The sequence below is a fragment of the Poecile atricapillus genome, chromosome 18 (assembly GCF_030490865.1).
Source record: "Poecile atricapillus isolate bPoeAtr1 chromosome 18, bPoeAtr1.hap1, whole genome shotgun sequence".
Taxonomy (NCBI): Eukaryota; Metazoa; Chordata; class Aves; order Passeriformes; family Paridae; genus Poecile; species Poecile atricapillus.
In genome coordinates, this window is record NC_081266.1 from 8,201,064 (window position 1) to 8,267,335 (window position 66,272).

Here is a 66,272-nt window from a genome sequence, read left to right on the forward strand (position 1 = left end):
GAAGTGCTTTGCCTGTCAAATAGATTAACAAACTTGTATTTTTTTTTTCTATTTCACTAGATATTATTGCAGATTGTATATGACAGAGTCCCAGAGCTCCAAGGCCGTGTACTGAAGCTTGTTGTGAAAAGCAAAGGAACATTTGTGGGAGCTGTTAACATTCAGCTGAGCAGTGTCCAGTTCAATGAAGAAAAGTGGTACTCCCTGGGAAACAGTGTAATTTAAATGCTCTCCGAGATGATTCAATTATTTGCCCACTCACTAATGTTTCTTTATCCCATTTCCCACGGTACATTTTGTCTCAGTTGCCCTTGAGAATAGGCAGTCATCTGCTGAGCACATATCCTAACATTTCATAATGCTATTGTCTTAAATGTGCTACCATGTTCCTGCCACAGATTCCTGACAGCGTGAGTTTAAGGAATCACGTGCTAAGGACTTGTAGCAATATGCAGAAGTTCTTATGACAGCAATGAAGGGCTTGGTTTTGTTAATATTAAATAGTACAGTAAAAATACTAAATTCTCAGTGTGTGGGGCCTCATTCTTTGCCCATTAATTCCACTGGTGGTGTTGAAACAATGCTGGTAATGATGTAATTTATCATCATTGCATGTGATGAGTTCACCAGAGGACCATGGGATGGTTCCCTGACAATACATTTCCCTGCAGATGTCCAGCAAATTTCACATTAAATCTTATCCAATCAATACTTTGGGTTTTTTAAAGAATGTTAGAAGTTTTGATACAATGTCACATTTAATCCAGGACATTAATTTGTCAACAATATGTATCATTGTTTTTTTATTCTGACATCCAAGAGGCAGATATAACTGGTCATTTGTGTGAAGAGAGAAGGGGGGAGAAGCTGATGTTCATGAATAAAGAGATTATATTGAGTGTGAGCTTTCAGGGGGGATTTATTTAAGCTCATGATGCCACAGATATTTGTTCAGCAGTCTTCCCACATTGCACTCCTATGCTGCATAAGGGGTTCAAGTCAATACATGCATTGAATAGATTTAGAGTATTTATATATTAAATAATGAACATGAGTGGTTCCTTTAAGTTCACAGATGCTAATTATGGGCCCTGTTTTTCTCTAATTTGAGGAAGCACTTAAACACCTCTTTAAGCATTTGGCATATGAGCAGCCACAATGAGCTGTCCATTACTGCCAGACTCTTGCACACACCCACTGACCATGTAAATAAACCTTTCCAGGGCCAGGGGCACAGTTTTAAGGCACAGGAGATGTGTTGATTTGTGGTCTGATCTGCTGTAAATTTTAAGTTCCCTTATACTGGGCAGATCTGACATTTGTCCTACCAGGTGGAAAAGTGGTCAACAGAGGGGTAATAATCCCAGAAGTGAAGATAATTGCCTTCTTCTCCCAAAGGACACCCACAGCAGTCGTCAGAATAGAAAGTTGTATAAAGCTCCTGAAGTGGGACTTGGAGTGTTAGGAAATAAAATAAGCTGGAGTTTTTCTCAGCATCAAACAAATGGACTTGATCAGGTTTTATCTAAAAATACTTTCCCTAGTCAAACTGATGTACTAAGCTCCTCCTCAGTAAGGGGAGGTCAGGGGAACTCTGTTTGGATATTAATATTATTCATCTATTCAGAGCTGTGAGAAACTGTAAAATATTCGCCACATGCAAAGGATATTGGCTGGCACACAGAATATCATCACTACAAAGATCAGGACACCAAACATTTTTGTACTATAGGGTCTCATGGGAGACAAATCAAGTGCCTTGTCATTCAAGCACAGAAAACACACTGAGACCAGCTTACAAAGTTATGGAATCACCTGACCTTACATTCCAATATTGATTTTAGATTCCTCTTAGTCTACTGTCTCAGTTTCCTTATTAAAACTATAATGCAATTTTCTAACAGTGTTATTTCCTGTGACATTTTCTAACACTTGTTTACCACATGCCCTGATTTTCCATCTTAGAGCAACATTTAATGAAACAGCATTAGAATAACAATAAAGAAAAAGAGCATTACAATCTATCATCAGAACTGTCTGTAAACTTAAGCAATATTATTTGATATTAAAGAAACTTGTTGATAAAACATCCTTTTCTAAAAAAAAAATCATATTTGAGTGACAAATCTGCCATTAGTTGTGTAACTGTAGTCCTGTGGAAGGTCAACAATGCTTCAGTTCTGAAAGGAAGATGGGAAAATTGTGTCTTATGGGTAAGATCTACACTGATGTTAAGCAAGTAGTTGTCCTCCTAGATTTCACACACATAATCAACCCTTGATTTTTCTAAAACTCTCCAGTTCTCCTCGGAATACTGTGTTTCCAACTTCCTGAGTTCCCGGTAAGATGTATCCTGAGCTCCCTGCTCCTATGAGGAATATGGTTCTTTACAAACTCTCCATGAATTTTTTTATCTTGCTTTAGCAGCAGAACATTCAAGACTAAGCTAAGGAAAGGTACCAATACTAGCATATGATTTTTTTATGATTTTAATTTTTTTCTGAAAACTATTTTTTCAGGTAAGAAAATGACAGTGGGCACTAAAGAGGAATAATTCAGTCAGAGCCCACTTTTTCCAAATTTAAAGGGAACATTGTATGTATAATTTTTCCTGTCCCCTTGAAAAGCTACAATGGTAAGAGATGTTGTTCAATACAAATAAAAATGCCAATTTCACATGCTTATATCCTAAAAAATTAGCATGATCTCTTATATGTATTGGATTATTATTCTCACTCAATAATTAATCATAAATTTGAAATTAGCTTCAACTGACATTAACTCAATTTTTAAAATATTCAAAAGCATTCAGTGTTTATTAATTGTTTCTAAACATTCATAGAATAATTGAATCACAGAATGGCTTGGGTTGGAAGGGATTTTAAAGATCATCTCATTCCAACCCCATGCCATGGCCAGAGACACTTTGTAGGTTGCTCAGAGCCCCATCCTACTGGTTTTGAACTCTTCCAGGGATGAGGAGTCCACAACTTCTCTGGAAACCTGTGCCAGTGCCTCACCACCCTCACAGTAAATAATTTCTTCCTTATACCCAGTTAAACTTACAGTTTAATTTACAGTTAAATGTAAATTACAGTTTAATCTTTCAGTTTAAAGCCATCCACCCTTTTCCAATCGCTACATACCCTTCTACTGGAAGGTTCTATAAGGTTTCCCTGGAGCCTTTTCTTCTCTAGGCTGAACAGCTCCAACTCTCTCAACCTTTCCTCACAGCAGAGGTGCTCCACACCTCTGATCATTTTCATGACCCTCCTCTAGACTCTCTCCAAAAGATCAACCTCTTTCTTGTGTTGGAGGCCCCAAAGCTAAATGCAACTTCCCAAGTGGGATCTCCTGAGAGCAGACTAGGAGGGTAAAATCACCTCCCTCAACGCTGATTTTGATAGCAGATGTGGGCTATGTTTCCACTTTTTCCATCAGTGGGAACTTCCCCAACCTGCCCTGACTTCCCAAGTGAGGGATCGCGGCTCAGGCCAGTTTCCTCAGGACCTGTGGATGTTTCTCATCACGTCCCATGGACCTGTGCACCTCAAGGCTCCTTAGGTTTTCTCAGACCCAGTCTTCTCCTACAGAAAAACAGCAGTAGGGCCAAGGACAGCAGCCCTTATTTGGGATACCCCCTCCATAATATTCCCTCTGGCTTCACAAAATCATTGTGAATGTGCCTCTCTGGGAATCAGGCCACTGGGGCTGTTGCGAAGCCAGAGATGTTATTTTATTGGAGCAGGGGGCAATCCTCCAGAATGATTTCTTCTGTGGAGCATCAGTGATAATACCAGATATGAACAAAGAGTGATGCAGGTTCCAGCTTGATGCCTTCTTTGGATATCAACGGAATGTTACGGTAACCTGTAAATATAATGACACCTTTATTAGCGTATAAACCACAAGCACAAATATTATGATGGAGTGTTTTTATGATCACCAATGCAAACAAGGCATAATTTATGATTCTGTAAGTAGCTCTTTAAAATAAAATGAAATTATACTAGAACTGAATATCATTTGTGCTGGTTTTTCTCATTTATATATATATAGTATTTCAATTCTGGTATTTTTGGTGTCAGAGTGAAAAAGCCCAGTGTTTTGCAGGATGTGATATTTTTTCAAATGGAAGACTTTCAGCCCAGTGATATTTAAACATGGGCAAACTTACATTGTAACATCCCAGGTTATGTGCTGCACACATTGTTTTGAGAGCAAATGAAAGAACTTGTGAATCAGCAGTGATAGCACCTACAGAACGGTGCTGCAGCAGCCATGCACTGTGCAGCTGAGGCAGAAAAAAGTGAAGTGTAAGACTTTCTACCATGACTTCTTAAAAAGTTAATTTCATATGAGTAATTCACTTTATCAGAGATAGGTCATGCCATCATGAAGCTACGTGTTCATCTGGTTATTGAAGCATTTGGAAAAGCCATAGTTCTCAATTTCAAACATAATTCACTTACCTGCTTAGAAAACAAAACAACTTTTTCTTAAAAATCCCGGCCTGTACTGCTTTATATGACTAAATGTCCCTTATTTAATAACAAGTGACAATGTCACTTATGGTTAAAAAAAATTCTGTGTTTTTTCTATGTATATATGTAAATAATTCCAGCTATTTAAGTAAGTCTGTTTTGTAGAAGTATCCATGTTCTGAACTGCAGTTTTCAAAATCCCTCTTTAGCTGTGTGTGGATGCCTGTGGAGTCTTTGGGAGCCACATTTACCTGGGTTTGGAATTTCTTGCTTCTTTCATACAGAATCATAGAATTGTTTAGATTGGAAAAGAGCTCTAAGATCATCAAGTCCAGCCTTTGACTGAACACCTCCTTGTGAACCAGGGCATGGCACTGAGTGCCACATCCAATTGTTTCTTGAACACCTTCAGAGATGGTGGTTCCACCTCCTGTCTGAGCAGCTCTTTCTAATAATGGACAACCCTACCAGTGACAAAATTCTCCCTGATGTCCAACTGAACCTTCCCTGGCACAGCTTGAGCCATTTCCCCTTGTTCTGTCACACTACACATAAGTTCCTCTGGTATTTAAGGTTCAGATTCTAGGCAGCAAATATTAAAGCTGGTTGTAGGCAATTTACATTTGAGATCAGTTTTTAAGGCATGCACACAATATGTGGAAGGCTTGGTTGATTTCTTATCCGAAGATACACTTCAAAGACTAAGACTAATTTCTGAAGACTTGTGTTCTAGCCCCTACCTACAGAAGATTCTACAAAGTTTCCTGAGAGAAGTAAAACTTCTTTTTTATTATTGAAATTGCCCCAATTTGCATTAAATAATTAACTACTCTTGGATCCCATGATAATAGAGTTAAAAATTGAGTTCCTGTCCTGTATTAGTATTCACCATGGCAGATTCATTGGCACAGGGACTGTAAGAGAGGACTCCCCCCTCCTATTTGCCTTTAACCACCCAGGTAGAGAATTTTTCTCAATTTCAGCCCCTCTGAGTATAGCTACATAATCACTACATGGAAAATCAAATTCTGCTGCAGCTGGACAGCGAGCATTCCTCCCCAGTGGAGTCTACAGGTAGTTGGAGTCTGCTGCTGGGGAAAGGAAGGCAGTGTGGATATAGATTTGAATCCTTTCAAAAGAAAATGCAGAGGAGGGAGGAAATGGCACAACCTTGCCCCTCTGGCTGTCAAAGAAAATAAAAGATGTAAGCACTGCTCAGCTTTTGGAAGCAACTTGCCCTCAGGGAAACCTCAGGGATATGAATCCTAGGGACCTGGGGACAGTCCTGTAGTACAGATTTAAGCAATTGGAATGGTGAAGACTAAGACTGAAATCCATGCTCACTCTCCAGCATATTAGGCAGTTCTTGCCTTGTCTTCTGCTTGTTGTGACTCCCTCTGCAAGAACATTATTTTCCTATTTCACTGTTTAGAGAGTACTTGGGTACCTAAAGCAAAACCATCGTTCCAGACCTGCTTTCAGAGATCTCAATGTTAAGCATTGCAATGAATGTAATAAATTGTAATAAATTTTGAAATTATTTATCACTTTACCTCTTAGAAGCATTTTATTTATGGCCTCTGGGCATTCTGATAGCAAATTACTTTTTTTATATTGTGTTAAGTGGGGATTGGGGCAATTTGTTTGGCATCATTTATAATTTTTGTACCTAGACTCACTCCCTAGAATTTTAATTATTGCACTGAAAATGTTTCCTCAGAAATCTACTGCTCTTACTTTTCCAAAATATGAATCCCTCATTTGTAACCAAAATTATAAAGACATTAAGCCTCACTGAAAATTTGTATCTAAAAAAACCTCAATCAATAATTTTGCAAGTGCTTGTAAGCAGCAGTGCCTGATATTTGAATTTGTCTCAGATATTGTGAATTGTTAGGTTGAGTGTTCTTTCATTATCCTGAAGTATACAAATAAAAGGAAACGAAAAGGTTATCAGTGTAAAAATTCATGTTGTAGAAAAACAACTGAGCTCTAAGAGTAATGTCATTTTTCTTGTATAACTCCTCAGCCTCAACTAAGAATCACAAGCAGCTTTATGACTTCCAAACATGAGGGAAAAAAAATGCACCATTTCAAATCCTGTTAAGCTTAATAAAAAAGGTGTGGTGCCTGTTGCCAGCTCCAGTGTTTTGCCTTGCCGTCTTTATTCACTAATAAAAGCTGTTTGTTTTGTCAGAAATGGCTTTGGAAAGCCAGTGTAGTAAACAGCCATTTTACATAAGCCTTTCTCCTTGGCCTATTGGCTTCTGTGTCTGCTCTTTATGAGCAGCCTTTTCATTACAAAAGTTCCAGGAACTGTACTGGCTTAACAAAAGAAACTCCAGCAAGAAAAATACCATGAATATTTTGCCCTATTTTTAACCATTGTTCTCCACTCTGAAAAGTTGCAGATAGGTTACCTGAGGGGGTTTTGGTGGTTGATTTTGTTTTAATTTGGTATTGGGTTTTGAACTTATCTAAGTGCACAAAACCACTGTCTTCATAGCAGCTCTGACTAGTCTCACTTCTTGCAATGAATTAAAATACCACCTGAGCAGTTTCCATCTAGAATGGAACACTGCAGTGGGAAGAATCACCTGCCATTAATATTGTTCTGATTTCAACATCACGGATTTGCATTCAGAGAATATGTTTATTTCAAACATAGAGAGTGCCATTTATTCATTTTGTTACAAAATCGTGTTCTAGAAAATAAAGGTGGTGCTGAAGTCTCTCAATGCTACAGTAACAAAAAAAGCCTGGAATGTTGCAGATTTTTTTGAGCTGTTATAAGTGGTTGACATAAAAATATTACCTGTATTCAGGCTCATCACAGGTAAAGTGTACTGGCCAAGGAATTCGTTGTTACACACAGAAATCTCATTCTGCACGCAGAAGCGTATCATTGCCAGTTCTGGAACTTGGATGTTAAAAGAGAATGTTTCATTCCATTTAGGGCTCAAAGCTAATTAAAGGAGAAAAGAAACAGGATTAAAATATGATTTCTTTTTTTTCTACTCTATAACTAAGCTGCTATCACTAGTCTGAACTGGTAAAGAGTTTCTTTTACCCTAGGTATCTGTGCCCATTTAAACAAATAACTAAACTCCCACTGACTGTAGTGGGGCAAAAGCCTAAGATAGTTGGTGTCATCCCTTAAAAGAGAGAAAAATGAGACAAGGATAGTCAGGTTAAGAACTTCTGCTCAGCTTAAATTTTCCTATAGCCATACCAGTTTCATGCTTTTGTCAAAGTTTCTCCTTTCACAGTGTTGGAAATGAATAAATTCAGGTAGTAAAACGTTCACTTGACTAGAAATACAAAAAGAGAATGTGGAACAGGAGGGGTTTCCCTGGTCTTTAGCAATGTTCATACAGGGAAAAGAAATTCAGGGGCTGATTTAAAACAGCAGCTATCTATAAAAAAGAAAAAGGAAGCATAGAAGACAGAGGCACAGACAAAATGAGATCACAGAAAGCTTGTAGTCTGAGACATCAAGAAGATCTGTATTATAAAGATAAGGGAGTGCTCACAGACAGCTACAAAGAGTACACACTTCACCTGTCAAGCAATTAAGGGATTACTCCTACCAGAGACTTTAAATGAGACGAGTGATGAAGTTACAGCAATTTCTTAAGAAAACCTCGTCATTAAGTTAAGTGGTTAAGGCTGGGATAGGGTTAACTTTCTTCATGCCAACCCCTATGGTGCTGCATTTTGGATTTTTGACTCAAACAGCACTGACTACACCCCAGTGTTTGAGCTATTGCTGAACAGGGCTTCCACAGTGTCGAGATTTCTGTCTTTCTCACTGCAGAGCAGCCTCCCCATCCCAGTGAGGGGGCTGGGGGTACCCAGGAAGTTGGGAGGAGGCACAAGTGGTACAGCTGACCCCAGCTGGCCAAGGGGATGTTCCTTACAAATGGTGTCATGCTCACAGCTGGGGGGAAGGAGGAAGAGAGGGCATTCAGAATTGCAGTGTCTGTCTTCCCAAGTAACCTCAGAGCTCCAAAATGAAGCCTTGTTTCCCTGGGAATGGCTCCACACCTGCCTGCCCATGGGAAGTGGTGAATAAATTCCTTATTTTGCTTTGCTTGTGTGGGCAGCTTTTGCTTTATCTATCAAACTGTCTTCTTCTCAACCCGGGGGTTTTCTCATTTTGGCCTTTCCAGCCCTCTTCCCATCCAACTAGAGGACAACAAGCAAGCAGCTCTTTGGAGCTGAGCTGCTGTCCAGGATGAGCCCACAGCAGTGTGAAAAAAAATAAATTCCACCTTCCTTTAGAAAGGGGGAGTGCTCCCAGCTGTGTGTTTGTGCTTCCTTAATCTATCAGTCTAGAAAAATGGCACACACAGCATGAACTTCTGCTACAGATTTTGTGCCAGGAAATCCTAGTCTAGAGAGAAATAATTGCATTTTCTATAACTCCTTGGGATGCAAAGTTGGTGTTTCCTTATAAAATGTTGTTGTGCTTTGTTCACAGCCTAGAGAAGCAGACTGATGCTCACCATTGCTTCTTACAATACTAGAGTTCTTTCTTGCTTCATCCTCTGGTACACCATGGATTTCTATCTGTACCATGGGGTTAGCTTTGTTGCTCCTTGACGTGCTGCTGCGTGGTAACTGATGGCCACTGATGAGCTGGAAAATTAAAGTTATATTGAAATAACTGTAAGAATGAACTAATTCACCACAGCCATATAGTCACCATAATAGAAATAGCTTTCAAAAGAAATTACTTTAAGTATATGCCAGTCATAAACTGGTGTAATAAGCACAGTGGAATCAAGAATATGGTGCTTCCTATCTAATTTACTTATATATATATATATACTTTTTTAGAAACATTGTGGTTTAGGAGCATGTTTTAACTAGATCAGATTGGTCTGAGCCCAGTCCAAACTGACCTTGAATGGTTAGAGGGATGGGATACACATAACCTCTCTGGGCTGCCTGTGCCAGTGTTTCACCACCCTCTTTATAAATAAATAAATATAGAGATAAATAAATAACTGAAATAATATTTTAAACAATAATTTTCAGGTTTTTTTATTCAATAGCTATACATAAAAATTATATATTGCTACTGTACAAAATAATCCTATTGGAATCAGCCTACAGTGATTTTTACATTTTCTGCTATCGAGCTCATGAATTCCAATCTGTGTGGAGTGGATCAGCATCAAGACCCACCGTGACATCAGCATTGTGCTACAGGGTATGTAGCAGACTGCCTCACCTGTGCCTCATCTCTTGCACAGTGTTCCTTAGTATTAGACAAAAACTCTTCATTCAGTGAGCTTCCTGATGTGTTTTGACCAAAATTTCCAAAAACAGGAAATTTTGTCTCAGACTGCCCTGTAATCTGGCACCCAGACTAAGACAGGATTTATGAAAGTCACAACTTTGTCTGCTTTTTATCTATATTTCAGGGTAGCTAGGAAAGAGTCAACATCTGTGCAGTAATCAGCCTTTTAGGAATCAGTATATAACATGTATTGAGAGAGATATACAAGCCTGAAAGCACAGGTGAAAGATATGACTCCTGACCCTGGTCTCAGGCCTAAGCATCATAAGAGATTCTTATTCCCCTGTCAACCACCCCAAAAATCAAAACCCACAAATCCCACACTTTGCTTTGATATTTTCCAGTGCTTGTAGCACCTTGCCCCAAGAGAAGTTCTAGCCTGAAATACTGAAGAGCAGTGGCTTGGCAAACACTGATGCTCTTTCTTCCTAAGGAATTGCTGCTGCCTTCACCAGGAATCTTTGCAATCACTGATGGGCTGCCCACTAAGGACATGGGAGATTCCTTGCCATGTCCTGAGGGCCATTGCCAAGGCCTGCATGACCCACTGCTAGACCTAGCCTAAGCCTCCCCTGGCATGGGAAAAGAGTGAGTTCTTTCAAGCACACCGTGACCCAAAGCCATAAATCAAATCAATTTTTGACATCCAAGGTGAAGCAGACATACAGAGTGATGTAAAAATTTAGGAAGCACCTTGAACATCCCTATTTCTGCTTCAAAGGCTCTATGCCTCTTGATGGGAATTGTGGCACATTAGGTTGAGGATAAGGAATTCAGTAAAATCAGGCCCTATGTGATTTTTCTATTCTTCATTCGTTCATTCATTCATTCGTTCAGAGAGATTTGCCCCTTAGATGTTTTCTATCTTTGCTTTCTGTTGTCATTTCTGCATTCATCTGGTTAGTAACTTTTTCAGCAGAAGCTGCTTTTCCTTTGACTCCTGCTCCAAATTGCTTTTGTCTTCAACCACAATTTCCTGGTTTTTGCTGCTGGCTATGAATGGGGCTCTCTGTGCCCTTCATTCCCTCAGCCAGTGGGATGCCATTGCCTCTCTGCAGCCCGCACTATCCAGCCTGAAGTCTCAGTCTAAAGTCCTCAATCTTAAACACAGCCTTTCTCTTCTCCAGCTCCTTCCAAACTCAGACACTTCCTCTGCATTGACAATGGTTTTGCCTGTCTCCTGCATTACAATTCAGGGTTTCTCCTCATCCTAATTCCAGCTTCATACAAATTAGGGCTAAAATAAGTGATGTATTTGCCTGGCTGCCTGAAATCATCCAGCAATGTCTATTCACAATTGGTATGCTCACTGTCAGGACACTAGAATGTTCTTGATTAGGTGCGTGCATTATGTAAGTATTTTATAATTGTCACTAACTATTGTTTTATCTCTGCTATTTATTACTCTGAAAGAAACAAAATAGCAATTACACACTAATTATATGCTAATTAAATAGCATTTATGCAAGTGGTATTCTGTGTAATCAGAAATATTACCTTTTCATTGGGAAAAGGGACTTTTCTAATTAGTGAACAATTATAACAAATCTACTTGACCTCAAAATAAAGGCCTTATCTAATCATTTATTTGTAAATGGCATGCATTTCAAGTATTTTTGGGAAGTCAATCACATTATAATTTGGGAGAAGTAGAAATAATTCAAAGACTTATTAATTCATCCCTCCTTTCACCCTTATTTATACCATTTAAGGATTATAAATAGTCTTTTATATATGCATAGAAAGATAATGAGACTTAAAAGAAGCATGAAGCTTCCTATCTTATCTTTAAAAATTTCCATTTGTCAATTAACATTATAATAGTACACGTGGTATTATTGATAGTGAAAGAAATAACACCCGAAGTGCACATTTGAATTCTGTGTTTTCAGTTCAGCTTCCACATGCACAATTGTCTGGCTCCTTTTGCAGCTACATTATTTATATTTATTTGTACAGCATCATTAAAAATCATGTATTTTTACAGTCTCCTGGAGGCTCTGAACCCCTACATATTTTTAGCAAGCATAAGTGAAATACAGATGGGAAAGCACCCAAGCAGCAGTTGATACTCTGTGAGAGTTTTACCAGCTTGTTGAAAACATTAGTTCCCAACAAACAGGAATAGGAATAAAATGGGGAAAAAAAATAGATAATAATTGCATCTGAAATACATAAAATTTGCTTTCCCATTTTCATGGAACAAAACAACACTTCAGTCATCTTACCCTTATTGACAGAGACATTGGTTTGCTGTATCCTCCCACATTTCGGGTTGTAAATGTGGTATTGCGATCCCTCAAGAATACAGGTTTCAGCACATAGCCACAACCACCATTGTCCAGGAATTTTCCATCTTGCAATTCCATTTCTGTTCCCGGTGTTTGGAAGTTTAAGGCCACTGTAAAATTATATCAGTATTGATTTTAGTGAATTAGATTTGATAACATTTTATAAAAAAAATGTTAAAAAAAATTTCAAATGAGCTTAAGATATCTACATCTTTCAATTCATATGTAGGATCCTGTTATTTCCCTTAAATTAAGTGATACTCAATAACGGATTATTTGTGCACAAAAACAGTACACTCTTTAGAACTGCACCCTGTTTTAAGAACTAATCTATAGATCTTTTTTACATTGCTATACCTCTCTTCCCTTTTCTTTCTAAATTAGACCTTGGAGAATATGAAATAAGAGATCCTTCTCTCTGCAAGAACTGAATTCACATCCTAGTTTCTCTACAGCAGCAAGACCCTGCACTCCAAACCTGCTATCAAAGATCTGGTGCAGAAGTCAAAACCTCAGGATTGTATCTAACCTTAGTTATGGTGCAGAATTCATCACAAAAACATCTCACCCAGAAGATTAAGAAGCTTTAGTTTAGTTAGAATACTCAGTGAAAATACATATAAATTTATAGAACTAGAAGCAATTTTAAAAGTGTTCTTAAATTTATGTGAGCACACACTCTCTTGGAGCTTAATCCTCAGGTACTGGTGATTATTCTAAGAATACACCTGACAGATTTTTTCCTTTCCTTGGCAGTTCAAAACATTTTCAGTTTGCTGCAGCACCAATAATAAAATATCACACTTCTCATCAACAGGATATTGTAATTCATGAGATAAAGCCAACATTGAAATAGACCTGTTTAATGAAATTTCCCCCTATTCCAGTGCATTGGAGCTTCTTGTCACATTCCAAATAGAAAATGCAGAAGTCAAATCAGCAATGAATTATGACATTATGAACCCATGACATGTGTTAAACAGAGAATGATAAGAAGTCATTTACTTAAAAGGATGGTTAGGTAGGAATGAAAAAAGAAGATTTTAAGCAGTTCAAGTGACTCATAATAATTCATAAAGAGGACCTTATTACATTTTCCTGGGAGATAATATGAATGTGTTGAATGAACATTTGACATAATGCAAAAATCCTTATTGCAAGTGGAAAACACACAAAATTGTTTTCACTGCAAACATTACTCATTCCTTCACTGCTTTGATGATCATTTTAAAATATTCTGAAGCAAACAACACAAATAGGAATGAAGCAGCTGGTACAATGGACCTGATATTTATAATATGATATATAAACACATGTTTTTGGTGGGGTTACTTCTGAAGAGCTCTGGTTCCGTAGTCTCAAAACCAATTAATGGGTGGAATATATGAAGTGCTCCCAGAGTGCATCATCTGTTTAATCTGAAAGGAATCCCATCTGTGCTAGCTAAAATTGCTCTGCATCATGAACCAACATGCAGCAAGTAGGAATAACTGGAAACCCTGTCTAGAAAAACCTCAAACAAACAAAAAAAGCCTCCAAAACAAAACACAACATGCACTCCTGCTTTGATCTAAGTGTTAATGTAAAGACATGATTTTATGTTAATATACACAGGAATTTTGTTTTACCTTTAACAACAGAAACCAAACTTCAGAGTGTTCATATTGCCCATTGCCCACCATTGCCTTTTTTAAACAGGGTTGGTATTTTCTTGGTATGGTTTTGGCAGCGGTTCAAAATTTTCTCTTTATGACTCAACCCATCATCCAGAAACAGCCCCAAATTTGGTGCTATATGATGCTTGTATATTTTAATGCACTGAATCAAGCTGTGCAGAGGATGCTACAGGAGCTGCAACCCTGTGGCCCCTGGAAGTCTGAACTACAGATAAGCCAGGATCTCTCAGTCCTCAGGTGAGTCCTAGGCCACACTTTCAGGATACGTGGGTTTAAAAGTGCAACTGAAATTAGGCACATCGAACAGTCAGCTTCAAATAGCAGCTTCCACATGATGAACCAAATTACATGATTGCACATAATGAGACTATTGCTAAATTTACCAAGCTTTATAGGCGACTAAGCAGGAAAATCTGATGTAACAGCAGCAACAAGCAAACGAGAATACTTTATATTTTATCACATTAGGAAAATTACTTTTGCAACACAAGTGAAGGGCAATGTTATTATGGGTTGATATCTCTAAACATCAGCACTGTGTTTTCACTTAATTTAATTTGACCTTAAGAACAAGTTAAAAAACGCATGGAACAGTAGTTTTAATTTACTTACTGGTTTCTTTGTATTGCAAGTTTTAAGGTGATTAAGCAAATGTGAGATTTTGTGTCATATTCTCTGAGATGCAAACCTCTACTAAAACTGTTTACAGGGCTCATAGCTGCTTGGAGCCTCCCAGGGCACTACTTTATGGTGCATTGATGTACAATTTTTCTTTTTAATCAGGTGCAGTATAGCCCTAACACTTCTTGAGAAATGGCAAGGATCATAAACTAAAAGCTATGCCCAGCAGCTTGAGCTGAGCAATATCTTTCTGCAAACAATCCTGAACTTCTACCCAGTGTTTCATTTTAGCTTTGGTGAATTCAAGAGCAGAACTGTTCAATAATATTCTTTGTACTTTTGTTTTATGAAACAGTATAAATATAATGCATGTATGAAGAGAGATTTAAACTGACAGTTTATTTTGGAAAGAAACCCAAATGAGCTTGCAATGAAACCATCTGAGCAGTACATACTCTTAATGCATGGTTTTCATGGGGAAGTAAAGGCATCTGAAGTTTAACACTGTGTACGTTAAATTTTCTCCTCAGTCCTTTCATTAAGCACCAGAAGAATTTTAATATTGACATCAAAATCAAAGCAGCACAGCAAAACATGGGCTTGGGGAACAACCTGAGCAAAGCAATTCTTCACTGTGATTCCTGCACCTAAAACAGATTTAACTATTCCTAGAACCATGAGGCTAAATCCCCTTCAGATCAGAGTACTGAATACTCAAATCATCTTGCAAAGTACCAAAGCTGCCATGGCAGTCCCAGTAAGCCCCAGATGTAAATAACTTCATATGGCAAACTGAGGTTAGGAAATAGACTAGCTCCAAAAAATGAGCCAATCCATAATACACAGAAGAATATTATTTTTGACCCCAAACCTCTGTATCACAAGCAGTTAACTGAAGTCAGTTCCACCACTAATTGCAGAACTAAAGACACTCTAAATATTCATACACAGCACCTTCGATAGGTGCCACCATTCAAGACATAATTGATTTGTGGACTAAAAGCAAAAGCTTTGTAAAACCAAAATGAGAATTGTGACTGTGATTTGAAGGCATTGAGGAAAACTGCACATCTTTTGATCCTGCCTCTCATTAATATTCCCAGTGGGACTTTTAAATTGTAATTTTTTATTTTTTGTTCTTCGCTTCCTGGTTCTATCAGCTACATCACAACCATAAGGTTTAATGCATTTTCCCATTTAAATGGGAAGATTTTAAAATAGATAAGGACACATTTGTCACCATTTTTTCTTGAAATGAGTTACTTAATTGCATTTTATGCCATTTAAAAATGCATCTCAAAATGTATCAATTTTACACCCTTTCAAAAAAACTCATATTCAGAAAGCACTCACAGTGCCAATGTTCCTATCCCCATGGTTTACCTCACTCATTTGAATCTAAAGAGATGTAATAGATCACACTTCTATCAGCCTTCTTGTCTTGCTCTCAGCTCTTTCCAGTTGTCTGTGCTCTTAAAGTGGGCCACTCACAATGAATGCAACGAAAATCTGTGCCTCAGATATCCCAAATCTGAGCTGAATTCCACCCAGCCTGGGAAATGCTATTGCAAACAGGAGCGTATCCTAATGCTCTGGAATGTTGCCATTGGTTATGAGATGATCAATGTGATTGGATTTGAAGCCACTGCTTTCATTCCACACCAGCACTCCAAGCTGGGCACAGACTGTCTAGGCTTTCTTCTCACATGCAGGTCACAGCTGCACTCAATCCATCACTGCCCAAATTTACAGAAATATTTCAGAAGTCCAGGAAAGATGGAGCGAGACTATTTACAGGGGCATAACAGGACAGGGGGGAAGAGCTTCAAAGTGAAAGAGAATAAACCTGTGAATAGGTGAGACCCCACACAAACTTTATGAGCAAGGACTTTGGTCTACTAGACCAAAAATAAAGAAAAAAAACTCTTTTTTTTCTACCATAAACAAAATAAAATATATAATGATTGATTTTCCTACAACACAGAGCAAGCTTATATGGACAATATACATTTTGGCATAAAAAGTATCACCTCTCTTCCTGGCAAAAAAAAAAAAAAATCAGTAAAACTGTATTTTTTCTCTTCCCTAACAGACTCCAAATTGTATTAATCTTAATGATAACTTCTGGCTTCATTTTTCACCTGCACATTTTGAAATGGTTGTTTTCACTCTACAGAAGCTTGATTTATGGCTTACAATGTGAGGGATTCTGCCGTAGGAAGAGGGACTGCTCCTCTGAGAGCTGAATAAATGCATAACTGCATGACATAACATCCTTAAAATGTGCAGTCAGTCTTTTTTGTATGGTCTTTGGGCCAGTTTAATACTGTGGCTCTAAAGACACTGTCATTAGAAATGTGAAGAATCCAGTCACACAGTTCATAACTGCTGACATTGCTCCTACTTCATTACAAGTGGTCCTACTGGAAAAGAGATGTCAGGTGATTAAGAGTCCTCCATTGTCCAAGTAAATCTGCAAAGGGTTTAAGTAGAGATCCTCTCTTGTGAGATTCTCATGGGAAAAGTACCTAAAGCATTTCTGATAAATTATCAGATCTAAAAATCTAAATTGATTTTTGCTGTCTAATTAATGTGTCAGTCTGAAAGTCACACTTCAGTGTAAGTCTGAGTATTTTTGGTTGTCATTTGACCAATTTTACACCTGAAACGTTTCCAAAATAATTTTTAAAATTTACTTAACTTGTGATTCTTGGCAGAAAAGTGAATATTATCAGCTTCCCTCTCCTGTTTTAGTCTGGAGTCACTGACAGGTTTTAGAACAAGATCAGCAACTACTTCAGAAACAATTGTGTTCCTGCAATTTTTTCCCATCTTCCTTTAAAATTTATTAGACTTCACATAAATTATTTACTATTCTATTGGTTGTCTGCAGTGAAGGCAGCTGGAAAAACTGATAAAATGGAATTTCAATGTTTCTTTGCTTTAAAGTGAAATTCCAGTATCTATGACACACACCAAAAACTGCCTAAAAAGAAGCAGAATAGCCCAAGAGCTTTTTCATAAACCTGGCAGTAGAAGCATTTCTGCAGAAGAGACATAAAACCTTCATTCAAAACCACTCCCAGCATTTGGAGCCATTCCAAAGGAAAGTTGAGTGCATTTGGAGAGCTTCAGATGTTGAATCATATTATCCCACCTATCTTGCAGGTGTCTACACCTGAATTAGCTGTACCACTTCACTCTTTGTGAAGACTAAATCAGTGAAATTCAAGGGAAAACATTAAAAAAAAAATTAGTCCTCTAGGTTTCACTTGCTAAGGAGGCATTTCTGGACTATTAAAACCAGTAGAAGAGAGCAATAATATAGTTATTGACACAGAACCCAAGCAGGGTCAGGTTTGAGTCATTTTAATTTCCACAGGTGAGGCATACCAAGATCAAAATTAGTTGGTTTCTTTTCCCTTGGTTGCTTCAGAGGTTAAAATCAGAACTAGTTAGAGAGCTCCTTATCACTCCTCTTTTCATGCATCATTTTTTACCATATTTTGTCATATTATTGCACACAAGACTGAACCACAAAACAGATGTGACAAAATTGCCAAGCTGCATTTCAGTGTCACAGTCCAAAATAAAACCTACAGAAAGTAAAAAACCCATCATACAAGTACAACTTTCACAGCAGCATATAAATTTATGCACACCCCAAAAAGCACATATGAGATATTCTGAAATAAAATTCTCTACCTACAACACCATGGTTTTCTCCTGTAAGTTATGGCATGTTTTGGTCATTCCTGCAGAGTGCTTTGGTACATGTAGAACATTTCCAAATGCCACATTCAAAAGGTTATTTAAGTATTTTTTTATTATGATTTTCACCAAGGCTTTCTTTCATTTTGGATTTTTGTTGTTTTTTTCAGTCTATATAAAACAACTGATATCAGTTTATTTAAATAAATGTCCTGAATTTTATTTCCCTGCATAAATCTTTCCATTTCATTTTATTTCCTAAATAAAAAGGAGACATGGATACATCAAACCAGTTCTTTCCAGTGCCTCACTGCAGTTGTATGCAGGAGGCATACTAATTTTCACAGACTATGAAAAGTGAGGGTTTTTCTCCATAAGACCTCTTTTTTCCCAAAACCTCCTGTTCTTGTGAGTCTCAGTTTTCAGAGAATGGACAGGGAGTACACAGTGATATCCAAAAGCTATTTTGTGGAAACTCTGTACTTTTTACTGAGCTTTTTAACTTGCCTTCCTCTGGAAATTAGGTTTACACAATTACATGTCTTGTCCTCAGCCCCAAAAAGTCTTGAGCCTGTTGGACCATTTCATCCTGCTTTAGCTGAGTGCCAGGCTGCTCCAAGTTAATATGTTCCAAGCAATTCAGAGAAAATTGCTGGCAAGGTACAGAAGAAAGCACTGTTTTGAGTCAATCACTAAGGGAAGTGAAGGAGTAACTCAGTTCTCATAATTACAAGATGCAGAGGCCTGGAAGGCAGTTTGAACAAAACCTAATATATTTTCTTTGCCCAGCCAGAAAGGTTATGGATGTTAAAGGAATGTAAGCTTGCAGGTGTGGGGAGGAGAAGGGAGTTAAGAAGGGGAATAGGTGGCAAAGAGAAATCCAAGAGTCCTTTGAAGAGTTTCAGGGAATTGCAAAAGGGATCTAGAGGATTCACTTCTGTGCATGGGGTGTAAAGCACAACGGCAGGCAGACAGGAGGGGTGTGTGAATTATACAGACATGGGACAGATATAAAAATCAAAAGTCTGTGTTAAATCAGTGAAAGGACATCAGCAGAAGATTCACTGAGATACCCTCACTTTGGGAGTTGCATTGTGAAGAGCTGCTATATTTCTGCCAAACAGCTATCTAAAGCAGATTAGGGAATTAATAGATCTAACATAGCTTGGAAATAATGTATGTGGAGAATTGTTTTTAATCAGCCTATTCCCATGTGAAAAATAGAGGGGTTTTTAAGTGAAGATGCAAATGAAGTGACCAAGAGGGCAAATCTAACCACTTCCTGCATATTTTTAATTCTTCCAGGAAGGGGCCCAAACCCCCTATGCACCAAAAGTCATATGTTTTGCATATAAATGTTTAGACTGACTTCTCATTAAGGCACACTCTGAGTAAACAGCCAGTGTAGTAATTTTGAAAGATTTTGGCGCTGTCTGTGATCTAACAAATGGCTATCCTTTGCAGAGATAAGTGTGGAGATTCACAGGCTAGAAAGAAAACTAGTAAATTGCAGTATGATAAGACTGGGAGATTAATTCAATTTTAAATTAAGGACCTCTGGCGAGTGCTTTCTCTAAGAATGAAACAAACTTCCTAGTTTTTAATGGCAATGTATAGTTTAGATAGCAATGATAGCACACAGGGAGGGCAGCACCCCAGGTAAATAATCCAGACATGGCACTAAGTGTGGATGAACCACAAGGACACAACATAATCAAACCAATTTCACACAGTATGGTGATGAGAAGATACTTGGATAGTCCAGCACAAGTCCAAATCTGTACTGCAAATAAGCATTTATGAGGACATAGAAGCAAGTCAAATTTATACTAAATAGTAATTTTTGTACTCCTTATGTAGTTATGTAAAATAACAGTCAGGATGGAGAAAGTAACTTGTCACAGAAGATATATGGAGAGCTGAGAAAGGAAACAAGTGGAAAAGGAAGCCTGGAACAAGGGTGACATAAGCTCCAGGGCCCTACAGACAGAATGAAATCTGTGTCTGTCCTTGGATGAGTGTGTATTTCAACATAACAAGGTGAATCCACACCTCTCACCTCTCAAAACCGAGAGCCTAAGGCAAAGTGCCCTGCTCGCCCCACAGTCTCCCTCAGGTGGCCTTGGCAAAGACTCAAAGACAGAATATATACCTGGGTACAAAAACTATTCTGCTCTACTTTACCTAGGGCTGAAGAAAATTTAGCAGGCAGACATAGAAATATGTTCTGGAACTGAGAATCTTTTAAACTGAAGAATAAACACGTGAAGGTAAGATTGTCTCTAAAGCCATTAAAAAGGACAAAATGCTTACAGGTGAGAGGTTTTCCAAAGCCTGCTGGGTACAGAAGTCATGCCATGCTTATTTTGAAAAAATTCAAATAAATAACTTTCAATGAAGAAGCAGAAGTTACCACTTTTTTTGTTGCCCAGGAAACGAATATGTTTTGTACTGGAAATTAAAATTCTACATCTGAATAAAGACTGGAGACTCCCAGCAGCTCCCAGCTGTCTCTGGATGTTGTGCTGACCAGGAATGTTTGAGTGCTGCCTTGTGTAGCATATCCTGTTCTGGGAATTTTTGGCACTACTATCAATTGTTGTGCTCACATCTGCACCTAAGCAAGTCACAGAGTGCCACTGAAAACCCACAGACCCTTCAGAAGAAACTTGCATTGCTGAGTAATGGCAACTTAAAAATGCTGAGTTTGTTATTAGTGATTTTCTTAATATCCAATTCAAAGAGGTAGTTTAAAGAGATTAATAAAATAGAATAAATGGAAAATCTGGCATAGGAAACAGCTATTTAACACAAAGTGATATTTACAATTACTAGTGAGAAAAAACTGGTGGAATATGTGGGTTGAAGGAAAATTTTATATAACAAAAAATTAAAATAATGCCACTGGGGGAAAATACGTAACCTACATAACACCAAAATACTATAGGAAGCAAGAAACTCCTTTATCTGTAAAGCCTAGAATGCAATAGTTTCTGCAAGGATACATACCCATCTGACACCCCACATTCCAGAACTCCTGAGGATTATAATTTGACGAGCTCATTCTTGTTCCCCTGGGGTAAATTCTTGTAATAAATCTTGTAGTATGTGAAATAAACTCTTTAGCTGATAAACAGAAGGATAAAATCTTGGTAAGAAAACCTTTGTTATTAAAGAAATACTATTTGAACAAATAATAAAAATACAGTAATTTGATCCAGCAATTTTTTTACACAATATTATGCCAATTTATTCTATTTTAACATCATTTTATTTTGAAATTTATTCATTTGTTCATTTAATAATTAATTTTTAAACCTTAATATTTTGTGTGTATTTGAATCTGACAGTATTTCTGTATAAAGAAATATATATTCTTTTGTAAGAAGTTCATTATCCAAAAACCATCCCTTCACTGAAATATTCTGTTTCTTCACCTTTTTGCAGGGTAAGCTTATGATTTCTACACTAAAGCCCACTGTATTCTCATGGGAAACGAGACACAGGAAACTGCACAAAAGTTTCCCCCTTCTATAATAGCTCAAAATGAAAAAAAAAAGGGGAAAAATTCATCTTTAGATGATCTTGGCTTGTTTGTTGTTTGGAGGTTTAAATAAAATGGCTAAATAATATTAAGACCAGAGAAGAGCACATTTTCAAAAGCCACTGAAATTCTTGTTATATAAGCCTCAGAAGATAACTATCATGTACATTGTTTTTCCTTCTGCTGGCAGTGTTCCCTCCTTTCTCATATGTAAGCATTGACTGCAGGGATGTGGGAAACTTCAGATGACTTCTATCTGCACGATTCCTTTTTAGTGATTAAACAAAAATCTACATTTCCAGGGTCATCTCTCTGATCTCCATTTTCCTCTCACCTCATTTTTTGTTTGTTTAGCGGTTTTGTTTGGTAGAGTTTGGTTTGCTTTGTTGTTTGGGGGTGGTTTTATTGAGGGGGAGGAGAGGTTCTAGAACTATTTTTATATCTCCTAGAGTGCTGGAGAAACCAAAGAGAGGACTCAGTGGCTGGAAAATCCTACTTTGTGACACTGTTCAGCATCATTCACCTCGCCAGCTGTTGCCCTGAAAACTAAAACCTTCTGATAATGTTTTCATAGTTTTAGTTACTTTCCCATGGAAGTTCTATAAACAGAAGTTGTTTATCACATTCCTTCTAAGAAACATCTTTTGATGGACGTTTCACACGACCAGTGTGCTTGGGAAAGTGTAACTTAGTTATCCAATCCCTGGTCATTGTTGAGAATCTATAAATACTGGAGTCAGAAAATAAAGTTCCTTCCTTCCTGTTCTACCACTGGAAAGTGTTCATGTGAATCATTTTGTGTCCTTTAGCAACAGCCAGCCACTGAATCACCTCCACAAAGTGAGTGGGCATGTGGCAGCCTTCATTGTCATTGTCACTGTCATGCTCGGTGATCTCTGCTTTTAACGCTCCCTCGGGGCTCTCTGCAGGCAGCTGGAGCTCAAACAGCAGAGGCTGCACCAAATGGAGCTGCTCCAGCCCAGAATGGTTTGGATAATTCAGTTTGGCTGGGATGGAAGGTCTGCTCCAGTGGAGCAAGCTGCCTGCTCTGGGGTTTATCCATCCCATTAATGAGGACTCTCTTATCTGCACTTGTCACCAAAGCCAGGCGACTGCCGAGCCAACTCCGCTCAGTTCTCAGCCCAGACATGGGGGTGGGGAGGGAGGTGGTGAAATTTATTCCACGCTTTTTCAAGTGCTGACTGCAATTCCTAAATTACTTGATGCAGAAAACAATGAATCGAAAGGCAGACGTACATTTTGTAGACTGTGTTAATATTTGTTCTTATAAAAATACACGGAATTAAAGCAAAGTTGAATTCCAGTTTTCCTCACAAAGCCAACAGAAATAAAAATATTATGCAAAGGACATATCTAAAACAGTGTTATACAAAGAACCAAATAAAATCAGACAGCAGGTGTTTCATGAAATTTTAACCCTTCAATGCCTAAGCAGTGAAGCAATCATAGCACCAATGTAACTTTTAACTGATTGACTCAAAAGAAATTACCTGAAGATCTTAAAAGTTTTTGTGCTGCACTCTCTTCAATTGAATTATTTTCATAACACTGCTGATGCTGCAGGGAATGCTCAAAGCTCACAAACTTCTGAGATTTGGTATAAACCACGAGGTCTGACAATGCAAGGGCAATCTTTCCCTTTCTCACCTAAACATCATCAGATGAATAATGGAATTTAAAAAGTCACAATGATGAGTATTTCATTATTATTAATATTAATAATTCAGAGAAACAATCATTTTGGATGCATAAAGCATGAAAAAACATGTCACAGTTAATGAATCTAATAAATATGACCTTTAATAGTGAGATCTGATCTACTGAGAGAAAACTGAGGTTATTGTGCCCACGTTTATCACAGTAATCATAGGGTGAGTGGAGAGATCCTTCCTAGCAGAATGTTCTTCTCGATAGCTTTACAGTTTTCCTGCTCCTAAGAGTGGTTTGCAAATAACATTATTTTTCATGGCTTTTAACATTGTTCCTTAAAAATATACCTCCAACTTTCTATTCATAAATATATAAAGTACTAGAAAAGACCAACAGAATAAACTCATCTATAAAATGTAGAATAACAGGAAAATATTACATTGCGCCAAGAAAATTAATCAAAGGCCTATTCCTTTAAGCATTGCCCTGAAGTTAGGAAAACTCTTTTCTTCTTGATTAAGGTTGAAAGTTCTCTCACCAAAATCTTAATTTAGTCTTGCTCAATTACCAAAATAAGCCAAAGTGACTGAAATTTTACCAGGATCTTCTCTCTTACAGAGAAGCACTGTGTGACCACTTCATTTTCCTCAGCATAACTTCTGAGCTAATTGGGGGCAGTAGCCAGCAGAGAGCTGCTGATGCTAATCATGTTTACATTCCATTAAAGCTTTTGAAGGCAAATTCTCATCCCACAAAATAATAGAGATTGCCTGCTCATGGCTCTTAAACTATGCAACGTTCAAGTGCATTAATTATTCTGGGGCTATGTCCCATGAGGACACCAGGAGTCTACTGCCATGGAAATCCTGAAAAATACAACTCTGGAGGCAGGCAAAGCCAGCAGCATCACTGGGGTATCTTGGCTGTGGATTCAAATGCTCTCCCACCCTCCCATAAAGCAATACAGTGGGACATCAAGGCAAATATTCCAACAGAGTGGGACCCTGGAAACCACTTTCTCTTCTGCCTGGGAAACATGAGCAGATCCTTTTTGTTGCTGCTGTTTAAGAGTCTGTGGAATTCATTCTAGTCCGTTACATGGTCCTACAAATATTCTTGAAACCTATTGTCTAGAGAGCTGGTCCTTCCTGGTCAGAGTCCATCCTTCCTCAGAATTTTTCCTTACTATTTCTCCATGTCAGTTGGAATGAGAAAGAAGAAAAAAACTTTCAAATCATATAAAAAAAAAGAGACACTGCTTCTCAGCGAGAGTGCTGGGCTCTGAGGAGCACTGCTGGTTTAGCCACATTCAGGCAATCAGAGCATGATGTGCAAGAGTGACTGGGTACACCAGGTGCTGCCTGACATCCTAAAAAAGCTGAACAAGGCAGTTTCAACCTTGATGAAGCAACAGATTTTCCGTGGTAGAGAATTATAGTTGGTTAAAAAAACTAAGTTCAACTTGACTTTCAAACACCAAATTTTTACACTTTTTTCAGAAATAAAGTTAAGTCTCTGCATGATAAATCTAAAAACACCTCTTCAGCTCCAGGTGCTGAAAAATGTTCCAGCACAACCAGGAATGTGCACCTAATTTAATGCAAAAAAATCCAGAACAGAAGAAAATAGGAGACTTTATCTATCTTAAAAATAGACTGGAAGACCTGGGGAAGAAATGGTTAACTCTGCCTGTTGTCATCAGGTACTGCTGTAAGTGTTCTCTATACATAGTTCCAGGAGAGCCATGGCACCAACAAAACACATCTTAAATCTACTGTGGGACCGAGAGCCTGGGACAAGCACAAGTTTTGAGAGAGGAAAATGCTGAAGTTCAAGATGGGAGCACAGGAAGGGGTTGATTTTTAGTTGGGTACTAAAATGTGGTCCAGTCTGACTTTTCTTATAAGAGCAGGAAAACTCTGAAACCTCGAGCTAAAAAATGTAATTTCCAAATGCACTGATCTTAGTAATTTTAAAGTTTTCTCTTTAAATTTTAAATTAAATTTAAAATATAAATTATTTTAAAATTACTTATTTATAACAACTTTTCAGTTTAGTCTCTATTTTAAGATAATCGAGTTTCTTTAAAAAAAAAAATCTGTGTGTTCTCTATATTCAATTGCAGCAAAAGTTACCTTTGGTTTTTTTTGAGGTGGGAGAGAAGGTCTATGATTTCTTCTTCTTCTGGTGGGACTCCTTGATGGCTGAAGAGGTAACGTGTCATCTGCGTCGTCATCCTCAGACTCAGATTCAGAGTCACTCAGTTCCTCTGTCTCACCACCATATTCAGCATCCATCCTGAGCAGACCTTCCTCATTTGTTCCAACTTTTTTATCTTTTATCAGAACTTTGAATTTTAATGCCTATAGAAAAGAGGTTGAACAATAGTAACTAGAATTACTTAGGTTTCCATCTCTTGGTGTTATTTAACCAATCTTCAAAGTTGTTTATTAAATATAATGATGTGAGGTTGCAAAATGAATTAAAATAGAGTGAGGCAGAAGCCAAAGCCAAAGAAACCAAACAGAATCTGGGGATCAATGTACACAACAGAATGAGCCTATCTAACACCATGACAGGAAAAAAGGCTCTCTGCCACAGGAACCCAGATGCTGAAACTATGAAAAGATAAAAGTAGGAAGCTAAGTAAGAGCCAAAAGTGATAGCCAGGCAAGACATAGAAGGTATATTTTTTTACTTATTTTTTTACTTCTATTTTAAGCCTAAATGTACTTCTATGTGTATATACACACTTAAAGATGTGTCTGCTATTCATTTGGAATGTTTTCATCTATCACTAAGCCTGCAGGAAATTTGTTATTTGATTAATGCCTTTGTGCATATCTCTCTGGTGTACCAAATGAAAACTTTTGTTGCAGCGGCCTCAGGGAGGCAAAGAGTTAACATTGTTCCACCCCAAACCCCTTGTGAAGGGCGGCCCAGGAGTTCTGATTGGGTTTGAGTCCCTGGGGGGTTCTCCCTTGCTGTGTTTCTAATGGTCCCTGACCCTGAACTCCACCCTCAAAGGTGTAAACCCTCGGGGGTTCTGTCCCTCAAAAACCCCTGCTGTGCCTCTGTTCGGGGCTCTCTGTTCTGGACCTGAGTTTGTTCTCATGCTGAATAAATGGTTTCATGAACGGGAGCCCGTCTCGTTGGTGTTTCATGCTGGTCCCCAGAACCCTGCTGCTTCCCTGGACAAGATCCTGAGGTTGCAGGCTGCAACAAATGGTGAGAGAATGCGTGGCATCCAGGAGAACAGCAGGAGCGGCTCCATGGACACCTCGTAAGTCCCCGGCTGATGGCTTGAGAGCCGGCGAGACCCCCGCCTTGGAAAGGAGGACTCGAGAGTACCTGGCAGGGAGACTGGGTTGAGAGTGCCTCGGGCATGGGGGAAGAAAAGGGATTACGGAGGTGGGGGAGCCGAGACCAGACGCTGGGACAAACACCTTACATCACCCAACGAGACGTATTATGGACGATTATATCAACATTATGGACGATTATGGACGGTATGGATCTTCCGGTGGGCTGTTTTTGTCTTCTGTGGAGTTCCTTTTTTGGTGTATACCTCCCTGTACCTTCCCCTTTCCTCTGTTCCTAAGGGCAGGACAAAGGGTGAAAAAAGCTAAGATGGCTCGGGGTTGCTGCCGTCTGCCCGCCGTTCCGTGTCCTCCTTCACCTCCTGTCTCTCCATATTCCCCGTTCCCTGGCCGGGAAAGCCTGTCCCGGCCTCCCCCCCCATCCCAAGATGGCGCCGGCCACGCGGTCTGGGATCCCTGGTTTCCCGCCTTGCTCCTTCTTTTCCGGTCCCAAACCTTCCCTTCCCGAACCTCCCAGTAACTCCTGCTTGGCCCCATCCCTTTGTTCGGTGCTCCACCCCTGGGGGCTGTGCTTTTCTATCGTGGGCAACACCTCCTCTGGGGAAATCGAAACTGTAACCGAGCTCCGAAAGCCAGTGTTTCACCCAGATCATCTAAAGGGGCGACGCCCACATGGGAGCCGGAGCCGAAGCTGGAGATCGAAGAATTCTGCCCCTCGTGAGAGGAGATCTAAGAGCTGCACCCTTCCTAACAAAGAATCCTAAACTGGAAGAGACTGAACAAAAAAAATATTATGTTTGTATTAAGTACCATCACCGTTTAATTTGCCCGGCGTGGTCCAAGGTTTAAGTGTTTCTTTTTAATTTTGTTTTTTTTCTGTTTGCCTAATGTGTTTTGTGATTGAGCTATTGGTGTCCCACAAAGCAAAGTGGGTGCTCTGTGGAAGAAGTGAGATTTTAAGGTGTATGTTTGGAAACATTTTAAGCTCCTAATTAAAATTTGAAAAAAAAAAAAAAAAAAAAATAAAAAAAAAAATAAAAAAGGAGCAGATGTTGCAGCGGCCTCAGGGAGGCAAAGAGTTAACATTGTTCCACCCCAAACCCCTTGTGAAGGGCGGCCCAGGAGTTCTGATTGGGTTTGAGTCCCTGGGGGGTTCTCCCTTGCTGTGTTTCTAATGGTCCCTGACCCTGAACTCCACCCTCAAAGGTGTAAACCCTCGGGGGTTCTGTCCCTCAAAAACCCCTGCTGTGCCTCTGTTCGGGGCTCTCTGTTCTGGACCTGAGTTTGTTCTCATGCTGAATAAATGGTTTCATGAACGGGAGCCCGTCTCGTTGGTGTTTCATGCTGGTCCCCAGAACCCTGCTGCTTCCCTGGACAAGATCCTGAGGTTGCAGGCTGCAACAAACTTTTGTTTATAACTTGTGTTATTTTACAGTAGAACCTTATGCTGGTCTTACCCGGCCAGGGAAACAAAAGTTTGGTGATTTTGCCTAAGCAGTTTCTCTATTTTTAAATGGACGTGTATCAACCTCCATAATATGTAATGTAAAGGGAGAAAAACATCATTGAATTATATTGATTCTAACAGCATGGCTTTCATCTATGGAACAGAATCCTATGAGTATATATTTCACTTCAATTTACAAAACTATATTAATAGTAAAGCTTCTATTATGCAGCAGTACATCTGTACACAGGAGCTGTCAGGGAGTAACAGGACTTACTGTCACTCTTGAATAAAGTGATCCACAACAATGTTCTTTGAATTTCCTATGCTCTAGTGGAAAGGAAGATTACACTACTGGGAGTGTGGCGGGAAGAGGGAACAAAAAAATTCACAATAAATGAAAGGTAACTGAAATGCTGTGTTTTAAGGTATCCACGAAGTAAATATGAAAGGTATGGATAACAGAAATATATAAAGCCAAAGTTTTTTAGTAGAAACCAGAGCCATAGGCAAGGATAGAGACATTCCATTTATTTCCATTGCAAGCTCCATTGCTCATAATCCCCCTATCGCTTCAGATCTCGTGTTGGTAGTTTGCCAGGGTGCCAGTGGAATGAGACATCCTATGCCCAATATCTATCAATGCCATGCTGCTGGAAGGTTTGATTAGTCTCTCTGCACTGGTGACTCAGGATAAGGATGCCCTTTAACATTGCCTTCATTTCTTATTAATGCACTCTTTTTTTTATTTTTCTCTGGTATTTTTAGAAGAGTTTTAATATGATTAATGCTACTCATGTTTTTTAAGAGTTCTGAATTTTGCTTTGCATGTTCACATTTCCCAGTATCTAAAAGCAATTCTATCCACTTTTGATCTTGTATTTTGTTATTCATGGGAAGACTTCATTCTACAAATAAAAAAAAAATAAAATAAAATAAAAAAAGACCTGGTATACAAGGGAAGAAAAAACTATCTATGGTTACATTACTGCCTCCTATATGCAAACATAACTTTAAGTAAAAAAAGACAATAGTGTGTGTGTGTAATGATATAAAAATGGGTCATGGTGTCAATCAGTCTCTAAAATTCTGTTTGCGAGCTGTTAGCAAAAACATAAACATCCTGAGGTAGGAGAAGTTTTTTAAGGTTTGCTTTGTTTTCTACAAAGATAACATTCTAAAATCATGGTTCTTTTCAGAAACAGTTACAAAAATACTCCAGAGAATTTGCTATTTTTTGGCCAGAAGCAAATGACAATAATAGTTACCCCCAATCACTGAAAGTGAAACACAGAGTGAAAAAATGGCATAGGCTTTTGTCTGAACTTCACACATCTTCAAAAAAACTTATAACAAATATATGGTTACAAATTCAGTGACTGTGTGAAATCTGAGTTCTTTAATTGGTAATCAGCACTGCTAAGCATGTGACACCTTCTTCTCTACATGTCCAGGTCTTCTAAGAGAGCTGAAAAGCCTTTTAATGAGCTGAAAGTCTGAGCATTCACTATAACTTCTCCTTTCTAGTTTTATTATGAAAGGCAAAATATGTTAAAAATACATTTGCTGTTTACTTCTATAAAAACTGCAAGCATACTAAAAAATTCAAATATGTAAAACATCATAGGACCTCCCTAGAGCATAGTGGGACTTCAAGACTGGCATAAGCAAAAACCTCGAAGTGCAATCAACTGGAACAAATATTTACATAATTAAATGAACAAAACCTTTTTCTTGTGCATTCTGGTTAATGGGATGTATAACACAAATCAGCTGAAGTAATGCCAAGTTTCCAAGATAAAAATCACAAGCACTTTGGATCGGGCAAACCCACCTATTGATGACTACAATTAATGTGAAAATTCAGTGCCCAGAAATGTAAGGAACAAACCCTGGGTTTGAGACAGAAGTATTAAAGACAGAATAGCTTCTCCTGTTTAAATTGAGCTTGTTCTCCCTTCTTCTCTCCTGACCAGCTGTAGGTGCTCAGTTAGAGGAATATCAAGCCTTGAAAATCTTGCTAAGTAACAAAGTTAAAATCTCTTCTGAGTTTTACATAATATTCTATTTCAAGAATGATACTGCTGCCTTAAATACTGATATAGGGTTAAGATACAACACCTCCTGTGAAGTCTGACACAGGGAAAGGTTTTGAGACAATGACAAGATTTGTTAAGTACAACTGTTAAAAAAACCCAACACCAGCTATCTTTAACGAATCACACTTAGTGAAGTGTGAATGGATGTCTTTGTGGCAGCCTTATAAATCGCAGTTATCATCTACAGATACTTTATATCAATACTGTATACTTATTATACAGATATTTTTAATCAATACCACCAGCAAGGTCTGAGCTCTAGGCAAACAAATATTAATTATATCAGGAGCAGCATTTTAGCTACCTCATAGCAAGTTTTCCTACAACACATTTACCCAGTGAGAAGCACCCTACCCTGAAAATTCCATTTCTGTGTTGTGCTCTGTAGTAGACTTCAGGTAAGTCTACTTACCTTAAGTCTACTTAAGGATAAATAGCTGTGCTATAGCTGAAACTATATTCTACATGGGCAACTAAATCTCTGGATGCATTGGAAATAAGTCCAGATGATTGCAGAGAAAGATGGTTACAGGTTGGCTCAGAGTCTTCATTGCACAGATTCCTTACCAAAGTTCAATGGTCCAAGACGATGCCTTACCAAACAAACCACATGATTTTTATACACCAAATAAGCCATTGACCCAAGACCTACCTGGGTAATGATATAAAATATGGCAATGTCTTGTTTTTAGTTACCTCCTGAAGTCGCTTTACAATGCAAAGAAGCTATTAACAGATAATGACTGTCACATGTTTACCACATTTCTGGGAAAATCATGTTCCCTCAAGAGTGCAATGCCTAAAAATAGTGAAGGAATTAGATGAGTCTTCTGTATGTACTCACTACAGCCTAGAGATTCCAGATATTTTATGAGAAACAGTATGGATTTTTTTATTATTATTTTTGAGGTCATCACCAAGACATACCACATTCTCTTTTTTTTTTTTTCATATTTTTTGTAAAGAATAGATGCCATAGACTGATCGAAAGGCATAAGAGTGACTAGAAACATTTTGACTTGCTAAGAAACAAAAGTATTTCTGATGCAAAGACTTGGTCAAGACATTTGCATATGTGAATGTGTTGGTCAAAATAAATAGGAATTAATCTCATAAATGAAGCAACAGAATTAGATGTGCTTAATCTTGAATTTCTCACTGAAAACACTCACTGTGTAGAGAAAGCTCTCCTTTTTATACTGAGTAGATAAAGGTGAAGAAAAGTGTGAAGGATGAGTCCTGGCTTATGGAGTTAGCTGGTTTTCCCCATAATAGCAGAATTTAAAATATCCATAGCCCATGAAGTTGTACTGGAGACCTTCTATTGATCTTTCTCAAGGATCTCATTAAACAGATCCTTTTATTTGGACACCACAGGTTTAACAACCATAGGGAAGCCTTGGCAATCCTGGCCAGAAATGCTTCTGAGACATCACAATGCAGTAATTGATCTTGCAGCTGTGTGGTAAACATTAAAGAGAACTTGTAAAATCACAGTAGTTGCCACTTCACTTTCAGTTAATCACACAGCAATATCTCATTCCAACTTTGTGACAGGAAACCTGCAAATAATAAAAGATTCCTAACTATCTGATATATCTATCCTGTCAGCAGTGTAAGGCAGTTCAATGCTCTACAATGCAAAATAATTGAGGAACAAACTTTCATCAAAGCATCAATGTGCTTACATTCTTTTCTGTGTTATATTGGATGCCCACATGCTCCTTTCAATTGCTGTCAGATCTCTTGAGAGGAAGAACACAGCAGGGTAAGTAAAACCTTATCTCTTCTAGCATCCTGATATTTTCTAAGTTCATCTACAAATTGCTGCATAAGGCACTTCATTCCTTCACTTTCTATCAGCACATCACCACGAGTGCTGGTACAACCAGCAGAGATGTCTGGCGCCCGTCACTGATGTCAAATCTAATTTAATGCAGGACCTGACTCAAAGGACCTGTTATTCCAGTGAAGATTAGAGGGAGTTCATGAAGTCTCTTTAGAAGCACCATGATGGCCAAGACTGGGAGCAGAGAATTGTATCAGGTCTGTCGCTTTGGGTGGCAAAACATCTTCTTGGGAAAGAGATGGGACAGGTGAAGCTTAAAAGCAGCCTCAGTTTCTCATGGGATAAAGTTTGTGGGAAAGAAAGAAGTAGTGCAAAAGTCTTCTCCTTCCTCCATATGTAGAGGAGGAATTGTGTGCTGAGATGCCACAGAATACAGGAATTGCAGGGAATTAATAATATCAATATAGTCAGATGGAAGTGTGAATATATGACTGAAGGCAAAGAATTAAAAAACCTTTAGTCCTGAAATTTTCTGGGGTTTGTTTTTCAGATGAAGCAAGTGTTGGGAAAAGCAGAGAGAGGAAGTGTTCAGTGATCCTCCGCTTTTATTTCCTGCGCCTCCATGTGATTTTCACTTAGAATTACAATGGTAGGAGACATCATTGCAAGGTGGTCCAAGGAACCACCTAAGAGTGGGCGTGTTCCTCATTTTAACCTCCTTCCACACACACACAATCATCTCAGTTGACAAAGGTATAGTTCAAGACCTACTTAAAGAAAGAAGTAGAAGATTGACCATATAAAAGAAAATTATTTCGATGGAAGCCTCCAAAACTCCAAAACCTAAAAGGAACCTGTAGTTGTCTAATGTTTCTTTGAAGTGTTTGGAGAAACTATGTGATTTCCCACTTCATGTACCCACAAAATAACCATTCAATTCTGATCTTGAAGAACACTGAGGTGGCTTTTTCCCTTTTCTTGCTAATGCTCCATCTTGAAAAAAGTGGACCAACAACTTATATAGGTGACAGCTTTTTTCTTTTTCACACTAACTGAGGATCCTTCCAACAAAGAGCATTTCAAATTCATCATTTGTGGTTCTGTAACATCTCTTTTGCACAGCTTGAGTAAAGCAGTCTGAAGACTAAATTCAGAATTTGGTTTTCTCAAATGACAATGAATTTACCCAGGCCTTGAAAATGCACAAGGTCCCAAGCTTTAAAGATGTGATGTCACTAAACTCCTTTTTTGGCTCTTCAAAAAGATGCCAGCCAAAGTCAAGCTTATAACTGAACTTACAAATTCAGTCATAGCTACATATTTCCATTGCTAAGTAAAGTCCTACTGACTTTTCTTACATGCATGATCAGAAAACCTAGGAGAAACAGAGAAGATCCTCATTTGTGTTCATTCTCAAGATAATAATTTTCTGAATTAAAACTTTTGTAATCAGGTGACGACAGTGGCGTTATTTAGGTAATCCTTACACCTTGCACAGATGGGAAATATGTCTCACAATACTTTAATATGTTAAAAGCTCAGGAGAATTAATCTCAGCTGACAGCATTTCCATACACAGACCCAGCAATCCATTTTCAGGCAAAACTCTACAGAGCTGACTCATGAAAACTCTAAGCTGTGGAAATATGAAGTATGAACTCCCTGTATCACAGTAACCATATGCTAAGGGACATATATCATAGAAATTAATATTTTTAAGTGTGTGATTCAGTGATTCCATTTCACTGATTTTGTGCTTGCTTCAGAGGACATATGATCCTTGCACATCTCCTACACTGAATCCAGCTGTGATTTGAGAAGCTTTACAACAAGCCCTCCTGTTTGATAGAGTTTAGATTTTTTCCTAATTGAAAAAACAGTTTTCAAGGCTTCAAAATTATGTTGGAAACCATGATGCAAAAAAATATATTGCTACAATAAGAAAAAAAAAGGGTGGAGAAACGTGAACATTAAATATTACAACATTGTTATGGAAATATAAGAGTGCGGTAATACTTCAGCACATCTTCTTGCACAGATCACTTCAAAAATATTTTTCCTTGAGAAATCCTTAAAAAATTATTTTAAACACCTTTTGTGTGTTGTTTTTCCTTATGACAGTGCTTCCTTCCCACATTTTCATTTGCATTTTTTTAGCTACTGTAAAAACACAAGGAATAAAATATGGCTATACTGGCAACAGCGAGAAGCTGAAATAAGTATTTTGTATGTGTGCACGTATTTGTGCTACAAAAGACTTGAAAAAAGTTTTTGTCCTTGAAAGAAAATTATGTGCAAAGACTGGAACAAAGGAAATGTATTTGTTTTAGTTTGCAATAAAATTTTCAACACCCATCTAATTGCCTTTTCTGACTTCATGTCCCAGGGGTCTCGGGCCATCCGCTGAGAAACGCTGTCTGAGGGAGAAACACACTGAGAAAGAGAATGGCTTTGCAGTAGCAGAGGACCAAAAAAAACCTCCATCATCACTGTTATTGACAAAAAATGTAGGCTCAGGTTTCCATTTCAATAACATGTTTAAATTTCAGGAATTTCCTTCAATTTAAGCAACAAAAAAATAAATCAGCAGATAACAGATATATTTTCATGTGTTTTTTTGGTGCAGTTTAAATATTTTTAAATTTTAAATTTTAAATACTACCTGAAGTCTATTTCTGACACCAGATGTGATCCATAAATTCAGTCCCAGAGGACTGAAAAAAAAAAATAATGAAGAACTCTGTCGCTGCCCGCTCGGCCCCTTTTGCCTCGGCTAGCTGTGGCCGATGTCAGCGGCAGGAGTGGGGAACCAGGCTAGCACTGCGAGGCTCAACCTGGAACCTCCAGAGCTCCTCTGCGCTCTGGCGTTGTGGCTCACAGGGCGACACGGGTTGTGGCGAAGGGAGAAAGAGTGCTCAGGCTCTCCCGATTTCCCAGGAACAAGTTTATTCCAACAGGTGCAGGGCTGGGATCACAGGGGAGAGGTCTGAGCCGAGACCCTGGGCACCCCCATGTGCCAGGTTTTAAGGACCGTGGGCGGCTCGTATGGTGACCAATGGGACAACAGCAACAGAGGGGTTATGGGTGGGGATTACAATATGCAGGACCAATGGTAAGGACCCGGGGGAGGGAAAGCAACTGTACAATCAATGGGGCGTCGAGGAAGGGATGATAGGCAAGGAAAGAACTGGAACAAAAGGTGGGGGTTCACATAGATTGATAGGGCTTAGGGGCAGGATTGGGGTGATGGATGGGGAACAATCTGGAAAAATGGGAAGGGTTTACAACGATGGGCAACTGGGGACAAACCATTCTTTATGACAGGGGAGCAACTGGGGTAAACCACCTCTGAACTTAATAAAACCAAGCAAATGGGCGGCAACAGAACTCCACCATTTTTTTCATTTCTTTCATAGAGAAAAATGAAAAGTTATTACCTCAGGAGAAGGCAGTTCAGTCATATCTACTGCACCACCAATTGGTGTAGTGAGAAGTTTGTCACCTAGAATACTTTTCAAGCAGTCTGCCATTACTTCCTGCTGTTTAGGGCTGCAGTGGTTCTCCAGAGACAGTATAACTGGATAGGCAGATAACTGGAAATATAATTTTAGGATTTTATTATTAATAAATAAAAATATGAATAATTGCTTTTCCAAAATATCTTACAAAAGTCCCCTTGGCCATCTGTATTTACATTCATTTTCAAAAACTTCAGAATATAGATCACTTGTTCCAGGTTAGTAACACAATAAAACAGGTAACATTTGTGGAAAAAAGAAAGCACAATTGAAGAAGAAAAAAGAAATGCACCTTCAGAAAGTTAAAACAGAGCTAGACATATATGAAAAAAGGACTGCTTTGTTTTGGTTTTAAAAGCTAAAATCAGATTCTAAAATTAAAATTGAAAGCATAAATCAGAATTAAATGTCTTTTGCTTTAGTTTATGACAGATTTTTTGACTACTTTTCAAATAGTCTATCAAGACTCTGATAGTCTCCCCAAAGCTTGTTCAGAAATGATTTCCTTTACATGAACAAGCTATGGATATTTTTTATTTTTGATAATACCACAAACTTTTCTAGGGACAGTATACACTTTTCTCATCACACTACTCAAGCAAGGGTAATTGAGTAAAAATTAAAGCTAAAAGGTGAAAAAGAGAAAATTAGTAAAAATTAGAGAAGAACTCAAAAGAAATGCATCCATCTAGACTTATAAGTAAATCTCATAAGTTGCCAATAATACTGGTGGATACCAAAAATATAGTCTGAATGAAATCTTTGCTCAGGCAGAGCCTAAATTGTCCATAAGGAAAACACCATTTTATGTTTTTCCTGTCTTTACATTTGTCTCCTGAGCACTTGCTATTGACTTTTAAGAGAAGCAAAGCTCAGCCTACGTGGACAGCTGGTACCAACCATGACCTGTTGTGATTTTATCATCTCATTGGCACTTGGGCTTGAGAACTGAAGTTTGAATTAGAGTTAAGCACAATATGCTGTGTGTTAGCAAGAAGAGGAAAGTTTTATCCAGTGGGTTTTGAAAAACAGTGGAATAAAATCATGTTTTTAATTTCACTTTTAAAATCAGAGATTAATTAAGTTTTATATAGAAAACAGAAAAAAACCACAGCTTTGATTAACACTGAGAAGGCTATAAATACATATGCATGAAAATCCACATAAATTTATGATCGTGGATGTATATATTCACACACATAATGCTGGCCTGATTCTGAGATTTATCTTAATTGTCATTCAGCACTTCCTTTGAGCAGGAGTTTCACCAGAAGCTTATACAAAAGCCTGAGACGGTGCAAAAACTCTCCAGATTTCAGTGTTTTTCTAGAGATAGGTAAAAGGAACTTTGCTCTGATGGGTCACCTGACCAAAAAACATCAGTAGCTGCTAACATTTATCAGTGTCAACATTCAAAATCAAAAGAGAGGAAATGGAAAACACAGTCTCAAACTCATCTATTATCTAATATTTTTGTCTATTTTATAAATTCACACAGAGGATACAAGACAGACTCATAGCAGCAGAAGAGTAAGTGACAAAAAAACCTTTAAGGGATATAAAGAAGGAGGAAAACATCAGAAAAAATCTGAACTAGGTCTTCAATATAGATTCAGTCCTTGTTTAAATTATGTCAGGTGAGAATTCCACCTAACAAGCTGAGTGAGATCACCTGAATCCTTTGCACTAAGTTTGGTTTATATTCATTATCAGGAAAAATGATTATGATTCCTTTAAAAAGATTTTAAAATACTTTAAGAACAAATAGCACAATTGCTCTGCAATTAATTTTTAAAATACCCATTGCCACAGTCTCTGTTGCATTTTTTTTTACCCTGGAGAATTTACAAGAGCCATGTCCCCACTTAGTTAAAGCCACCATCCCATTCTAACCAACTCATGTATACACACACAGATCTGTACGTACCATAAATGCATACTTGTCAATCACATGAATTACAGAGCGAAATGGAATTTTGCTTGTTAAAGCGTGACCATGATACACAATAGGTTCATTGTTGGTGCCATCCCAGCAGTCAATCTCCAGGCAACGGCATCCTTTTAACAGAGCACTTCAGAAGAACAAGAGAAACAATTTTGCAGCCAAAAGAAAGATAGCAAACTTTTTTATACAAGTTGCTGTGTTTCTGATTACAAGCACAGGGATTAATTACAGAAAAAACACCTCATTTTCACCATAAATAGAAATCCTACAGAATTATATGAGACAGACATACTTTCTGTTTCTGCCTATTTTAGGTGTGTGTTATTTAATAAACTTTATTAGACCTTTAAAGAATATGGGATTACCTGCATTATCTTCCTTAAAAGGCTAAAAATCAAAGATTTCAATAAAGGAATTCTGGAACAAAGGCAATTTGCCACTTAAAATAAAAGAATAAATATTTTCAATGCTATTTTGTGCTACTATTCCAAACTTGCTTAGAATTTTGAGAATCACTATATTTAAAAATCTATAGTACTTGGAGAATCAGGTTGCGCTTGGTCTTTACATAAAACAGTTCCTCTCCCCAGACCACATTTCTAAGAGTGCTAAAGTTTCTGAGACACCCTGACTTTACTGCTTTAATCTGAATATGTTAGTGTCATCCCTTAAATTCTTAGGTTTCTAATATTTGACTTGCAACTAACTGAAACATTTCTTATAAACTGTTTTACTTAATTACCAAGCTGTCTTTTACATCCTGCTTTTCACACATTAACAATATGTCAAATATGCCTTTAGCTGATTTTAGCATTTTCCTCACACATATAGGAGATAAAGAGAGAGGGGGTTATACCTTCTTTGCAATTACTTTCAGCAAGGCAGCATTAACATAATGGAATTTTAAATACTGTTAGAAATTCAGTACTGTTTCTGATGGTTGCAAGTCACTAAAGAACATCAAGAGAGCAACCAAAAAAAAATTACAAAGTGTTCAGATAGATGATGATTCCTGCTGCTTTCTCTTCATTAAAGTAGTACAAATAATTCTGGACACATCTCCTCCTAATTCTTAATACATCCTGCCCTCTCAGTGTTGCATTTACTACACAATTAATTTCTTTCTTCCCTGTCTTGGCAATAAGGCATCCTGGTCATCATCCTCTTGGAGTCACACACTGCACAGGTTCCTCTCCCTGCTGCCTACTTGAATGCCCATGTTTTGTTGTTTTTGTTGTTTCTAACCTGCCCACACTGCAACATGCACTGAACACAGATATCCTTGACACAGACATACTCCAACACACATCTTCTACATTGAACAGATCACAGCTTGCCCAGGAATTTTACATTACTTTCAGGGAGTTATTTATTTTTTGCATGGCACGTTGAGATTAAAAACTGATTTAATCGTGTACTGTACAATATACTATAGATTCCATTTGCTGCAAGGTTGATTTTCTGAGATGTAAGTGAAAAAAATAGATTGCTTCCAGACTATGAACAGATGGTTTGGCAAATATATTGAAAAGTGTACACACAAAATAAAATACCACTCTCATTTCAACTTGTATCTTTGATGGCTTTGTCCCTTATTTCCAAGTAGGATTGTATGTGACTTAGCATTAATTAAAAAAAAAAAAAAAGCCAAAGAAAGTTTAAAATATTAAAAAATTATGTCTATATACCTGATATAGCCCCATAAGTGACTGGGTCCCATTAGCTGGTCAGCTATCGAGTAGGTGTTGTGAGAAGATGAAATAAAATAGTCACATAATGGCTGGTTCATATCTTGATAGACGGTCTTGTGCTGGCTTTTAAATATTGAACATTCGTCTGAGTTCATGTATCTTATAAATCCTTCAAATGACAACTGCCTTTTCTTCCTCACTGAACAAAAACAAAAGGAAAAAAAAATAAATCTCTGTTGTGAAGCCACTCTGATGCACTTTCTGAAATTTTTAATAGCCAATTCTGAACACTGCTAAAGGTTATACAGCACAAAGCTTTCCTGCAATTTTAAAATTCATACCAAATGTATAAACAACACAAACATCAGATACGTGTGACTCTGGAGCTGAATTGCTGTGGTTCAAACTTCTGAGAGGAAAAAAATGTGTTTTGACACTTTTATTCTTCTATGGACAGCACTAAGAAGAATTTTCAGTAGTCCTAATTAAATATAAATAAAATATTTGTCATTTACTTTGGAAAGTAACATGCCAGACAACGTGTTAAGGGAATCTTCTCTTTTAAAAGAACCAGGATTGTTCTCTAAAAAGTCAGAAATTCTCAATATAATCTTGCAGAAACTATGACTTCTAGCACCAAATGTCTTTGCCAGGGTGGAAAGTTCCAAATAAATATTGATCAAATCATGTTTAGAAATACTTGAAATAAAAATAGCATTTTAACCAAAGAAATAACTGTCTACACAGATGAATTGCAAATCAAGCCTATTACACTACTATATTTATAACAAAATGAACTAATTGAGTCCATACCAGTGATAGTCATCCCATTTGTTTTGGTTTTGACTGATTTAATGGCAAACAGAGCCATTACACTGCCAGCTACTGCTCTCAATGTCATGTTTGTAATGCAGTCATTTTACAAATGATATAATCTCAACAGTTAGATTTGCTTCAAAATATAGTTTGAATTAGTGAGGGATTTTGCTCAGTTCTTACTCTAAAATAATTTTATTGTCACCGTTAGGCTAGTAGTTAACAATAAGTAAATAATCCAAGATTATTTTATGTTAATAATAGTTTAGAAGTCGATGTATACAAACTTGGGGACTGGAAATACCAGTAGGAAAACCCCCTTTTCTGCCCTGGTAATTCTTACTGCAGCTATAAGAATCAGAATGTACAAGTTAGAATTGCAATTATCCATCTTTGGTGTGTGACAGACTGGAAGTTTTACACCTGGATGAGAATTTACAGAAAATAATTGTTTCTCAATTACACAGGTCTTTGAACTAGAAAACTTGCAATCTTACAATGATAAAGAAAAACAGAAGGGCATCCAGACATCAAACATACATTCACCCAACAACTTATTCCTAACAGAAGTCTTTCTGAACTTATTCTTCCAGTCTTCCATTGATGAAGAATCCACAGACAACCCAATAAAACCATTTCAACAGCTAAATAAATTTGTTAGGAAATTTTTCATAATTAGGAAACAGAAATTTACCCTGAAACTTCCTTGCTGTCCAAAATATTTGTTCTGTTTGGTATTATTCCTCTCCTCTTTTTTCACACTTTTTCTCTTATGAACACTGCTTTGGCACTTCCCACTTTCCACTCCTTTCTTCAAAAAAAAATCCAATCCAGGGCATTTTCTGTTTCAGATTTCTGATAATTTTCGTTTTTCTGCTATCCATCTGTATTGTTAATCTTTCATAGGAGAAAACAGGATACTATTTCTTCATGGAATGTCCTGACAAACTGCAACTCACTTTTACCGTCTTAGAAGGGTTTACGTATTTATTATTTTCTCCTTTTTTTTTTCTAGTCACTGACAGTGACTAGTTCTTTAGATGTTCCCTTTCTAAAACAAATATTACATTTGATCTTTTCCAGTCTTTCAATTCATCATTCATTTCCCCCCTGTTTTCAAAAGTAACCTTTGACTTGTATTAGTCAAGCTTGTTACAATTTTCTAAGAACTTGGATTTGTCAACCTGTCTTCACTGACCTGATTACATCATTTAAGAAGGTCCTACCCTGTTCCATCCATATTTTTGACTATCTTACTCAGATTAATAATATTAATAATATTACAGAACCGACTGTACTTATTGCATCGGGAATTTCTTTGGTCTTCTTTTAGCTGAGAGATTTGCAGGATGACTTCTTGCAGCCTTGATGACTCTTGAAAAGTGAATCCTATAGATTTATCCACATGCACGTGGTATATTGTTCTATACTTGTAACAACTGGATTAAATTTCTACTGTCTGGATCTTTAAAAAACATTTTGAATTTTTTCACATTACTCAAAACAGAATACACTCATCCTGTATGTTTTGCCTCTAATGAATTACATGAGCTGTCTGGATTTCATTTTGGATTATTTTATTTTTCATGGTCTATAGATTTCTCTGAGCAATTACAAGTAGAGCTAGTAACTATTTGTGTGTGTGTGTGTGTACATCTTTTATGTTCTACCTTTTCTGCATTTATTTATTAAATTAGTGAAAAAATACTGGCTTTTCAAAGTCTTGCTTTTTTTCTGAATTATTTATGATGTTTTCCTGGCTGTTCTTGTCATCGACAAAAGTTAACTGCAATATTCTCAAGAGAAATTAATGTTCAGGCAAATATGCTAACGACCATAATCCCCAAAAAATGAACATCTAACATTGTTTTGTTAGTCAATATGTAAGCTCATAGACTTCAGTAAAACATTCAGCTCATGTCTCCAATCAACAGACTAAAAATCTTTGTATTTTTACAGAGCTTACATTTCTGAGGAATAGCCCAGCCATGCTATTTTCTGACCACTTACAGACATTTTCTGCTTCTACATTAAAGGAAATGGGAATTCATCTCCATAACTATTCCACAGTGAAAAGACTTTCATCAAGACCTTACATTTCTCCCCTGGAGGAACCTCAGTCTTTTTCTCCATTAGGACCTTTTAGCAGTAGTTAGTGTGCACACACCTATCCATTTGTTGTAGAAAGGGAAGGCAAGAAAAGATTTCTGTCTTCTCGTTGCCTCTTTTTGTTCACAAAGTTCAATGATTTCTTTTGTCTTGCCCTCCTCTTTTGGATAGTGTACAATTCATTTTATTAACAATATTCCTTAATATTGTTTGGGGTTTTTTTTAATCTGATTTAAGACAAAATTATTTTTCTCATTCCTCCTGTTAGGGTAAACTCCAGCTCTGCCATATATACAAATACTGTCATATCAGAGAGGAATTATGGATATTTGAACCTGGGTATTTGAAAAACTTGGATTACATTATACATTATTTTCAGAGTTTATTACATTCCATTTTTCTTATTTACCTTGGAATTTCTTTGAAAGTGTTTCTCTTCAGAAAGAAAAAATGGAAAACTATCACAAGATGTTTGCTGCCCTGAAGGCCTTTGGAGTACCCACAATGAGGCAGACAAAACAAGCAAGAAATCACTCTGCACTGGCCAGAGCCTCCTGCAAGACCCATTTCCTCCTGAAGGGACTGAGTACAACCTGCAGCCCTGCCAGGGTCTGGGAGAGGTGTCTGGACTGAAATAGAGACTCAGGAGTGGGGAGGAGAAGAGCCTGAACGGAATGTGAGACTAGGAAATGTGGAGAGAGAGATGTTTCCCATGTTTTTAAATGTATGTGAGTGCTCTTTGCTTCCAGAGAGCTAAATGAGTAATTAAATGTCTATGGTACTTGGGACAGACAGAGTGGAGTGGGTACAGATACATTTGCTGGGAATTTTAGGGGTGAACCCATGAGAAATACTTGCAATCACAGACAAGGGTTTTACTCCGCTATAATGGAAGGAGGAATCTTTCAGTCATTAAAAGTCAGGCAGAAACATCATCAGATGGAATTTCATACTATGAAATTTGACTACATCAGTATGAAACATTCATGCTCTAAGGGAACAGTAAAGAGAGAAGTATTTCCTTGACTAAAGTTATAATACACTTAATTCTTTTCTAGTCTCAGTTTATATTCTAGGGAGGCTTTTTCTCCCTTACCCACACTTACAGCTGGTGCATGCTGGAATAAAGTATCTATCTGAGCAGCAGTTCACTTTTCTAAGGGTTTATATCTCATAATCACCTTGTCTTGAAAATTTTCCCTGAGACTAGACCTTTACACATCTTTTCATAATCTGATATATTGTGTCTCTCAAATCCAGCCACAGCCATTGTCTTAGTTGAGATTTTTAAGCCATCTTTCTTACTCCACATGATTTTTTTATGAAATCTGTGGGAGTTTGGCAGAGATGTCTCCTTTATTAAGTTTGATTTACCTTGGCCAATGGGATCAAATGCTCTCTTCTGCAAATTTGTGCTCTACATTCAGCTCTGTCTCACATACATCAAAAATCAAAAAAAAACCTTCACGACTGTGAGCACTAGGAATAAACTGTGAATGGTTTTTTTTTGCTTCACAAATACATTCTGGATTACTCAAAGTCCTTGTCTGACAGATGCACCAGGCTTATATTGTTATTTACAAAGCAAGCTGTTTTTTTAAGACAGGATTGCATTTTTGCCCTGTTTTTGTATTGCCTAGCAGGAAAATAGGCAGGAATAGAGTCCTTGAATGGCTCTACATTGTAAATAATACTGGGATGCACTTTCTTATCCTCACTGTGCCTCTAATCCTATCTATGTAAATGAGAAGTATTTTAAAAAAAAAAAAAGACATATATACCAAGCTTAAAAAAATATATTTAGTTAGCATGTTTTCTTTAATCTCATTTAATGAGTTGAGTCTTCTATTCAAAGCTAATAGTAAAATGGGAAGATAATGGAATGTTTGGGAAGAATAAAACTCTCATTGGGGTGCTAGTAAGACACAACTGTCAGGTGTGAATCACATATTTTGTGATCAATTCCATAGCAATGGCTCTTTCTACCAAAAATGCAAGGTTTTAGCACACACGTGAAAAAACCTGTTAGTGTAGTATTTTGACATTAGGCATCTAAATTGTATAACAAGAATGAAAGATTAGTTTATTCCATACTGTCCTGAGCTAGCTACAGTACCTACAGAGAGTAAATTCAAAGTTATCTGGCTCAATAGCTTTGAAAATCTCTCTGCAGAAATGTTAGGGATGCACTGGATGCTATAAATGGATTTATTTAAATTAGATGTAAAATGTAGTCATTGTTTTCATCCTAATCTTGACATAGCAGTGCTATCACATTTATGAGAGAATGGTCATTACTATTAGCAAACCTGTCAATCAAATGTCAAAGCCTGGCCTTTTCCCTTTTTGTAAGACACAGGGAGGGCAAGGGTGACAGATGAGTCCAACAGATCATCCTGATGAATAATGTTCTGTAGCAAATTCAGAACGACACTTACACAAAATGGTCTATCACAATACCATATGAATCATCTCTCATGTCAATCATAACTGGAACTTTTCAATAAATATGTTTGAGTGGGAGTATGAATTCACTCAAAGGAGCATGAACAATACAGAGGTTATTTTGTTCAGCAAGATTATTTCCAATAACAAGACAAACAAATTTATCACAGGTGAAGAAACAAACAAGAATTTGTCTCAGCATCTGAAATTTGAACCAGACATTAAATTAAACCTATAGAAACTTCAGTTGATATTTATAAAGGTGTTTTTAATGGACTGAAGATTATTCATTGTTTAACTGTGCTATAGATTTGAACTTTCCCATCAAAACAGGTGACACAAAATAAAAGGAACCTTTTAAGCTGGTAATTTGAACAATTAGTAAACATTAGCTGCTCTGAAAGAGCAGAATATGTTTAATAAAATACAGTTAAATTTGAAAGGCAACCTTAAAGAGTAAACGCATAAGGAGTCACATGTTTTTATTACTGGACAGTAAGTGCCTCTAAATGAAACACCCAATGTTCTTCTGTTTCTCATTGAAAAAGTGGCATTTTCCATTTTCTTCTTCCACCACAGGTCACCATAGAAAATCCAGTGCTATTATCCCAGAAGAAATATTTTCCCCTTGGGTTTGTTTTTCTTAACCACTTATCAATTCCACCCGTTTTCAACGACTGGGAACCAAGGAAACGAAAGAATTGAACATATTCCACTGAATAAAGTAACAGCTTGCAGCAAAATGCAGTTCTATCCTTTTCCTAGCTGTAAATTTTGCCACAAGTTGAAATCAGTGATGCTCAGCAGAAGTGTTACACCCCAACTTGAGGCACCTTTAAATAGGTGAAGAACATGTTACAGATTTATGAAGCCCTCCTCATCTCAGCATTCTAGTGATTCACAAAAGGTGACCAGGCACCTACAAAAATTTTCCACAGTGCCCCTGCAAGGAAGTCAGAAGGACATAAAAGTCTTGTCTGAGGCCTTGAATTTTCACTAAGTTACTCAAGGGAGAGAAGACAGTGTAACGAGCAGACAAGAAAAATGGCAGATATGGACTTTAAGAAAAACAAATTGAAAATGGTTTGTAATGAGCTGAAGAACAGAATTTGTAGAAGGACTAGAAATAAAAATATAAAGAAATGACAGAAAAAAGAACAGAGCAAAGAAAGGAGGGCACCATAAAAAGAAATTAAAACACAGGAAGAAAACATAATAAATAGATGAAAAGACATGCTTTTAAAGAAATAAATATATGAGGTTTAGGACAACACAGTCATTGAGAGAAGCACGAGAAATAAGAGCTAGATATCAAATAGTTAAACTGTACATACCTTCATCAATGGGTTCATACTTCATAATAATTTCTAAGGCAGTTGTTTCATTAGCTTCAGTTTGAAATTGTTCTTTTATAAGAAATTTAAGGAGCTGGCTGTCAGGTAGAATTTTGCCATCTGTCGAGTAAGCCTTGAATAGTTCTTCAAATTCAGGCCTGTGTACAAGAGCTCGATAAATTGCTCTGAAGTCGTCCATGCCAATAATATTTCCTGACTGTTTGTCCACAGTTTCCTGAGGGAAAAAAGCAACCAAAATTTATTAAAAAAAAAAAGAAATTAATGAAACAACATGCAATTATACAAAGTTATGCACCAAACACGCTTTTATAACTGACCATAAGAGTGAGCATCATAGAAGAATCCTCAGGCAACAGTGACTACAATCAGATTACACTCCTCAACTTTAAGATGACACTTTGTGTGCTACAAATATTTTATATAAAGTAAAATGGACCATATGACACAATTAGCATCTAAATAAGTGCAATAAATTTAGATTTAATGCATTTTTAATATTCAAACACATTGTTGAAAATCTTTAAAATGCTATGCATTAAAATAAATGTGCAGCATAAAACTTATCAAGTGGAAAATATATTTAGTATAATACCTCTCCAACAGCAATTTACACCATAATGTAAATACTGTCAGTCAAATTTGCACACAAAATCAGCAACCAGTAATCTTAAAAATGAAATAAGGATGACCAAATTACCAAGAAATACAAACCTTTCAACACTTCAATAAACGAAGTTTATTGTTTCACAACGAAACAATATTCAAGTTTGAAGACAAGATATTTTGTAATAACCTATGACACCATGTTCTAATCTTAACAAGCCAGAATGTTTAACTTAGATTAATTATTCACACTTTCAGAATTCTTGAATTGTAAGCTTGTTTTCATACAGCTTACAAAATGTTAGCATAGTAATTAATTTCTGTGTTTCAGTATAAAAGTCACTAGAAAAGTTAAAAGGCCACAAAAGAATTTGAGCAGAATAATGCTTTTTTACCATTTCTGCTTTTTACATTTTTCACAGGTTTAACAATTCTATTTTTCCTTTAAAATTTTCTACTTAAAATAAGTAACTGCATATATATATAAATAAGCATAGAAATAAATATATGAATTGCACATATATATAAATATAATAGATATATAAATATGATATATATATTTATATATAAATATCTGTAAATATAAATTGCATTTATATACAAATATAAATATAAATACAGAATATATTTATATCTAGTAATCTATGGAAACATTAATGTATGCATAATATAATATAATATAATATAATATAATATAATGTAATATGTAATATGTAATATGTAATATGTAATATGTAATATGTAATATGTAATATGTATATTAAGGTATAATAGCATATATATAATAATATATAACATACAATATTCTATTATATGTACTATATATTATATATATTAATATTATTTATTGATATATAATATAAAATACAGTATATACTATATACTATATGCTGTATATTGTATATATTATGTGTTATATATTAATTAATTAATTAGATATTGATTGATTAATTAATTAATATCAATATAGAAATATAAATGTTTCTAACATTTTAGCCTGATTTTTGCTTAAAACCTGCCAAATCAAGAGAATCTTCTGACAAAATTGCTCACAAAAACCACAAATGGCAATCCACTGCCTCAGTGATTATGACTGTAAACTGATGAAAATTCTCAGTTGTTGGCTCCTTAAACTGAGATGCCAAAGACACCACGTTCCAGCATCCAAACATCCAAACATGGCCCTTACTATGGCTGGTTTGGCTTCCACAGAAATGTCTAGAAGCAGGAAATTGCTTACTTGAGCTCTGGCTGCTCTTTGATCAAGAGATTGGATTACTGCTAAATTAGATTGGTTTTGAAGCCATACCATGAAAGCCAAAAGTTTAAAGATCTGGTGCCAGTTCCTTCCTATGCAGTAAAGTTCTTTCTGCACTTCTGAATAAGTACAATAGGAGTAAAAATATATTAAATAACTGAAACGAGTACAAAATTAAATTTCATGAGGAGTTCTAGTGAAAAAATCTTACAAATGAGTACTTCAGTGTTTGCTTTGAGTTTGCAAAAGAGAATAATAATGATCATTATTAACAGAAATCACCAGCAAGAAAATATTTCTGTACAAATGCTAATTATACACATTTCATTACTGCTGAGAAATTCCCCATCTAAGGTTGATTTCTTCCATCCAATTTTTAATGTTCTTAACAGTGCTGCAAATTTGCTTATAACCATTAAGCAGGAAAAGAAAATACCAACTTCTTTTGAAAATAAACAGTCTATCAGGACTTGGAGGATGTTCACTTAGTTACTGGCACAAAGAGAAGCTGGACAAAAAAGTAAAGTTTCTATTTTAGCTGCCTCCTGGTGAAATACAGGCAATAATACTACACAAAAGAACTCTTCAAATTAAAGTGATAAAAATCATGTCACTATAAAAAGATATTGTAAATTTTTGGGGTAGATTTTTATCATTCCTATTTTTATTAATGCACATCAAATTTTTGCTGTTCAGAAAAAGAAGAGACAAAGTCTTGAGAGAAATTAGATGAAAATTTATTATTCCTTAAAACCTTAATGTTCATAATTCTGATACTGCTCAAAAGAGTATTACAGTAAAATAAGCTCAAAGAGAACAGAGAAGAAAAAAGCTGATTATTCCTTAAAATTAGCTTTCTATAAAATGTATTTTGCTATGTATAACCATTAGATTAACTGCTGATGTGCAGTTAATTACAAAGATGTCTATAACATCCAGAATGCTTTGGATTTTTACATATTGTTTCGCTGATGAAATATTTGAACCCCTCAAACTACTGAACCCCTGTAAATCTTTCTCAAATAGCATAGGGCACCTAACAGTACTGCTATAAATAACTAGATCAGGCTATTGGGTATAATATGTTGTTAAATACAACTAGATCAGACTTCTTCTTTGCAGGTCACTTCCCTCAAATCTCCTTTTCTCTTCCCACAGCTGACCATCTCTCACATTCCTGCCAGAAACTAAAGTAGGGGGAAGATAGAGGAAACCACAAGAAATATTTTTAAGTTCTCAAGAGATCCTCTAGCTTTGAAACTTTCTCCATGCAGTGAAAGTTCAAAAAACCACAGGAAGCCTCTTCAGCCAGGGTTGAGCTCATGCTGCTGGTTCTACCTTGGTTTGAGAAGGCAAACAATGAGAGAGGAAGACAGGGTGAGGAAAGCTTAGTGCCTTCCTTCTTATGACCTTTCTGACTTGCCATAGTTAATTGTCTCTGCCAAATCAGGACAAAATTTGCCAGCTGGTTGCAACATTCTCAAAAGAATCATATCTATAAAGGTGAAAGTAAGTAAATATACATGTATTTATATAAATAAATATATATATATTTATATATATATACACACTTGTTTTCATTCCCTTAGGGAAAAAGCATTACCAGACAGATGGGGTTTTTTGGGGGGGAAATGATGTAAAGGGAAAATCTTAGATATTTTGAGTCATTACATGAAGAAAATATGTATCCAGTACTCATTTGTTAGTATTTGCTCACTGAGACAAGATCTGCTTGGCAGTAGTTTGCTTGCCTACACTAAATGAACTTAAGTCCAGCTTCTAGCTGTATCATATAATCTTCACAGAAATATCTTTAAAACTGCCACCTCTCAAGGCCAAATCCATTCCCAGGGAGTTAGAGAGCGATTCCCATCCATTCAGGCACACCTCTTAAATATTACAGGAGAGGTATAGTGGAGAAAGGAATGAATGTGTGCTGGATCTAAAGCCTGGACAGCTCAGAGAAATCCCAATTGTCCTCCTGGAAAGAGGATTTTGAGAAGATTGCTCTCATGGCTCTGTCCAGAATCAGACAGACATGTCTGGGCTCATTAGCTTGACCAGAGAAGCTGAATAGGATGAAACCAGAATGCTTTAACTTTTCTCAAGCACAGACATGTTACAAAAAAAAACCTGGGAATCCAAACCAACATATTTTCCATCTTACACTAATTTGTTGTGGAGAAAAGACAGAGTTATGTGGGTGTCAGTCTCTCCGAGTAACAAGCAGTAGGACAAGCAGGAGTGGACTCAAGTTGTGCCAGGCTATTAGGAAAAATTTCTTCACTGAAAGTGTTGTCAAGCATTGGAACAGGCTGTCCAGGGAAGTGTCTGCGTCACCATTCCTTGAAAGTACTTAAATGCTTGCAGATGTGGTGCTTAGGGACAAGTTGCAGAGGTGGACTTTTCAATGTATTAATGGTTGGACTCAGTGATCTTAGAGATACCTTCCAATCTAAAGGCTCATGATTCAAATTCAAACCCTGGGTTATCTATTTTACACAGACATGAAAGACCTGGAGGAGGAAAATTCTTTGCTGATTTTGCACACCACACTAGCTTGAAATACATTTCCCAAAAAATTAACTTGAAAAAAATCAGCAAACATATGATGTGTGTAACTGAACTTCTAAACCATTCATTGCTTAATGGACATACACCTTACCTTGAAAATATGTTTTAAATGGTCTTCATCAAATTTTATTTGCATTTTTTCAAGCAGCCTCCTGCAGCCCTCTAAATCAACATTCCCATTCATGAAATCATTCTGAATTGTATTCCAAAACCACGTATGAGACGTCAGGTTAAGGAAGATTCTGGCCAATTAAATTGCCTTTTAATGGAGGGGATGAGGGGGAAAAGTTTAATTTCATTAAACCTAAGAAGATTGTGCTTCCCTTTCTTCATACTCTAGAACATCCTTGCATTCTGCCCTCTGAGAATGCAGCAGGCCCCAAGGTGTGCAGGAAGAGATTTCTGCTCTGTCCTCAAAGTCCCAGAGAGCAGTGACAGAAGGGCCGAAGGGAGGGTGTGATCAAGGGGTGGTCAGGGTGCAAAAAGGGCTGCAGTGAGAGGAGGGAAACGTGGGGAAGCCGAGGGGATTCAGCAGGCTCAGGGAATGGTGGGGAGTGCCAAGAAACACCAGGGAACGAGTGCTCCCAGCACTGTGCCCACCCAAACATTATCAACCGGCCCTGGCTGACAGGACTGGCTGCCCCAGGCCCTCCAGGGCATCCCCTGTGTGCCCAGGCCTGAGGGGAAAGGGCCATGTCAGGGGCATCCCAATGGCAGCTGTCACAGGGCAGGGAGAGCAGAGGAAGAGGAGAAGGTAGAAGAAGAAAAGGATATCTGTTCTCATCCATGGTGGCTGTGCACCGCCTGCTCCAGGCCCCTCACTGCAGTGGCATAGCCGAGATCTCACTTGGGCTCACAGTGGGCTCCTCATGCCACTGTGACCTGACAGAATGGCATGGAATGTTCACTCCCCCATCCTTCCAGTGTCGCTCCAGTGTTGCTCTGGTGATGTCACAAACTGCAGGCGCCCAGCACAGGCCCCTTCCTGCCCCCGCTCCACCACCCTGCCACCATCCTGTGCCTTTTCCTTCCAGCACAAAGTGTCCCCAGGCCCTGCCCCTGTCTCCCACCCATTGCTCCACCACCCTGCCACCATCCTGTGCCTTTTCCTTCCAGTACAAAGCGTCTCCAGGCCCTGCCCGTCTCCCACCCTTAGGATATCCCACACCCACAGCACGTGTGCTGGCAGGAGCTGTGTGGGGCAGAGCAGGCCTTTTGCAGCCAGCCGTGCCAATGTCCTCCAGGGGAGCTTGGCCAGCTTGGCCGAGGTCTCTCTGTCCCGGTCCGAGGTGACAAGCTGGTGAGGCAGAGGCTGCCAGCACAACATCTTCCCCCAGATAACCAGGAGCACTGTGCTACCAACCCACTGCAGAGACCTGGGGGGAAATCCCTTCTTTGGGCCTTGGAGAACCAGCTGGCTTCACGGCACAGGGTGATGGTGGATGTTGAGAGTTGTGGGATGCCACCCCAAAGTGCTGGGAGGCCACCCAAGCTCCCACTTTCCTGCTGGGAACTTCTCTGTCCTCAAAACCAGCCTGGGCAAGAGCAGCTGTCCATGTCCTGCTTTGAGGCACACCAGTATCAGCCTTCAAATCACTGGGACAGCCCTTGGAAATCAGGCTGGACTTACACCCTGACTCCATTTCCCACTCGTTTTACAGGAATTCTTCCCCAGGCAAACTGCTTCGAAGTTGCCAGCTTCCGTGTAGCTGTCAGCAAGCCTGAGTGAGACTCGAAATGTGACAGACCAAAGGCAGTTTGCCACAGATTTTATGCTGAAGTGCCTCAATGCTTACTGAAATACCAGCTTTGATACAATGGCCTAAATAAAAAATGGGGGAAAAAAGACAAAATGGAGTTGTTTAATTGATTTATTTCTGGATCACTCAGGAGAGTACAGAGACTTCCAGCAGTCAATCACCACTTTAAAAATAATTCAGGTCTGCAGTGACTGGAAATAATTTGTTTGGGTTTTTTTTTTTCACTTTCTTCATGTACTTTTTAAGTACTTTACCAGGAATAGTCAAAATGTCAAAGGCAGCAGAGTGCTCCAGCTGAGATAGCAAGCAAATTCTTACTTTCCTTCGCAGTTTTAACCAAAATTATATTCATTTTTGTAATTTCACACCAAATGAAGCATTGATTATAAGGAATCTAGTAAGGAAGATCAGCAAAGACATTGGGACATTATATCTAGATTTTTTTTTTCATTGCTACTGAAACCTTGTAAATTCAGCCTTCAGGCTTTGCTTGTGCATATATCTCTCAATCCCTTATATAGATACATGAACAAAGAGAAGATCAGGACACTGGAGGAATAAATTTCTTATAGCTAGTGCAGAAGATATTTCAGGACTGACCAGGGATGTAGGCTGGGTGTTGCAGCATTAAAGAATAAAGAAATGCTATTCCTCTCTCCCAGTATTTATTACAAAGGTCAAAGGAATGCGTGTGATTTTGGTTTACTTTCAAACTATGATAGTGATTATTTCGTAACATTTATCACAGATTATTACAAATGCCTACCATCCTTGCTGTTTTCTGTAAACATAACTTTTAATTAGAGTTTCAACAGAAACAAAGTTTAATTGCAAGAACTACTGTAAATACTACACTTTAAAAAAAAAAGGTGTAAACATTCAAGCATTATTCTTGCACATATTAGATGTTTTCATTGTAAGCATAAGATTTTGCTGTTGTTCATCACAGCTGGTGGGAATTGCAGTGCCACATGGGTCAAACACACCCTTTTGTAAATACTCATTTGTGGCTTTATAGATTCACTGCTGACTGACCATGATTGCTCTCATTGTCTTGGTTTTAAAATGTCATAAAGAACTATGCATTGATATGGTTTCAAGGAGAAAAAACTGTGCAAAAATGGGCATCTTCAGATTACTCTTGTGATGACAAATGAAGATTTTGCATACTTACTGCCCTCTGATTTGGGAGGTTCCTTTCTCTATGTATCTGGATATGATAATAAATATCCCAGAGAAACCAATGCAGTTGAATAGAGAGAAAGATGGAGCACAGAGAGCATTTTCTGTGCTCCCTCCGTTCTTCAAAGAGAGCTGCATTACCTTTGGGTCATTCTCTTTTCACCCCACAGCTGCTACTGAGATCCATCCAACACCAATCCAACCCTTTAGTGCCTATTTCCTGCTGGAGACCATTCAATGAACAAGCAGCTGTCTTTACATGAAATTTGGTTGAAAAAGTGATTATTTCTTTATTGAAAGTAGGAGTAATTTTATTAAAAATGTTATACAATACAGGGCTACTATAGTGAAGATGGCTTATTGGGAGTGTAGTTTATATCTTTATATCTGCAGTACCAGAAAATAGACAAAATTTTGGCCATAGATGTAAGTGCTCACAGAAACAGATATAACACTAGAAATTCTGGATTGGAAAAAAATCACTTTTTCACAAATATTGAGCATGAACAAATAATAAGGAACAACAAAGAATGATGAAAAAGATGGAACAGTTAAATGACTTTCAGTTTCAAGATTTATTCCACCAGATCAATCCCTTATGAGATATGATTTTGCAATACATTGTTTTGTTCTGTAGAATTAAATTCTGTCAACTTTAAAATGCTGTTTCTATATAGAAAAACTGTAGCAAAGAGTGCAATAATAAAAAGCATTTAATATTGTAGTATCAGTCTATCAGCCTACCTTTATGAACTTCTCATTTTCTTTCAATTTCTTTTCTCTAGAAAAGAGGGGATCTATGATACCAGAATTTGTAACAAAAGCTGCTCAGAAGGATGAAATTTCAGCAGAATAAATGTTCTGATGTCACTGAAAATGCCTACTCATTTTTAGCAATGCTATGAAATTAATTTGAAGAAGGTAATTACAAAACAGGCTTTGCCAATTTTCCCTCTACATTCTCCAGGATGGGCTTTGATTTATTTTATTTCACTTTATTTAATTTTATTTTATTTTATTTATTTTTTATTTTTTTATTTTTGGAAAGTGGAAATTTGAGAAAGAATAAAGATTATGAGAAGAAACTAAAGGTGTACAACTCCATGGAAAACTTCACTGAACTTTTATTTATACATTTTTATGGCTCTGAATGTCTTTGAGACTTAGTTGCAACTGCTCCCTTTTTTGTCTGTAAGTGATTTTTTGTTGCATAGGGAATATGCCAACTTTCATTATTTTTATTCCTGAAATTGCCTCCTGTTCTCTCTAATGCTTTGAAAACCATTCACATTCTTATAGCTGCTTGTGAATCCCTCTCTTTTATTTTTTTTTCGGTTCCCTGTATTTTAAAATTTAATGAAGGATTGACATGTATAATATATGCATATTTATATACACAACAAAAACAAAAATTCAAGTTTTCCACTGCAGTAAGGAGTTCAGAACACCTTTTTTTCAGAACACAAATTTCAATTCTTCAAGAATGTCTCGGGCCCTTCTCTAGTTAGGATGTGATTAAAAATGTATTTTTGTACTCTCTACAGGGGAGGCATTGGAGATGGATTCATATTCTGAGATTCCATTCCAAGCATCCTAAACTCAGCAGTGCTGGTATCCAGGCTGCCTGGAAAAATTATATTATGGCAGCTGCATGTACACACTGTGTTATTTCTAATTCATTCGAGTTCCCTTCCTCAGGATAAATGGCAATTACAGCGGCTCTCTGGCTGTCAGTAGTACATGACACCACTGTCATTGTGTCTGCTGAGCAGTTATTTTAGTCTCTGTTCGCTCCAGAGGTTACACATTTGGTTTCTTCAGAAAAATACACCCAGTGTGGCTTATTCATTAGAACAGCCTCATGCTGCCTCCTGTGCTGAGCCACAGAGCAAAGGCTGAGCAGAGGGAGTTGCATTTCTTGCTGCCACCGCCCTGGCTGTAAGAGCTCTGGGGCACATGTGGGGAGGAGAGGACAAGAGCAGGACAGGGAGTGCCCAGGTGTCAGCTGAGGATGAAAGGGACAGGTGGGAACCCTCCTGCTACCCAGGGGAACAGTCCTGGTACTCCCTGAAAAGCCTCCTGTGGCAGTGCATGACCCTGGCGCGTGGTGGCTCTTCTTACGTTCTCATCATCCTTTCCCACTGCCTCTGCTTCTCAGAAGATGTGTTTCTATTTAAAGAATTAATTACCACTCTATTGTCTTGTCTTGTGTTGTTATGTCACCCTGCAGCAGGTTCAGGGCTGCTGTGTCAGTGACAGATCCCAAGGTGCAGGATGGAGAGCAGCACTTCTCTGTCTCAGGTCTCTGTTTTAACAGGGAGCAGGGAGAGCAGAGCCCAGCTCATGAGACATCCTTGTTGTGTTGTAAGCCTTGCAGGATTGAGTTCTTACTTTTTTGGGTAAATTGTGGTTGTAATACAGCTTTGGTCTAGTTAAATGTAGCCCTATTTGCCTGAATAAAACCAGGCAACTTCACACGGGCAGTGTCTGGGCTGTCCTCGCTGACCAGGTGGTGCAAAATGGCTCAAGCCCAGCTCCTCATCCCCTGCTCAGGTGAAACACCACAAAATAAGGAGGTCAGATGGATATTGAGGAGAGGTTTTGCTCACCATTACCTGATTTACAGTGGTAAAAGGCATCTTTTCCCTGCTGTGATTCCCTGCTGTCTCTGCAGGGCAGGTAAACCACATTACCAGCTTCAAGGACACACCTTTCTGGCACTGAAGACAGCTGCCTCAGTGCCTCCAGCAGAAAGATGGAGCAGGATTTGCTTAGTCATTTCTTCCACGTTATGAGACTGATTCTTCTTGCTTGGAAAATGAAAAATAGCTTTTTTCAGTGGGAATTGTATCAGACTCCTAAAGTGCATCTTAGTAGAAAAATCTATGAAAGCAATGGGTTGCATGAAAACCAACTTGGAATACATAAAGTAGAGAAAGAGGAAGAGAGAATTTATATGTGATGTTGTTTCTCTAACTTGTTTTGGAGCTGGTCAGGAAACTTGCTCTTTTTTCCCTTTGTTATTTTTCCCTTTCTCTTGGAAACTGGAGGAAAAAAAAAATAAAATCCAGTGTTTTTGACCAGACAGAACTGCAACAATAGTGAATAGTGTCATCAGTGACTGCCAAAAAAAAACCACCCCAATTATTTGTCACTCAAGCATTAATTTGCCACTGAATTTCAGACTGATGGCAATTAGTAAACAGAAAATCTCACTGGCAGTTAACAAACAGGAAGGAAAATGAGCACTGCATGTCAGACCACTTTCTTCCATCACACTCCTTATCTGTGTTTTTTAATTTCATCCCTGATTTAAGCATGGAGCAGGTTTTAATATGTTAGCTAACATGTATTTCAATATTTTACAGATCTGCTTCCTCTAAGTTGTTAACTAAAAATAATCAAGCTGTCTGGCCTTTTTTAGGTCCTCAGTCAGCTGGTCACAATCCTGGAGTACAATTGGTCATATCCTATGAGAACAGCCGTCTGACAATAATGCTGAAACACATGAGGAACCTTGTGAGTATTTTTATCAGAATGTGTAACCTGTAAGTCCTTGCATTTGCAGAGTACTGTGAAAACATTAATCTTCAAACAGCCTTTCTGGGAGAACTAATTTCAACTCAAAGTAGTGATAGTGCTGCTCTGTCATGATTTAACAATTGGTTTTTCCCTTTGAGATCACTCAGTATGGTTACAGGTGTGAGACAGATACAGAAACTGGGTTTCCTTAATGGCTGGTAATGGCCTTTTCCAAGAAAACCAATTTTGATACTGTTTTGGCCCTCTCAGCAGACACATTTTGATAGCAGTCAGACATAAGGCATGGTGCAGCAGCATGACTTTTTGCAGCACCTCAGCCTGGAGCTCTGGGTTGATTATCCAGACATTGCTTTCTAGTCCAGCCTGTCTATGAAGAGGGAAGAGCTCAGCAGAGGGAGCAGTGGTGAATTTTAAGGAGCAATATCATTTGGAGGTGTGATGCTCAGCTTTGTAACACTGTCAGGAGGCTGAGAGGTAAATGTTGAGTGCTCCTGGAGCCAGGCTACGGGAGGGGAAGCTGGCAGTGCTCCTGCAGCACAGAATTCCTGCAGGTGGAATTGGCTGCTGAGGGTGACTTCAGAGATGGAGCTGGGGCTGTGTGTGAAGTGTGATCTCTCGGTGCAGGAGCGTGTCAGCTGCTCCATAATGAATTCCCTGCCTAGATGTGCTCTCGAATTCCCATGGCTCACGTCTCCAGCAATATCTGTGGCAAGAGAGCCTTTACTTGTCTAGCCTGGGGATTAGAGCAGTTATGAGCTATTGTGGGTTCTCAGTGCATACTCTATTCCACCTCCATCCCAAACTGGATTACAATCCTTTTCCTAAATGGGGCCAGATTGAGGGGCTTATGTGGGCACCAGCCAGAAATAAAATGAGGCTGATGGTTTAATTAGTGGGATGAAGCACATGAGGCTTACATAGCTCTGACTGTTTTCTGCTGGCCACTCTGGCTTCTCATTTGCAATTCAAGCATCTCCATTCTGGTCTGTAACATTCAATACTTCTCTGTCCTGAGGCTTGTTTTCTGTGTCCTGTGTGTCACTTTGACAGGTGAGATCAGCCTCTGCTGACAGGCCCAATTTATACAAACTTTACCTTCAGGATGTAGCATAAGACCCTCTTTATTTTTTGTGTTGAGCTTTCTAAATCTAAGTGACTTTGATAAACTTCTGATAAAGTTCTAATTGGTGAGAGGGGCATATCAAAGTGATTGCCATGCTGATGATATCATTGAGATTTCAAGCAGGTGGTGTGGAGATGCACACAATTTGCAGGTGTTGGAATTAGTCTTTGTTTCTCCTTGTTTCCATCTTTGTAAATGTGTAGGTTCCTAACTGTGTTCTTAGGAAGTTCTGGTCATTTAATTAAATGAAAGTAAATTACAGCATAGATAGCTGTGTAGTGCAAACATAAAATCCAGGGTTCAGTTCACTTCATTATGGAAAGGGTGCTGTGGATAGACAGGGAAAGCCGATCGGAAGATCTCGCGTTGTACGCGAAGATAGGGCCCCTCCTTCTACAATGTTCTATAACCCATAATACTACGGTGATTACGTCATCATATCTCGGTGATATAAAAACCTAGCTCACCGGAAATAACGGCTTTTTCACCGTCCACCAGATTGGTGTTAGCGCGTGATTTGCCAGACAGGCCTGTAAGTTCAGCCGTCGTGTCACCCACGAACCGGGTCGCTACGCCTCACCCCGAGGCGACAAGTGCTGCCGAAACCCGGGACCGCTCCCCGATACACGCGGGTTCGAGCGGCCGGAGTTCAGGAGTCTCGCCGGACGCTGAGTGACGGCTGGAGCGGCAGGACCGACTCCAGCGGGGAGGACGCTCCCGTACCGCCGAGATGCAGTCGATCAGCAAGGTAGATTCGCAGCTGCATAAGCAGAGCGGTATAGACTGCAAAAAATCCAGGAATTTTGAATGCGTGGTTGTCAGATTGTTAGAATCGTGTTACCGATGATCCCGTAGATATTATTCTCCCAGATTGCTGGGATAGGTGTTCCGAGGCGCTCACAAATGACGTCTTGCGCATTAAGTCCAGCAAGTGCCTTAAAAGCTGGCTGAGAGTTACGCAAGCGCTGAGAAAAGCGCTTCACGAGCAGAAAGTTTGCAAGGCAGCTCAAAGCTGTTTAAGGGTTACACCACGGGTGGGGGTAGGAGCTGCCACTCAGACCACGTGTATTGATTACCCCACCGATTTTAACGAGCCATCTAATGATGACGGCCGACCCAAGTCGCCGTCCCGCCTGCCCGGTCCTAATGCAGGTTTGGCCGCGGAACACACTTTGCCGCCGGGGCGTACCGATGCCACGGAGCCACGGGGCGCACCCGACACCGCGGGCCCTGGAGATGTCGGGGAAAGGCCCCCGCCATATGCGCCGCGAAATGGCGCCGGGGACACGAGCAAGGGGCGGAGCGAAGGGTGCCTAACACACGCGGACATACGCGATCGGGAGTCTAAGGGGAGGCGGGCGGACAGCGCCGAGAGTGAAGGGGAGGAGAGCTCACGGTCCAACCGGAGAGCATGCTCTAGAGTGTCTCTAGTAAGGAAAAGAGCCCGCTGGAAGGAAGGCGGAGAAAGGGAGGGGACAAACCCGTCCCTGGAAAAGGGAGAGGGCGAAGCCCAACAAAAAGGCACCGCAGCCTGGAAACCTCGAGTCAGTCAACTTCCGGCACTGATCCAGACACCGGTCAGAGCAAGCGGTCAAATGACGAGCCCACAGCGCAGGCTTGCAACCGCAGTAAACTAAGCCCTTGTATTTACACCCAAGGCTTTGGCTCTTCTGCTGACTCTGTTGGGAGATCCACGTCCCTTGTAGAGGGAATTCCCTGAAGGGAATTTGCCCATTCACGTGGGGTGTCCTAGAGAAAAAACCTTTGGATCCGTCACATCCACACGTGCCAGATTTGCTGCTGATGCACAACTCTCACCCCTGGATCAGCTTCAGAGTGTCCTCTCCCTCACTGCTGCAACATTTCAGTCATGTGTGAAAAAAGCCAGTCCTGACTGAGGGAAACTCTACCAAAATTTCTGCAAAGACAAACAACGGAGAACAGCCCTATGGATTTTGTGACTGGAAAGGACCATTAATCTGATCTAACCCTCTGCAAAGTAAAAGCTGTATTTTTTCACTAAGGCAATACTTGCAGCCAAGGAAACTGTTTGAACACAGAGATGTTAAGACTGGTTGGTAATGTTTGCCTACAGTTTAAGGCTGTGGGTGCACAATGAAGACAAGTTCTGTTAAACAGATATTTAGAAGATACTAAAAATGTTTCAGTCTCAAGATTTCCCTCAGCAATTCATAGGTTCATTTGAATCCTGAGATTCTGTAAGTCAGATGGCTCACTGCTTCTGCTTATGATTTGAATGGCATCACCACGATTGCTGAGGAAAATAACTTTAAATTCCATTTTCAAATATAGAAAAGCCATGATGCCAATAAAATGCAATTTTCCAAGCGTGTATTACATAACTTGAAGTCAGCTTATTGGGGCACTGCTCGCTCCTCTCAAATACAAACAGTGCAACACTGGGCACTTTATGCATAGGGTTTACGGTCAATATTGCCTTAATAAAGTGAGGCTGGGCTAGAAGGAAACATTTGTGTAGGGGTGAAAACCCTGGAGGCCTGGAGATTTTGCCTCTGGAGTCATGGAGGATGTGGCAGGTGGAGGGGTGAGACAGGGCAGGTTTATTTTTTAAAGACAATAGCACAGTACCTGGCAAAGTGCACTGAATAGTCTTAGGAGGAATATAAAGGAGCCCCAGAGGAGGTTTTTTTTTGCCTCTGAAAGAATTTGTTAGCTTAGAACAAGAATAGTCCGACTGTGGCAGCACAATACCCAGAAAAGCAGCAGTAGGCAGGAACAGAACACAGGGGGAATGCTGCTCTACTGTAAAAATGTAGGCTTGTGCAGATGTGGAGATGAATTTCTGAACACTGAAATACATGTAGGTTTTGAACTTGAACAAGTCCAGTTCTGTTCACCTTCATTAACCAACACAGAGAGTGGGAGCTATCCAGAGCCCACCAGGTCTCACACAGGGCTGGCTATGGGCTGGTTTAGCTCCTCACAGGCAGAAACAGCCAGGCTTCCTACTGCTGGGCTTGCTCACTCCTCAAAAAATACCAGAGACAAGAGAAACAGCCATTGCTGACATCCAGAGAGAGGTTTCTAGCATATTTCCTTGCCTGCTTCACGGAGAAGAAAAGGGAACAGTGGCTCAGCATTGGCTCAGGAGGAAGCCTGTTTTTGCCACTGACTTCATTGCCATGACTTCAGGCATGCCCTGTTTTCCTAGATAAGCAGCTAAACTTTCAATCCTCACTGATAAACATTTTTGCCCATTACTTCTTGTGGACAGAGTAACTCCTCAGGGGTAGAGGGGAGGAGAAACAAAGCCAAGTTATCCTGAACGTCATGCCAGTAAATGTAAAATATTACTAGAATTCAGGAAAGCGTGCGTGGGCGATGAATTCAGAACCAATTTTACAGGGGGAAAATTTGCTGCAAGAAAAAGAAACTCCTACAGTTCTGTGCAAAAGTACTTCCAGCTTTCCTTTTATAAAAGCTCTGAAGCTGTCATGTACCACTCCTGGTGATTAATGATTCTGGGATAGCTGATATGTGGGTGACAAATGAGTAATCAGCTTTAGGCTTACACAGACATCCAGCCTCTTTCCATTTCGTGTCCTATGCCGTGAGAGTACAAATTGCTTTCAAAAATGTTTGTGAGATGCGATGGTTTAAATGTGCTGGGACGAAAGGTGGAAGCCAGTCTTTCCCCAATCCAAAGGGATGAAGTCTAAGCCTGCAGCACAGGGCTATAGGGATGTTCCCACCTACAGTACAGGTGGATTCTCTGCTGCCTTTTCTGGCATTTCTTTCAGCTTGAGCTGGGAAAGGGTTGGAGATCGTTGTTCAGTCTTAGCTGGTTCCCATCGTTCCTCTCATGGGCTCCCTAACTTTTACACTTTATGATTATCCTGATATAGATTTAAATGGAAAATATAGAATACCTGCCAACAACGCAGTGCCTGCCAGTGAAATAAAAAGCCACATTATCCTTTCAGAATATTATGAATGTGTACTGCTTTCCTTACTGCAGCCAACAGGGATGGGAATGGAGGTGCACAGGTAGGCAAGGCAGGGATGGAAAACAAGTGGGAAAAATATCACTTTGAGCTGAACAAAGTTATCCAGAGAGTATCAGTAGCAGAATTAAATCAGCAGCTTGGCTGACAGAGGGGAGGTAACATTCAGGTGAAGTTCTCCTTAGTCTGGCACAGGAAAACAAAACAAAAAGCCATAGGAAAAAAGCTCTCATACTAACTATAGCTTATAAAGCATTTGTATTTAATTTTATATTCATAGAAAATTCTTTTGAAGTGAAAGGAAATTAGCTCTGATAAGCTATGTTCTCCTTGAGACTCAAAATTAGCTGAACACCTCTAAACAAAGGGTACTACAACTCAGCAGTAGTTTAAATTGGAAAGAGATGAGGTCTGTTCTTGTGGCACAGGGATTACTGTTGGATTCAAACATATTTGTTTTGAAAGGTGTTTGACAAATATGTTGTACAGAAAGTTCTGTTATTATTTCTTGTTAAACACTTTAATCTGTCACAGTCACAGTACTGCCTCAGCTCTAAATTCTAACTGCTCATTTTTAAATAAGTAATTCCCTACATAGTTGATATGTGTTGAATAAGAAAAAAAAAAAAAAAAAGACAAGACAACAAACAGTGAGTTCTGTTTAATGATAGGAGTGATCTGGGAGATGAAGGTGAACAAAAATTAGATTTGCCACTGGTTGCAAATGAAGAAAACATTAAAAATAATAGTGCAGACAGAGCAAGATCAAGAGAATAAAAATAATTTCCAGAACCCTACGACCGGCTTAGACAAATGAAAAATATTTCCTCAGGGAGGGAGAGATCTATATCCCAGAGAAATGGGAAGATAAAACAAGCCCATGGTGAGACATGAGGTTGCTACAAGAGATGCCAATGAGAAAGGCCAGATCCTGGTGTCATGGGGCAGAAATGAAGTAGTTCATCTTTATAAGGCTTTGATAATAAACTATTTCTCTCAGGATGTTTTCTTAACTAGAATACAAGTTCAAAGAACAGTTCTCAGTAGGGTTGCTGGGGAGTGATTGATTCTTCAGGAGTGATTTATTGTTACTAAAACTTAGTTAAGGACAGACTAACAAGGACACGAGTCAATTGTGCAAATATTTAAGGGAGAAGACAGGAAGGTTCAAGAGGAATTATTTAGAACATTGAGCAAGAGCGTAAGTAGAAGTAATGAGAGCTAATTAAGGAGCAGAAATTGCAAGCCTCATATAATGAAATGCTTTCTTACACAGGGAGATGGCATGCTGTAGAATAATTGAAGGAAAAGTGCAGAGAGATTGTACAGTTGGAGAAATTAAAGATAGGCACATACAGACTTTAGTAACTAATTAAGAAATTGAGAAGAAAAATAGTGCAGAATGAAGACACAGATCACAATCTCACTGTTTCTTTACACATTTTTATATTCACTTACTATCTGGGCCCAGGCAAGGAGAGAAAAGAATTTGTATGTGGCAGAGAGATAGAAACAGAACAACAGCCTCTGCTTGTGTTTCTTTTCTCAAAGGCTAATTTATTTTCATGCCCTCTAACAGGCAGCAGTGCTCTTAATCCTGAGTGATTTCAAAAAGAAAGTGAAACGGGGATTTGTCTAAAGTATTTGTTCTCCTTTGTGTTTTATTCAAAAGAAGAAATTCTGGGATCTATGTTTCTAAGGGTCAAAACAAGATCATTCTTATCTCAGCCAGTGTCATAGACTTTGTGACTAAATGTTCATCTGAAAGTAACATGTTCCAAGCACAGCAGTAATACAAGGCTGAAAGCAGTGGAATTTAGTTTCCTTATGGGCTTGGTGGTGATTCTGAAATAAAAGCTTCTAAGACTTCTTTATGAAATCTACTCTCTGCATTCTTCACCCTGCACCAACATTGCTGATCCACAGGATAATAGAGCATGACTGAGCCTTGATTCTTGATTTCTCTCACCTATTAGAAAAAAACCCAAACCAGTGGAGTTAATTGTCTCAAAGATAGCAATGCAAACACATTGCCTTTTCTTTCAGGAAAAAAAAAAATCTATGTGATTCTCACTCAGCTCTTTCACTGGGAGTTGTACGTTTATTCCATACATTCCCACTTCTGTTTTATATTCTTTTTTTCAGCCTTGGTAACTTTTTTATGCCCTCATGGTGCCACGTGGAGCACACAGTGATCGAGTCCCAGGCATCAGTGAAGATCCTGTGGATGTACAGACTCTTCCCCATTCCATTCCATTCTATTATTTTATATATATATATATATATATATATATTTATATATATAATATATATATATTTATATTTTTATATATATTTATATTTATATTTATATTTATATTTATATTTTATTGACATTATATCAAGTTGGGGTTGTGTCTCTCCTTATCTCTTTGTGGATCATCAGGACAATAAATTATTCTTTTTAAATGGGTCATCAGAGATACATTTCAGTGCATTTCTTCAACTTTCTGGTTTCAGAGCACCATAGAAATAAAGGCTTGAATAAAGGGAGAGAAACCCATGTGAGCTTCTGGGTATCCTAGGCCAGCTTTCATTTTATATAATTCATTTAAGCAGAGGTAGATGGGCTGTCCTCTATAAATGACTGAAGCAGATGAGAAGCATTTTGCATAATTCTTATAAAACTCTGGGTCTTTTGGGATCCAGTCCATTTTCCAGAACCATCTCCTTTAAAAAAATTAAAAAAACAAAACCAAAAATTTGTTTTTTTAAAATATTTAACAAATAATTCCTGCTCATTTTGAAAATCCCAGTATCTCTGTGCCTTGGGCTCAGTTTGAAACTGAGATGCGCTGGAATCACATTTCCATCTCATTGTGATGGATCACCTGCCTGACCACGGCTGTTTTGAACACCATGAATTATCTTGCCTAACCTCCAGTGGTCACCCCAGAATGGACCATTTTCCCTCCAGTTTCTGGTTCCATACACACATTTTGTCACTGGTGATGATACAAAGCAGCAGGATCAGCACAAACCAGCTGGGGCCAGGCACCAATGTGGGGGCAATTCAACCAAGCCAAGCCAGGAGATGTCCCCAATATGACAGAGTGAACCTCTTGCTGGTTTCCCCCTTGACAGGGCTACTTTTTCCCCATTTGACAGCCAGGACCCCTTGGAAATTGTTGGTTGACTTTTTAGAAATTTTGTGTCTCAGGACAGCTCTAACCCTATTTTTGCCAGCACAATTGTTCCCCCTCAGGAATGCTGCATAAGCAGCTGTTCCAGCCAGGCTGCTCCAGTCCTGGCCACTCTGCTACAGGCAGGTTGATGAGGATGCTGAAGGTATTGGACATAAGCTATATTTGGATATTCACATCAATAACGTGCATAGAGCATCTTTACATTTTTAGCATGGTAAATGACAAAGCCATCTGGAGGCTCGCTCCACAGACGCTGCCAGATTTCTGAAAGGTAGAAAATGCCTGCTCAAAAAAATGCTCTCCAGAATTTCCCTGACAGCAAAATATTTCTATTGTCCTGCATTAAGTTGAGATAAATGCAATTTCTTCTTTGGTTGCCTTGCCACTGACCTCCATGGCAGTGATCTCTGTCAGTGTGTCTTCTGTCTTCATGCACATACCCAGATAACCCAAAAAAAATTGGATCAGGAAATGTAACAAAAAAAGAAACTGCTGCTGAAGAGAAGCAGTTAAATATTTTCAAATTTTAGGTAAAAAAGGCAGTTGTTTGGGGGAAGAAAAATGCCATATTTCTGCAATCACTTTTGGCCAGTTGCCTTCCAGTTTTGTCTTGCCGATAGCAGACAGTGCAGGGTGTACCGTAGTGACAGAGTGGGTTATCTTCTTTTGTAATTATTATTGAATTACTGCGATTGGGATTTTATTTTTAATTTTCTTCGAAGCAATTTGGGTCTATTCTGCAAGAGGAAAATGAAAGTAGCAGGGTAGAAGAGAGGTGTTCATGCCTTGGTATATGCTCAAAGGAAGAAGAAGGAAGGGTCTTGGTACCACATTAGTATTCGGGAAGCAACCATAACCACCCATTTTTCCTAAAGTTTATATATCCTGCTTTTGAAGGAGCCTCTTGCTTTGTAATACTAATTTCTCAGCTCTGCAAGCTTAGAAGTAGCCCAGAGGATGTTCTCTTTTTCCTGAGGCAGAGGCTATATTTGCTAATTAAGCTGCAGCTTTGACAGACAGGGTTTAGCCTTCCTCTGCTCAGTTACACAGGGACTCAGAGGAAGTGAAAAGCAGCAGCAGTGATGGCTCTTCCACGTTCCTTACTGGTTTTAATTTAGTCTAGAGGCAGCCAGTAATTTACAGAGGTTGCTGCAGTGCAAGGATGATTTCTTCTGTGGATTTTTTTTCCTAATCCTCCTTTATTGGATAATAATCAAA

The 66,272-nt window shown here is 38.4% G+C and overlaps 1 protein-coding gene across 1 annotated transcript; it reads right to left on the reverse strand.

Annotated features, from left to right (window-relative positions):
- Positions 1 to 674: 674 nt before the first annotated feature.
- LOC131586073 (1-phosphatidylinositol 4,5-bisphosphate phosphodiesterase zeta-1-like) lies at positions 675 to 51,602 on the reverse strand. The gene is made up of 13 exons (XM_058852811.1): positions 51,448 to 51,602; positions 50,367 to 50,517; positions 45,820 to 46,054; positions 39,113 to 39,314; positions 37,407 to 37,551; positions 35,399 to 35,554; positions 25,442 to 25,669; positions 23,147 to 23,303; positions 21,101 to 21,217; positions 12,021 to 12,193; positions 8,993 to 9,125; positions 7,300 to 7,449; positions 675 to 3,870 (listed from the first exon to the last, which is right to left on the reverse strand). Exons 1-13 carry the CDS (start codon positions 51,600 to 51,602, stop codon positions 3,785 to 3,787), a joined length of 2,088 nt encoding a protein of 695 aa, XP_058708794.1. The 3' UTR covers positions 675 to 3,784.
- Between the last annotated feature and the right edge of the window lie 14,670 nt (positions 51,603 to 66,272).

What these genes read in the sequence shown, in the direction of transcription:
- LOC131586073 (XM_058852811.1), bottom strand. Translation starts at nt 51,602, where the DNA reads ATGTTGTGCTGGCAGCCTCTGCCTCACCAGCTTGTCACCTCGGACCGG. An exon ending in ATTTAAAACATATTTTCAAG is followed by an intron (nt 46,055 to 50,366) that starts GTAAGGTGTATG and finishes TTTTTCCCTCAG; the next exon opens with GAAACTGTGGACAAACAGTC. An exon ending in GTATGAACCCATTGATGAAG is followed by an intron (nt 39,315 to 45,819) that starts GTATGTACAGTT and finishes GTTTTTGTTCAG; the next exon opens with TGAGGAAGAAAAGGCAGTTG.